At 35.1% G+C, this 72,089-nt stretch overlaps 2 protein-coding genes and 1 pseudogene across 2 annotated transcripts in view; 2 read left to right on the top strand and 1 right to left on the bottom strand.

Moving 5' to 3' along the window:
- Window positions 1-2,837, top strand: part of LOC124917441 (ubiquitin receptor RAD23b-like) — a 17,591-nt gene extending 14,754 nt beyond the window's left edge. The window contains exons 6-10 of the mRNA XM_047457882.1: window positions 1,393-1,458; window positions 1,957-2,004; window positions 2,090-2,203; window positions 2,494-2,571; window positions 2,662-2,837. Of these exons, the coding sequence (XP_047313838.1) occupies window positions 1,393-1,458; window positions 1,957-2,004; window positions 2,090-2,203; window positions 2,494-2,571; window positions 2,662-2,778 (423 nt within the window). The 3' untranslated portion in view covers window positions 2,779-2,837. The remainder of the gene's footprint in view (window positions 1-1,392; window positions 1,459-1,956; window positions 2,005-2,089; window positions 2,204-2,493; window positions 2,572-2,661) is intronic.
- Window positions 2,838-38,056: 35,219 nt separating this feature from the next.
- On the top strand, window positions 38,057-46,180 carry LOC124917443 (annotated as a pseudogene).
- A 12,494-nt stretch (window positions 46,181-58,674) lies between these two features.
- Window positions 58,675-59,193, bottom strand: LOC124917440. Its single transcript, XM_047457881.1, has one exon. It carries the CDS (start codon window positions 59,191-59,193, stop codon window positions 58,675-58,677), a length of 519 nt encoding a protein of 172 aa, XP_047313837.1.
- Between the last annotated feature and the right edge of the window lie 12,896 nt (window positions 59,194-72,089).

The following is a 72,089-nucleotide window of genomic DNA, read 5'->3' as shown; positions in this document are numbered from 1 at the left end:
GTTTATTTGAAAACCTTCGGTTTTTACCCTTCCCCATACTTAGAAAAAAATCTGATTTTTTTAATGTAAGGTCAAAACCGAAGGTTTATTTGAAAACCTTCGGTTTTTACCTCAATATTTTAAAAAAAATTGGTCAAAACCGAAGGTTTTCAAATAAACCCTCGGTTTTGGCGATGCGGTTTTTTTTAAAAAAAGGGTGAAAAGTCAACAAAACATAATTATTTAAAACATATTAAACCAAACCAAACAAACATAATAACAATAATTCATAAATATTAAAACATAACGCATAAAATTAAATATTAATTGTCATAAACCCATAATAAATCCATAATAAATCTACAAATTAATTATTAGATGGGGTGGAAGGAGGGGGTGGTTGATTCAATCGACTCCTCAACAAGACAAGTTCCTGTTCGAGATTCTCTAATCTCTGAGACATTTCGGCCCGGTCCGCTTTGATTTCACTGAGCAAACGACCTCTTTCGGCATCCCTTAATCGGATTTGTTCCATTTCCAGCGTCATCTTTCTGACCTCTTCCTCACGTGCCGCAATTTCTGATTGTGTTATCAGATTCTGGTAACACGGATGCAGTTTCTCCGGTGTTTGCCGAAGTCTCTTCCATGTCGAATCACCCATATCCTAAATGCATTTCAGATATATGTATATATATATTAATCAAACAAAATAACGTAAACTAACATAAATCTAGATCTATAATATATATATATATATAAACTTAAGAAATCTAAATCTTACAATAAACAAAACAAAAAAACCAAATCAAACAAATTACCTGAAGAGAGGAGAAGAACCCGCGGCTTGGAGGAGGCAGGCGGCAGCGGCGGAAGAGAGAGAAAGGAGAAATGAGTGGAATGAAAAAGAGAAGGGTTAGGGTTCGTATTTATAGAGGTTTATGCCGAAGGTTTTCATAAAACTTTCGGTTTTGATATTATTCAAAACCGAGGGTTTATTAAAGACCCTTCGGAAAAAACCATAACCAAATTTATAATTTTTTTTTAATGAGCAAAACCGAAGGTTCTTTGTAAAACTTTCGGAAATGAAATTTTCAAAAAAGGCAAAACCGAAGGTTCTTTGAATAACCTTCGCAATTAAAAAACCAGGGATTTCAAAACCGAAGGTTTTTACAAAAACCTTCGCAATTAACCCACATCCAACATTTAGAATTTTTTTGAGTTTTTTGGGAAGGTAAAAACCGAAAGTTCTTTGTAGAACTTTCGGTAATAATTAATAAACCCGAAGGTTTTATACCCCTCTCGGAATCTATTTTTAATCCTGAAGGATTTGTTCCTCTCGGGAGTATTTAGGAGAGGTTTACAAAACCTTCGGGAAAAACCGTCGGTAAAGGTCCTTTTTTTACTAGTGAACAGGAAGCAGTTTCTGGCAGTGGAAATGATGAACTTGGTTCTCTTGTTTTTCTCAGAAGCAACCAACAGGTTTTGATTAATATTCATTCATCTCATTTGGAAACTTATATTTGTCACGATTACATTGGAAAATCGTCAAAGTTAAAACTGAAAGTTGTTTTTTTCGTTTGGTATAAGATTTGTTATGCATCATCATTATTTTGGATCAGCCAAATTATAGTGGGATTTTTATTGCTTCTTTTGGTATATAAATCATTTTCTAGATCATGATCCAAATAATAGTGATTTGTTTTCCTCATTTGATATAGAGATTTTTTTCTTGCTCATGATAAGATCATGATCAAATTATATTTTAGACCATTTTGATTTTTGGATGCATAATCCAAAATAGAAATTGTACTGGTAATTGGTAGCCTTGGTCAAAGCTTGGAGTACCCAGATTGACTACTTTCAGTCATCTAATGAGACTTTAAAAACTTATAAAAATGAAAATCATTTAAGCAGGGTCCCTGCTGTGATGCTGGCACAATTTGTTTTTAATGGGTTCTTTGTGAATTTGGCTTTCAGTTCCAAGCATTACGCACTATGGTTCAATCAAATCCACAAATTTTACAGGTGTGTTTTTGATAATCTGTTTTGCAAAAATTCTTATTTGGATGGGTTTTGGGGTTACTAGATCATATCTTCTTCCTGTTTGAAGCCCATGCTTCAGGAGCTTGGGAAGCAAAATCCACAACTGTTAAGGCTTATACAAGAGCATCACACAGAGTTTCTTCAACTGCTTAATGAGCCTAGTGACGTTTCTGAAGGGTTAGTATATTATGACTAACACTACAATTGAATTTGATATGTGCATTCCTTTTTGTAGCTTACTGCAAATGATCAATATGGGGAGATCTCATAGTTTTTTATGTATCCAAAGATCAGTGAACTCAAAAACTGTATGTGTCTGGATTTGGATATAAATCCGGATCCAGATGAGAAATATCCAATAATTTTTTAACTAAGATCTATTTTCAAACGATGACACCTTTTGGAGAATCCTATTTGGAATCTTTTATGGTTATTTATGTTTCTATTGCTAATGGTTACTAAATTTTCAAGGATATGTTCGACCATGCTGATCAGGAAATGCCTCATTCTATCAGTGTCACACCAGCAGAGCAGGAAGCAATTGCACGTGTATGGATAATTTATTTTCTCTTTAATCTCTTGATTCATTTTTTTCACAAATTTGTCGTGTTGTACTATTGAGGTGGTCTCCATTTGCAGCTTGAGGCAATGGGATTTGACAGAGCCGTTGTAATTGAGGCATTCCTTGCCTGTAATCGTAATGAGGAATTGGCTGTTAACTATTTGTTAGAGCAAACAGAAGACTATGAGGATTGAATGGTAAATCATTTTCCTGAATTCTCTAGTCTCACATGTTTGCTCACCAATTTTTAAATAAACTAATTAAGGTATATGCTAAAGGCAAAAATGGGCTCATTTTTTTTGACCTTATGACTGCTTGAAGTCTTGAACAACTGCTTTGTAAATATGTTGCCATATTCGAAGTAAATTGCTGCACCTATTTGTTCTATGATGGGTAAAGACAAGATATAATTTCATTGTATGACAAATCTTGAGATATTCTATATCTTAATAATTGTTTTTACAACTTTAACAATAAATGGATCAGGATTATTTGAGATATTTGAATATTTTAAAGTGATTTGCATCTAAGCATTCAAATTGTCTCACGTCTACACTTACATATCTAAACATTCAAGTTTTAGGTTCAAATTTGTTAAACTTGCATGCCATTTATTTGAAATCTAAGTTTTCAAATTATCTCAAGGTTAATAGTTTCACTTGCAGTAAATGTACAAACTAATCTTGGAAATGTTTCATGATTCTGGAATGATTCTGGAACTGACCTTCATAATTCAGTCAGCTAAAACATGAATGCATCATGCATACACAACATACATTTTAAGAGAATCAGATTATAATTATTTGAATTTGGAGTTATATTTGAATTATAAATTTAAATCTTGTTTATTAAAAAATTGATTATTTAAAATGAATGATTAAATATTTATTTAATATTTGATAAAATAAATAAAATACAATAGATTTATAGAAAATCTTCACTGAGACTATTTAAAAAGAAATAGATAGATAATATGATAAAAAAAAATTAAATTTAAATCATCCCCACATTTAGGTAAAATTTGGAATGAAAACTTTATCAATAATAACCAAAACAGCTGGTTAATTTTAATTTTGTAAGCCATTTTTTGAAATTGTCCACGGAAGTGGACAAACATCTTTTCTTGTAACTTGTGTTATTTGTAAGTTGAACACATTTTTAAGCATTACTTTTTGTTAATATTTTGAATTAAAAAGTTTGATTTAAATAAACTTTTAAATTATTTAAATTTTTATATTTATAAAGATAAAAATTTACAAATTTATAAATAATTATTATAAGATTTGGAAAATAAAGTGAATTTACATTTATAAATTTTAAAAAATATATAATAATTTAGGTTATTGATTTTGTAAATATGATTAGTTTATTTATTATTTTTTAAATTAATTTATACTTAATTATATATATAATAATAATATATAACTAATATTTATTCATTATTCCATTCTTTCTTTAAAGTATACACTTATTCATGTTCACAAATAATTATTGAAGTGATAACTGAAAAATAAAATACAAAAATTATTAATATAAATAAATCATAATGGCATACAAAAATTATTAATATAAATAAATCATAATGGCATAAAGGTACGTATATGAATATTTGAGAATCCTCAAAATAGGGTATCTCAAAAATAACTCACCTAAATTAGAATTTACAAAAATAATTTTTTTCAAATAATTCTGACCATTCTATTTTTATTTTTTTTCTTTCTCTTTTCCCCTCATTTTCTCATTTCTTCTCTCTCTCTCTTCTCCTCTGGTCAACCATTGATTACCCTTCCCTGCTTCCCTCCACTCGCTTTCCCGGTTTCCTCCCCGAATTCCTTACTCTTGATGATCGCTAAGCAACGTCGAAAGACGCTTCCCCGCGAGCTCCGACTCCAGCAGCTCGCAGGACCACGAGACCACGCATGCAACTGTAGCAGTTGATACAAAAGATGAGTTACACAAGTCGGGTGGAGGACCATGGTGTCGAACAGGTCGCTTCACTAGAAGGCAAGTTTGCGTCAACATAATTTAAAATAAAGTAGTTGTAGTACTTATTCATGTATGTCATATAAGTGACCTCGATTCTAAGCAACTGTTTTATTTTTTTTCATTATGTCGCAATGTATAACAAAACAATTGCCTAGAATTGAACCCTAGTCACTTGTATGAAAGGCAGTAATAAGTATCACTATAATACAACTACTTTGTTATAAATTGCGTGGACGCAAATTATACATTGTGTGGTCTGATAAGAAAAATTAAGAAAGTTAATTTTCAAACCGGCCACACATTACAAGTTTTGAATATTTATTCTAAATAATCAAAAATGGAGAAATTGATAGAAAAAAATTAAGTAAAGTTAATTTTTGGAACCGGCTAGAAAAACTAAACAATTGTTAACCTCTATGTGCAGGAACAGATCAAATCGTATGAACCGGTTGGGGCCTCATAAACCGGTTGCTGAAATACTTCAAAGAAACCAGTCCAAGTGATCAAGTCAAAGATCAGAGGAACCGGTTTCTACTTTCTCAAGTGACCGGCCAGCAAAGACAAAAGTTCACATACCAGCCGAATCATATTGCACAAGACACAAAACCGGAAACTTCAATCTACAAAGAGTGACGTAACATGACGAAATAGACGTGTCTCGAAGGAATAAAAGAAGATCAGATCAGATCGGAAGCATGCGAGGAAAGCAATGATGCTTTACTGATCCGATGTTGACAACCGGAGGTGCATGCCCGACACGTGTTCAAATCTGAAAACCGATTACGTCATCCTACACTCAGAGTTGTCTGCATGATTTCCAAGTGTTGAGGAAGGTGAAACGTGCAAGTAACCTCCCTGCACCGGCGTGATGATGATCAACCAATCCAGAGGAGAGAGAAGAAAATGACCGTTGGATCTCATCAGCTATAAAATGAAGCGTCCTCATTTAATGCGAATCATCAAGCAAGAAAGCTATTCAATACAAGGGAACAATAGTTACAAAATCTTAGAGAGATAAAATCCTTCGAAAGATCCAAAACCGGTGTGTCATAAACCGAAAGCTTTCTGTGTGTGTTTGCGTTGTGTTATTGTATTACATCAAAGAGAGTTGGTGTAACCGGCGAGTAGCGAGTTGGGCTCGACCGGCAGTGCTGTTGTAACTATAAAAGTTAGTGAATATGCTTCTCATAACCTGAGAAAAAGGGGTGACGTAGGAGGGTTTGCTCCGAACATCCATAAAAATCTTGTCTCGTGTCTTTTCTTTCGTTTTATTACTTACTCAATCAACCTAACCTTAAACCAAACTAACCGTACTCCGTAAACCGGTCCACCCACATTTCTAAAACCGACTCCTTCTAAACATCATCTAAGTCGCATACGTTGCTTCAAACTGAAATAGACATTTCCGCCCTTGAACCCGGTTCAAGAGTCTGTGACAGTTTGTGTAGTGCTGAGAACGGTTATAGTCTCTAACCGGACTATCACCAAAGTGTTGTGTGTGTTGTAAGCGGCCACCCTTCTAGAAACCGGAAACACCCCAGTCCTCCAAGGGTGTCCCCGATCCTAACAAGTGGTATCAGAGAGAGGTTCTTAGCACTCAAGCAACCGAAGAAGATGGGAAGCATGACCCACAGCGACAAGCCACCAATGCTAAACAACGAAGCGTTTAGTAGTTGGAAGAAACAGATGTATCTACATCTGATTACCTTAGATGATGATATGAGTCGAGTCCTGAAAGAGGGACCAATCAAGATCAACAAGGAGGCAGACCAATGGTCAAATGAAGATCGAAGACGGAGTAACCTGGACAACCATTGCATGAGGCACATCTACAAGGCTATAGATGATAACACCTTGAACAAAATATCATACTGTGATAGTGCAAAGGAAGCCTGGGAAACGATCATTCAGATCCATGAGGAAAACGAAAAAACAAAGGAGAACAAAATCTTAGTGGCTACACAGAAATATGAAAACATCAGGATGAAACTGGGGGAAAACATGAAAGAATTCAGCAACCGGTTCACCAGTGTGGTCAACGAGCTTCAAACACTCGGAAAGAAGTATGACAACCGAGAAGTAATCATCAAAGCCTTAAGACCATGGTGATGAGGGAATCAAGCACCCTCGGGCAGATGAAGTTGCATGATGTGTTCGAGGATCTAAAAGCCTACGAGTTCGAGATCAAATCTCGGATCGAAGATGAAACATCCACATCAACCACAACCAGAGCTTTGGTTACATCGGTGGAACCGGCTCCAGTCAAAAGCGCTGATCAGATAACTGAAGATGTGATGGCGATGCTAGCTCAAAAATTTGGGAGATTCATGAAGAAGAGTCAGCCACCATCTAACAACGATTTTAATTATAATTATGTAGACAAATCAAATAAACGATGCTATAACTGTGACGGTTTTGGACATTTCAGGTCAGAATGTAGAAAACCAAAGAGAGATGATAGAAAACCGGAAGGAAACTATCAAGGGAACAACTATCAAGGCAACCGGTACCAAGGAAACAACTACCAGGGAAATAACTACCGGAGAAATGACAACCAACGAAATGACTACCGGAGAAACGATGATCAGCATACAGACGAAGGAAAGGAGATTCAGAAAGCACTCATTGCATCCGACGGTGGAAGCGAGTGAGCGTACTCCGATAATGAAGACAGTGAAGAAAGAGTGATCTGTTTCATGGCAAACGACGAAGAGGTATTTGATTTCTCTTCTGACGAGTTTACCAAGGAAGATTTGATTTCTGCACTCAACGAAATGGTTGCTGAGTTAGAAACATATCTGCGTACATACCGACTCCGATAGAATCTAAAACCGTACAATCAAATAATGTCTCTGTTAAAACATATGAAACCGAAATGTATGAACCGGATGAACTATTCTCCGATAATGAGAAGACAGTTCAACCGGTAACTGAAATCGATGAACGAGCAATGTACGTCACGGCTGCATGGGAGAGATCACGTCAAGCCGTAAAACAAATGTGTAATTATAAAAGACATCCTAAGTGTAGGTTTGGTATCGGTTACGAATCAAATAAACAAAACGAATCAAAACAATCTAACGGGATGAAACTCACAAAAGACAACCTTCCATTTATAAAATTTGTCAAGAGTTCAACAACCGAAAATGACTTAAAACCTGAAAAAAAAACTCAAGTATGTAAGCCCCACTGAATCGGAAAACTGGTTTCATCCTGAGAGAAGGAAAGTCAACCGGAAACCAAATAAACCAAATAAAACTCGACCTCAAAGAAACTCATCACAACATAAGGCATTCTTGAGCAACAGTCAAGAAGGTAAGCCAAATATTATAAAAACAGACACCGGAAAAGTGATCAGACTTATTCAAGTCTGGATCCCAAAGGGACTAATCAACCATGGACCCAACTGAATGTGGGTACCAAAAAGGTGTAAATAATTTTCTGTTGCAGGTTAGGAGGAGCAATCGGTTAAAGAATTCGGAATGGTACCTGGACAGTGGATGCTCAAGACATATGACTGGAAACGAAGAGCTGCTAACCGACATCAAGTATGAAACCGGAGCAATCATAACCTTCGGTGAGAACTCGAAAGGTAAAACCGTGGGCAAGGGTAAGATTGTCCATGGTAATCTATCCATAAGTAATGTATTACTGGTAGAAGAAGTGCGTTTTAACTTGTTAAGTATAAGTCAAATGTGTGATGTGGGTTACAAAATTGAATTTCATAAAAACGCATTCTTAGTTAAGAATCAGGATAATGATATTCTTTTAACCGGTAACCGAATGGGAAATATTTACAAAGTTAATTGGAAAACTAATTTTGAAAAACCTGTGTGTATGATAGCCGGAAATGATCCAAACTGGCTTTGGCATAAACGGTTTAATCATTTGAACTTCAAAACAATTAACTTCATATGTTCCAAGGAACTAGTTCACGGTTTTCCAAATGTTAAGTTCTCAAAAGATAAAGTATGTGTTGCATGTCAAATGGGCAAACAAGTAAAGTCATCTTTCAAACGTAAAGGAAATTATCAATCTGAACGATGCTTAGAACTTTTACATATGGATTTGTTTGGTCCGGTTAAAGTACCAGTTTAGGAGGTATGCATTATACTATGGTAGTTATCGATGATTATTCTAAATTTATTTGGGTAACTTTTCTAGCGTCTAAAAACCAAGCAACTCCAAACCTGATCAAACTGATTTTGAGAATACAAAATGAAAAATCTATTCGAGTAAACAAAATCAGAAGTGATAGAGGAACTGAGTTTATAAACAGCAATTTAACAACTTTTCTTGATGATTCCGGTATTAGACACGAGTTGTCGAGTGCCAGAACTCCTCAACAAAACGGCCTGGCTGAGAGAAGAAACCGAACTCTCAAGGAAGCCGCAAGGTCAATGATAGCTGATTCGGGTATTGCTCAAAAGTTCTGGGCTGAAGCTATCAATACCGCATGCTACACACAAAACCGATATTTAGTAACTAAACGCTTTTCTAAAACTCCTTTTAAAATTTACTATGATCAAATTCCAAGCGTACGGTATTTTCGAATTTTTTGTAGCAAATGCTTTGTTCACAATAACGGCAAGAACTACTTGACCGCTTTTGATGCTAAATCCGATGAGGGAATGATGTTGGGATATTCAGCTGTGAGTAAAGCCTACAGAATATACAATACTATGACTTTAACAGTTGAAGAAACCGCACACGTTGTTTTCGATGAATCGGTTGAACGAAACACTGCATTACCCTTCGATCTTCACAACAGAATGGAAAATTTCAATATCTATTCTGATGATGAAGACGAGGTTCCGGTTTTTAGACGATTTGTCAAGGACCAAGCGGTTGATGCTGAAATTCAGCCTAATAAAGCTGCTTTACCGCAGAAAGTTGACTCTTCAGTTTCTACTGAAGAAATCGGTCGGTCTGACTCTGTTCAACCTACCGATCAGTCTAACCTTGATCAGCCAACCAAAAGCTTGATAGACACGTCTCGGATAAACCTCAGAAGGAACAAAAATCATCCTCTTGAACTGGTAATAGGTAACATATCCTCACCCGTCAGAACTAAGCAACAGAATTTGGATCACTATGAAAACTCAGCTTTCATATCACAAATTGAGTCGAAAAAGGTGGATGAAGCATTGTCAGATCCCGATTGGATCCTAGCAATGCAAGAGGAATTAAATGAGTTTGAGAGGAATAAAGTCTGGTACCTAGTTCCTAGACCGAAAAACAAACCGGTTATAGGAACACGATGGGTATTCAGAAATAAACTCAATGAAGACGGTTTAGTTACGAGGAACAAAGCCCGGTTAGTGGCTCAAGGCTATAAACAGGAAGAAGACATTGATTTTGAAAAATCATTTGCCCCTGTAGCTAGACTTGAGGCCATTAGAATCTTTTTAGCATATGCAACTTTTAAAAATTTCAAAGTTTTTCAAATGGATGTTAAAAGTGCTTTTCTAAACGGTAAAGTAAATGAAGAGGTATATGTTAATCAACCTCCAGGTTTCAAAAATCCAGAACACGAAAATCATGTTTACCGGCTTAACAAAGCCCTTTACGGTTTGAAACAAGCTCCAAGAGCTTGGTATGATACATTGACACAATATCTATTTGATCACAAATTCACAATAGGTTCGGTAGACAAAACACTTTTCAAATTTGAAAGAAAAAAGGAACAAATATTACTTGTTCAGATTTACGTCGATGATATTATATTCGGATCAACCGATCCAAAATTATGTGATAAGTTTTCAAAAATGATGATTGACAAATTTAAAATGAGTATGATGGGAGAATTGAGTTTCTTCCTAGGACTTCAGGTTAAGCAGATTGAGGCCGGAACCTTCATAAGCCAACCAAAGTATACTGCCGAACTGCTGAAGAAATTCGGAATGGATACATGCGCTGAAGCGGCTACGCCAATGAGTCCTTCCGTAAAACTGGACAAAGATGAGGATGGTCAAGCCGTTGACATCACAGCATATCGAGGATTGATTGGATCATTGCTATATTTAACAGCCAGCCGACCTGACATTCTGTTTGCGGTTGGGGTATGCGGAAGATTCCAAGCAAATCCAAAGAAATCACATTATACTGCGGCCAAAAGAATTCTAAAATATTTGAAGGGAACTCAAGAAGTGGGACTTTGGTATCCAAAAGACTCAAGCTTCAACCTTATAAGCTACTCAGATGCTGATTACGCAGGATGTAAGATCGATAGAAAGAGCACAAGTGGAACCTGCCAGTTCTTAGGTGACCGGTTAGTCACTTGGAGCAGCAAGAAACAAACATCTGTTGCAACATCAACCGCAGAGGCAGAGTACATAGCAGCCGGAAGCTGTTGTGCACAACTTCTCTAGATCCAACAACAACTAAGGGACTTCGGGATAGAAGCCAAGGAATCTCCAATTTTCTGTGACAACACCAGTGATATAGCGATTACATACAATCCGGTGTTGCACTCAAGAACAAAGCATATTGATATAAGACATCATTTTATCCGGGAGCACGTTCAGGAGAAACACATACGGCTGGAATACGTCTCGACTGAGCAACAAGTAGCGGATATCTTCACAAAACCGCTACAGGAAGCTAAGTTTTCTCACTTTCGAAATATTTTGGGAATTACTAATGTTAATCAACTCATATCATGATTATGCATGCATACTAAGTAACAATGAGAAACCGGGATATGTGTTCAGGGAGAAGCTCTCGCTTCTAAAACCATATTCAAATAGGCCATTGATAATTCAAGAATGCTAACCGGGAGGAAGTCTCCGGTTATGTCCGATTACTTCATAACTTCAAATCACATGTATACTTACTATACGGTTGAAATAACCAGGTTAAAGTGGATATACTTAATCCAAAGATGAACAAATGTTGACGTAACCTAACATTTCTTCACAATCGGAACAAAATATCCAACTAAAACCGGTCATGGAAAACCGCTTAGTACAAATGCATTCTAGTCTAATGGAATGAACTTCTTCGGTTAATTTGGGATGACTAACTGAGTTTTCATGCATATTTTGAAAAATGAAGCCTGTAATAAATGAAAACAGTCTACCACAATCGAGATGACGACATGTGTCCATCATCAAGAGAGGGAGACTCACATCTTGTCAACAGATTTTTGTCATCATGAATATCTTGGTAATAATTAGTTTTTGCCTTGGAAATAAACATTATTTACTTCAACAAGTTAAAGCCTATTAAATAACTGATGACATCATCAAGCATGCTTAAACCTACTAATCTAGCCGAACCCCTAGCTATATAAACAATCCTTAAACCTTCACAAATCTTCACAAATTACTATTCACAAAAACAGTCTTGAGCTTAAAACTCTCTCTCAAGAACATGAACTCCAACTCTCTAGTAAAGAAGATTCTATTGGCAGATTTCAACTCAATCTACAAATACGAAGACCATAAGGTTAAAGAAATGTTCTTAGCCGTTGAAAGAAGCGGGCTAAGAGGATTCCTCGAAAACAGATTCATTCTCGACTACCTAGTAGTCGAAGAATTCTTCCAGACCGCAAAGGAAGTGCATCGAGACATAATCGTTGCACAAATTTACGGTCAAAAATTCCTATTCAGCGAGACGGATTTCGCTGAATACTGCGGTTTGCCCACTGAAGGGGTAACCGACTTAACCTACTCTCCGGTGACCATGGAAGAAATGTGTCGTCGGTTCTCCAACTCTAACATCCCGGTTAGACCCTGGGGTGCTAAAAGCCAACTCTCTCACAAGTACCAGCTTCTTTGTGAGATTCTGGGAAAGTCCATCTTGGGCAGAGAGAAAAGCTATTATTACACCCAAAGGCTTTTCGAGATGATGATTGCTGTAACGGTTGGGACACCGGTAAATTGGTCCTGGATCATCTTCAGCAACCTGAAGAAGATGCTCCTTTCAAACAAAACCGGCTACGCTCCTCAGCTGAGCGGTTTTTGTGCAAGTCTGGACATCCACTATGGACCCTTCGTAACCCTCCATCCAAAGCATGTGCTCACTAAAGAGAGAGTGCAAGAGCTGGTCGACCGGTGGGAAGCAGTTAAGGCCAAAAGAAATCAAGCGGCCGAATCATCTAACGTTTAACTTGTCTCTCCTTTTGTCTCATTTCATTTCTTTTCCAAAACCGGTAATTTTGTTGTACTACCGGTTTAGTACCCGAATTAATGAAGATCATTTCCTTCCATTTAAATCTAAAAATCATAAATGATCAAACATTTAATGCGCTATATCAAATCAAATCAAATCACTCTTGGAAACAGAAATCATCATTTTCAAGAAGCATGCCTGATCTGATTCGACAAGACATGCCTTTATTCTCTTGAAAACTCACAAGCCATTAATGACCAGACATAAACGGTCAGATTTTTCGAATATCCTCATTAAATGCATCCAACCGTTCAAGCTATAAAAGGGGACTCAATCTTCCATCTTCAAAACACGTTTTCTTCACCCTTCTCTCTAAAGCTTGAAAGATCAGAAAATCCCTTTAACCCTTCTCACTTTTCCTCACAATGTCTGCTGAACTTAGGAACACTCTCATCGTCGACTTCGAAGACATAAAAGATAGTAGATATCATGAATGCATCTTCCAACCGATCATAGAATCAGGCTTCAGGGATTCCTCAAAGACTCAGACACTATCCTCGTAGAGGAGGTGTGCGAGTTTTTCAATAATGGCCACATTCTAGACGATGGTAGCATTCGCACCATCATCGACGGTCAATTTCTTCAGATTACCGAAGATCAATTTGCAAACTTCTTTCACCTTCCAACCGAAGGCTTTTCTGACTTCCCAACGCCATTCCTTCCGGCTAAGGAAGACTTCTTCCAGATCTTCTCTTCTTCCATCGTACCGATCAAGGACTTTGGGAAGAAAGAGAAACTTGTTCCTCACTACCAAGTCTTGCACGATTTGGTTCAAAGGTCTATCATGGGCCGAATGCCAAACCAGAACTACAACCGGAAGGCTTTCGACATCATGATAGCCATCATTCGCAACTCGTCAATCAACTGGGCAACCTACCTTTTCAACAACCTGAAGCTGCTCATAACCGCTTCAAGGGGAAGGATAAGTTTCGCCCCTCAAATCACCCCGGTTTCTGATGGCTCAGCGCCGCTACCTTGAACCCGGTGTTCCGGTTGGACCGTCCAACACCATCACCATATCCATGCTGGACAGATGGATATCGAGGATTGAGGAACGGACACCCGACAACACCGTGAACAAGTGGTTCGACAGAATGGTGGAAGGGGATTGGTTTAAAGAAAACTAAGTTATTTGTCCTTCTTTCCGGTTTTTGGTCATTTTGTTGTACGACCAAAACCGCTTGATGTTAACTATTTTATCATTTATAAAATTTCGTATTTTAAAGTTTCCGGTTTTTCTTCAACATCTGTCTTTCCGGCTTTTAAAATCTAATAAACACAATACCTCATGGTAAAAGAAACTTCCGGTTAACAACACTTCAAGTAAAACTGGAATCTCAAGCAAAACGAAAAGTTTGAAAAACTTACCGCCCACGGTTTTACCTCCCAAAATTTACCGCCCATTGGTTTTCCGCATTTACCGCTTAAAGTTACTGCAGTAACTTTTGGAGGGAAAATTGGCGCCCAAAACACTATCAAGTGACGGTTCGTCTTCCAACCGTTCAGAACCGTCTTCTATATAAGTTCAAATCAGCCCATTCGTCACATACGCTTTCTCTCTCTAAAATCTCCAGATCTTCAAAGGCATTCTAACTTCCGATCATCATCGTTCTTCATCTCTTCTTCTCAAATCTATCATGGCTCTAGGCAAAGTACCCTTCCAATGGATGTTGCAGGTCGATTTCGCAGACATTGATGAACACGCTGAAGATAAAAAAATAAAGTTGTTCTTCAATCTCTAAGAGATTCGGGGTTGGAGGAGTTCTTATCTGGTCCATTCATCGTATATCCGACGGCAGTAATGGAGTTTCTGGCGACGGCGACGCTAACGAAGAGGAAGGTCTCTGCCACCGTCAACGACAAGGAAATTCTGATCACCGAGGAGCTATTTTCCGAAGCCCTCGGTTTGCCCAACACCGGTTTGGATATCAAAACCGACCTAACCGATGCAGAGTCCAACGTTGTCCTGTTGGTGATATCGGCTAAAGATCAGGAACTGGTGATTCACTCAAGCCGGAAGAACAAGCTGAAACCGGAGTTCAGGTGGCTGCTGAACATCATCGCTCGATCTATTCAGGGAAGATGAGGTAACTTCGATAACCTGACGAAACTTAAGCTCAAAATGATGATGGCCATTGTCCGCGGTGACAAGGTAGATTGGGGAGCCGTCATCTTCGAAGAATTCTGTGAGATGGTGATTCAGAAGGATGGCCGGGTTCAGGCTTTCGCAATGCAGATTGTCAAGATTCTCAAGTTTCTCAAGTTAGAACTTGGTGAAGGTGAACCGCTCCATCCTAACAATATTCTCAACTTTGAGTCAATGATTGAGAAGCCCGATAAAGCGGTCAAGCCGAAGTCTTCCAGAACGAAGTCTTCCAAGGGGACCAGTTCTTCCGCTCCAGCTGAAGAATGTTCAAAACAAAAGAAACCGAAGAGAAAGGCGGTTGAAGCCGAAACCGCACAAGAAACGAAGGGGAGGAAGAAGTCTTCCACAAAGAAGAGCTCCAGCAAGCCGGCGGATTCCGAGAAAACCCTTTCCTCGGATAATCCACCAGAGAGAACCGGAGACGTTTTCCAACCCATCCCCATCAACACTGTGCATCCTATTCCTGTTCACTCTCACTCACCAAGGCAAACCGAACCATCGGGGAGCCACAAAACCGAGTCAGCATCAAGGGAGGAAGTAGAGGTAAGTATCAACTCTGAAAACTCCAAGTCCCCAAGCAAAAGGATCGAAGAGGTAATAGCCGACGTAGGCTTAAATACCTCTGAAGCTATTAAGGACATAGTCCAAAACATTGCAAGGGAAACCGAAGACGATGTGTCAAGTCGTCGTAAGTCAGTTGATCAAGTTGAGATACCCGATCAAAGTGAAGTTCAATCGGTCGAAGAAACGGCCAAAACCGCAAACATTACTCCTCCTGCTCAGGAGGGTAACTCTGAAGAATAGGAACCATCCGGTTCCGCAGGGAACAAGTCAGTTCCAGATGTCACAACAAACCAATCGGCTCAAGATGGGCCAACCAATTCAACACTCATACTTGAAGGGTCAGTTTAGGTTAACAAAGGAAAAGAGGTCCTTGTTGAAGATTCGACGGTGACGGGAAAATGTACTCTACAAACCAGCTCCCAACCAGAGACCTTAACCGGGGACAAGGTCATATTTTCAGCAGAACAAGAGGATGAATTGTTCGAGGGGCTCATCAGGGATATGAACAAAAGTGTCAGTGATGTGATATCACCATACCTCCTATGGGTACAGCTTCGTTGTGAGACAAAGTTGTCGGATATGGTTCCAGGGATGAGCGGCAACAAACATTGGGAGAAACTCATTAAGTTAGAAGAAATGGCACTCAAGATGGCACACACCAATCTTATACAACCCGCCTTCAGCAAAACCGCGGTAATTCGCGAATACGCCCGGTTACAAGCAGTTGAGGACGCATTAAAGGAAGTGGAAGGAGCAACGCTTACTCCGATTGAAATGAAAATGTCTGAACGGTTTCATCTAGTGCGGGAAAAGCTCCTGCAAAGCCTTGACCATCTTGATGCACAATGGAGAAACGGCTGCCGACATCAAATTAGCAATGCCGACCTATATCAAAGTAAGCCCTTCTTTGTTGCCGGGGAGACATCTAGAACAGCGGAAAACCGGGAACGAGATCCTCCTCAAAATGCTAAGGCTCCGGAACTTGATCAGATAAAGCAGGCAGTGATTGATACCATTGAGTCGTGTCTTGGAAATTACAACACTGTAACCGATGAGAGGATTGTAACAGCTGAAGCGAATCTGTCAAACACTATACGGGGATCTGTTCAAACCGAAATAGCCAACACCGTTCAAACATCTATCAAATCCATGATAGATGAGGCTGTGCAAACCTCCGTTAAATCCTTGATCGTAGAGTCCATCCAAACCGCAACCGCTCATCTGGTAGATATGCTGCAGGCCATGGCTATTCAAATTGGGGAGTTGTCCAAACTACAAGTAAGCTAGACTCAAGAGCAAATCGAGTCTGACGCTGAAACCGCTAAGAGGCTACAAGATGAAGAAAGGGAAAGGGAACGGCTGCAGAATGAACTTGAGGAGAAAGACCACGAGTTTGCCCAAAAATGCAACGAGGAAGAACAAGCACCTATCTAGGAACCCACACCAGCTCAACCGTCTCACGCTATGAACACACAGAACAAGAAGAAAAGGAAGGCAGTTACGGAGGTAATAAAGCGGGCAGAACAAAGCAGCCAAAGAGTAATAGTACCAGTCGGGCTGAACGTACAACCTGTTGATGATGAAGAAGAAGAGGAAGAAGAAGAGGATATCGAAGAACTTAACCGGCGCAAGAAAAGGACACTTGAAAGGTCAACCGCAACTCCAAGCTCCAGACCAATTTTGCTCAACCGCCTCGACAACCAAAACTAGTCTGTATCGGTTTTGGATTCGGCAAAAAGACTCCCGGCATCTCAAGTGTGTGGGCCGGATTTCAGATTGATGCTGAAAGACGCGACAGGGAGTGGAAGGCAAAGGAAGAGGAAGAAAGAAGGCGACTTGAAAAAGAACTGGAGAAAGAACTTGAAAAGGGGGGACCATCCAAGCCTTAGTCTCTTTTTCTTTCCTTAAAAACAACTTATGTTTAAATTTGTTTCAGAACTTAGTCGTTTTATCATACTTTTAAATTTATTAGTCTCTACATACCTCTTGAAAAACTCAAACACATGTTTTTTAAAATTTTTTTCAAACAGAAAATAATCAAAAAGGGAGAAATCGCTAAACAAAATTTTCAAACCGGCCACACATTACAAGTTTTGAATATTTATTCTAAATAATCAAAAAGGGAGAAATTGATAAGAAAAATTAAGAAAGTTAATTTTCAAACCGGCCACACATTACAAGTTTTGAATATTTATTCTAAATAATCAAAAATGGAGAAATTGATAGAAAAAAATTAAGTAAAGTTAATTTTTGGAATCGGCTAGAAAAACTAAACAATTGTTAACCTCTATGTGCAGGAACAGATCAAATCGTATGAACCGGTTGGGGCCTCATAAACCGGTTGCTGAAATACTTCAAAGAAACCAGTTCCAAGTGATCAAGTCAAAGATCAGAGGAACCGGTTTCTACTTTCTCAAGTGACCGGCCAACAAAGACAAAAGTTCACATACCAGCCGGATCATATTGCACAAGAGACAAAACCGGAAACTTCAATCTACAAGGAGTGACGTAACATGACGAAATAGATGTGTCTCGAAGGAATAAAAGAAGATCAGATCAGATCGGAAGCATGCGAGGAAAGCAATGATGCTTTACTGATCCGATGTTGACAACCGGAGGTGCATGCCCGACACGTATTCAAATCTGAAAACCGATTACGTCATCCTACACTCAAAGTTGTCTGCATGATTGCCAAGTGTTGAGGAAGGTGAAACGTGCAAGTAACCTCCCTGCACCGGCGTGATGATGATCAACCAATCCAGAGGAGAGAGAAGAAAATGACCGTTGGATCTCATCAGCTATAAAAGGAAGATGAAGCGTCCTCATTTAATGCGAATCATCAAGCAAGAAAGCTATTCAATACAAGTGAACAATAGTTACAAAATCTTAGAGAGATAAAATCCTTCGAAAGATCCAAAACCGGTGTGTCATAAACCGGAAGCTTTCTGTGTGTGTTTGCGTTGTGTTATTATATTACATCAAAGAGAGTTAGTGTAACCGGCGAGTAGCGAGTTGGGCTTGACCGGCAGTGCTGTTGTAACTATAAAAGTTAGTGGATATCCTTATCATAACCTGAGAAGAAGGGGTGACGTAGGAGGGTTTGCTCCGAACATCCATAAAAATCTTGTCTCGTGTCTTTTCTTTCGTTTTATTACTTACTCAATCAACCTAACCTCAAACCAAATTAACCGTACTCCGTAAACCGGTCCACCCACATTTCTAAAACCGACTCCTTCTAAACATCATCTAAGTCGCATACGTTGCTTTAAACTGAAACAGACATTTTCGCCCTTGAACCCGGTTCAAGAGTCTGTGACAGTTTGTGTAGTGCTGAGAACGGTTATAGTCTCTAACCGGACTATCAACAAAGTGTTGTGTGTGTTGTAAGCGGCCACCCTTCCAGAAACCGGAAACACCCCGGTCCTCCAAGGGCGTCCCCGATCCTAATATGGTCAATTTGTGTATGTGGTGAAAAAGAGAATCAAATTGAGCCCTGTAAACGCTATCTTCATTTTTTTCAAGAACATTCTGTCACACATAGGTCAGTTACAAACTTGCGATTGATAACTGTTATAATGAGTTCTATTGAATCTCTAAATAGGTTATTGTTGAATTATTGTATTGTGTTGCAGCTGCTACGATGTCTGCGGTTTATGAGGAAAATAAAGACGAAGATGGCTTTCATTACATGACTTACATAGACAAGAACACCTTTGGGTTGTTTTAGAACTAAAAGGAAGAAGAGATGAATTGTGAATATATCTTTAGTCATTTGAAATGTTTTTTTTCGGTCTATTTTAATTTGCTTCATGTGAAGATGGAATTTGTTGATATGATATAGAGGAGAGTATTTATGAAACCTCTTCAATTTTGTTTTCTGACCAGTTTGTGGTGTGATTAAAATTAATTTAGAAATGATATTCTTGATTAATGATTCTTTTACTTTCCCCTTTCATATCAATTACAAATGAAGGTTTATTTGATGTTGGTTAATTAGATTAAATCTAAATAAAAAAATCTCCCAATAACTTGAATTTAGTAGGAAAAAGGAATTTGAACATAAACTTTATTATTAATAAGAGAAACAATATGTTTTCTCCTACAATACAAATGAACCAAAAAGGGAAGAAGTTATAGATATAATAGATAAACAATTCTAAACAAATGGTTTATCTATGACTCTTCCATGTTCACTGAAAATTCTTGATAAAATGTTGTCAGTCAAATAGATCTTTAAATCCACTACAAGTAAGAAAAAAGGAATATATTATTAAGAATGAAACTAAAAATCATGAAAAGATTACAAAAATCATATCACATATCTACATTCAAAAATTGTTTGGTTATCAGTTTTGGAGTAGACATTATCAAAGAAAACGAATATATTATCAAAGAATAAGACATCCATAGGGAAACATCCAATGTTGTTTGGCATTAGATTAAGAGCCTTTTATAAACATATTCACTTTATAATCCCACAACAGAAGTGCCAAATGTTATTCTCCCATCCCAAACATTTGGTGAAGGAATTACTTCCAAAAAGAAAAAAAGAAGTTGAATGGAGAATTAACACATTGCGGCGCAAACAACACTTACGCAAATTGTGCACTTTGCGTCGACGCAAAGTACAATTTGCCAATGTAATATACATATTCAGTCACATTCAGAATGGACACAATTAATTTGCGTCCCACGAAGAATGCAATTTGCGTGGGGACGTAATATACAGAAAGATTCTCACACATTCAGTCAGAATAATAACCATTCAAACCATTCAGAAAAATATTTACCTAAAACCTTAAAACCTATCATACTCAGCATGCAAGTAGGGAAAAAAAATAAAAACTCACCTAAATATGCAAGTGGTGAATGGTGAATGTTGATGCAAGGAAGCGTCTAGCGTTGCTTGGCGATCGTTGGGGAATGATGGAGGTTAGTAGCGGGGGAGAGAAGCGGGGAAGCGTCCGGCGATGCTGCTGGAGTCGGGGCTCGCAGGGAGGGATGGGAAGCGCAATGGTCGCCCGGAGGAGAGGAGGGAAATGAGAGAAGAGAAAATGTGGGGGAAAAGAAAAACAAACAGAAATAAAATATATATATTAAGGGTAAAATGATCAATTTTTTTGAAAAAATGTTAGTTTTATCTATTGTTTTGGGGCTAAGTTATTTTTAAATAAGACCTATTTTCAGTGTTATTTTATCAAATTTCCCTATTTGAGAGGTTCTATACGGTGATGAGTGGATAATTTTGGATCGGCTTTCTAGTTTTGTCCAATATTAAGTTTTTTTTTTTTAAAAAAAATTATCAATAATTTAACTTTAAGTTTTCCTTTGTTTAATGTAAAATTTGAATTTAAATTTTATTATTAAGATAGCAATAAAAAAAGGTTAAACGCTAGTTCTTCTTTCAAGTCAGTGTGAACTTATTTGAGCTAACATAGACATGGAAATATATTTTTTTTTTTATATATTTTGTAAGGATCTTTAACCTTAAGTCGAAACACTTTTTACAAATATATAAAATATTTTTAAATACACTTTAAAAAACATAACAAACATTATAAACCGGATGAAATCAAAATAAAAAATAATTATAAGAAAACTATTGTCTTAAATATATATTAATAATCAAATCCTTTATATGACAAGATAACAAAGTAACTTAATAAGAAATATAGAATGTCTAATTTTACAAATTAATTGCTGACCAAATATTTTTCAAATAAATCTAATTTTTATGTTAAATTCTTATATATATTTTTAATATCAATGTATTTGAATAATTGATTATAATTATGTAAATTCTATAAAAACTAATTAGTTATTATTTTATTATTTTATAAAAAAAATAAAAATAAATTTTTACTTATATTTTTTTATCGGAAAATATGAATGTTGAAAATACTCTAAAACTTGTAATATGAGTATTGAATATAGTTAATAAGAAAAAAAGTTAATAAAATTCAAATTTAACAAAACTGAAATATGGTTAGAATTGTGTTTTATGACACCACCCGGCAAGATGGTCAGGTTCACTCGTGTATTGAATATGACTTTGTTTCTTTTTTACATGTCATTTGTCCTTTTAATGTATATATATTAAAATTAATAATAATAATTAGTTTGTTTGGAAAAACAATAAAATTTGTAATTAATGATATTAATAATAAATTAATTTAATAAATTAATAATTTTAATTGTATTTTTGGTTTAATTAAGTTTAAATAATGTAAATTAAATCGCAATTTATATATGCATCACAACTGCACACTCCCCACTTACATCACATCTCACACTAGGATATTACTAATACTTGTAATGTATTAAATTAATTTAAATCATAACTTAACTCTTCCGGACATTTATTCAATCATCCTTAACTTATCCGACACACAATCATACCTTTTTAGCTATTATCAAAACCCAAAAGCTTAAAATTAGGGAAAGGATTGGGCTAAGAGACACCAATACATATGGATGAAAACTTAGTGCAAGTAGAAATATTTTAAAATTAAAATTTTGTTTAGTTTTACTATATGATAGTTTTCAAATATAAATTATAATGTATCCAATTAAAATATATGTTTAAACAAAGTTAAAAATAATACTAAACCAAAACAGATTTAAATTAAATGCAAAAAGGGATTAAATAAGATTGTGCCCAAAGTGAATTATACACAACTTTTGGTGCATTCTTAGTTTCACCTATAAAAACAGTCCTCACCCTATTTCTGGATACTCTACTTATGCTCTATATATATGTCACATGTTTTATATTATTTTAAGTGAAGTGGTCTATTCATTTGTTAAAACTTGTCAATGTTTTATATAAAAATGTCGGATAATTAATTGAGTTCGTAATATGTCATACTTATATTTCAGAAATGTTTAGGGAACATAAACATCTATATTTAGGTTTTTAATAATGTATATTAGAACTTAGAATATTCTTTCTGATATTTAGAAATTAGAATGCATTATACTTTCCTTTCCTTGTGCTTCCCCCAATTATTTCTTGATACTCTACTTATGCTATATAACTATATTGTAAGTCTTTATTATATTGATAAATATGGTTTGTAATATATTAAATATTATAATTCTAGAGAGTGTAAAAAAAATCATTTTAATGTTTTAGAAAATAATAAAATGGGTAACCATTGGGATACATAACCCTTATTTTTTTCATTTAAAATTAATTTTTGAAAAAATAAACGGCTAGTCACAACAGGGAAATATTATGTGCCGTGCTTACACATATTTTTTAGAAACTAGACACGGATAGTTGAAGCATGTTTACTTAAGTTATTTAATAATTAAAATAATAATAATTAGATAATTGTCTTATACAAAAACAATAAATTAATAAAACAATAAAACAATAAATAAAACATTGTTTTCACTAAAAAATGGACTTAAACTATTAAAAAATTGACTGAAATACAACACAAACTAATGTTAGTTAAAGTTTTTTATTTGCTGCAATTAAACTTTAGTTTAACACAAACTAATGTTAGTTAAGTTTTTTCATTTGTTTCTATTCGAATTGGTTGGTTTTAATTATAAAAATATATTGTTAATTAATTGACTATGTATAACAAAATTAATAAACAATAAAATTAATTCAATTTAAGTTCATTAAGTAGGTTGAAAAAGTAATTAAAGAAGAAAGACAAATCATTTTTATAATTAAGTTAAGATTGAACTGAAATAAAATTTATAATAATAAGACATTTTTGAAATATAACATCACAATAATCATAAATCATGCAATGCCATTAAATAATTCTTGATTAATTAATCAAAAGAATTATTAATTAAAATTATTGTTATAAACTATAAAGTCATTAACTAAAATGACATTAACAGATATCAAATTATCCAAAATTAAATATTAAATATCTAATCTTGTCATTAGTCAATAAGAAATAGTAAGATTTACATTGTTAAATATATATGATGACGTCACTTATAGATAGTCACTTATAGATAAAGACCCCATATTTATAAGATAGAGTGATGATTAAAATAATTTCAATTCCCTTTATAAAACAAAATAGGGGATTTCAATTCCCTTTATAAAACAAAATAGGGGATTGAATCTACGTCATAAAAATGCATTTAATAATTAAGTTTTGTTAGAGGTGTTTCATAAAGTTGTTTCCTAGTAATTATCTAAAATTTAAGACTACATGTAGTCAAATTAATTGAAAGTAAATAAAATAATGTTGGTTAGTTCTATAAAGTGAGATATAAAACTTTTTTCAAATAAAAGAAAAAATAAGACTTAAAATTTGTCATTTTTATGCAATATCTCAAAAATATAAAAACACATAATTAAAAATATTTTAATGGAAAAATAATAGTTGATAAAACGTTAGCCCTTTTCAAAATTTTACTAAAAGACTTTTTAAATATAATTTCTTGTTTTATTACGGGGAAGCCTCAGCAATTACAGTAATTGGCTGAGTTATTTTATGTAATTTTAGAAGGGAATTTATTTATGAAGAAACCAATATTGGTAAAGATGCATACACGACAGAATCAATAACAATTAAATTAAATAAGATTTAATTTTGAGAGAAATTCCAAAATAAAAAATTTATTCTTATTACATACTCATTTTTTGAATTGGACTTGTCAAAAAAAATTCAAGAAGTTAGGAATATTGATATAAAAAGATTAAAATTTTATTCATAGAGATATTGTATAACTAACCCATCGATTTTGTGTTTGGACGCTTAAAAATAAAAAAAAAACTTAATATTGGCGGTTGATTATGATCTGGTAGAATTTCATACTTCAATAATCTGAACAACAAATTAAATGATGTATTTTTCCAATAGCCTACATTCTTGATCATGTGAAGAAGTTTAAGTAAAGAGGAGACTTTGGAATTCGAGAACTTTCATACAAAGGTAGTTTCGAATCATTTAACAATTTGTAAAATCACTTAGCATCATCAACGAGATGTTCAGTGTCATTGTTCACATTATGGTACAAATCAACAATAATATCTTTCATTAGGTGATCGTTACAAACGTCAATATGTTCGTCGATGGTATTACTCTCGTTATTCTATTATACATTCATCGGTTCGTTTACAAGTTCATCATCTAATTCATCATCCCCACCATCACTAATAACATTCACACTCTCACGTTCAATTCTCCTTTCCTTGTGAAAATACCAAAAACCATAATTCTGTCTTACGTCAAATACAATTAGATGAGTTCTAACAATACTCTTATTCTCATACACTCAATTTGCACACTATACACAAGGACATGCAATAGAAGATCTACCCATAGATCTTTCTGTAAAGTCTATGAAATTGTCAACCCCATCGATATATTTTGGATCAATCTAACGTATAGTCATCCATGTTTTGTGAGGAATTTATATTGGGACTAGACAAAATATTATTATGTCAAATAAATTATATCCTTTCAAAATCATTCATATACCTAGGCCAATAATCTAATATAGAATCCAAAAGTTTACAATCAATATATCTATTTAACCTACAATCCAATAATCTAACATATCTAATTAACATAAAATCCAATAACCTAACATCATCTAACATACAAATAATTTAACATGCCTAACATACAATCCAATAATCTATCATTATCTAATATATAAATAATAACAACCTAATATATCTAACATATCTAACATACATATAATCTAACATAATCTAGCCTATCTAAAATTACAAATAATCAAATCTAATCTAACATACAAATAATCAAATTTAATCTAACATATCTAACCTATCTAACATAAAAATAATCAAACATAATCTAACATATATATCTAACCTAACGGTCGGAGTAAGGAAAGAAGAAAAGAGAAGATAGACTAACCTGACGACGAACGATCGGAACGAAGAACGGCAGCGACAATAGGAGCGCAAGAATGGTGACAGTAGTAGCACAGGAACGACGAACAGCGAAGGGAAGAAAAAAGAAAGAAGAATAAAGAATAAAGAAGAATAAAAAGGCTATCGAGTAAATTAAAAGGATATTAGTAACGGTTATGTCGTGAACCGTTACATATGCTCATTTAATGAGTACTAGTAACGGTATTGGCATTTAATCGTTACAGATACTCCTTGAGTATCAGTAACGATATTGACAAAGAGCCGTTATAAATATCCTTAGTTTGGAAAATGAAACGACAGACAGCGTATCTTTAACAGTTTTCCAAAAAAACCGTTACTAGTAGTATAAAGGTTTCTGTAACAACATTTCAAAGAGCCTTTATAAATACCTTTAATTCGGAAATGAAACGACAGACATCGTATTTGTAACGGTTCTTTGGAATATCGTTATAGATACTTTTATACTATTTGTAACGGCATTCCTTAGACTCGTTACTGTACCCTTGTTTTGAAAATTACTGTATAAACTCTATAAAAGCGTTATTAATTAATTAAAAGAGCTATTAATTAATCAATAAATTAATAATTATTAATTTATATATTAATTAATATTCTATTAATTTATAGTAAAATACTTACAATGGAGTCCCCTTCGCGAAACGAAGCTATTAAAACGACGATCACATTGAACAATTTCTTGTTGAGTTATGAGAAAATAACACCAGAAGTGCTTACAATACTAAGGAAAATTAGAGACGACATTCAAGGGGAAATTGATTTCAACAAAAAATAAAAGACAATTGAGTCATTTTTCAAGAAACTTTCATAAATCATTCATGTAATATGCTATATAAAAGGAATTATTATTTTATATTATATATGTGGTTTAAAGAATTATAAAAAATGTATTATCTTATAATTTTAGCGAATTATTAATTTAGCACCCTATCCCCGAGTCGGGACCGGCCAAAAATATTATCTTAGAGAGTTTATTAAATAATCGAGTATTAATTTATCGAGTTTCTACTATAATAAGAAAACCATGGTATTAGTTAGTGATGGCAATGAGTACCCGTTTGCCCGATACCCGTGGGTACCCGATACCCGACTATATTAATATGAAAGTAAAATATTTTTTTATTAAAACTTAATGTGACTTTTTAAATGCCTATTCATTACAAATGTCATTATAAATACATTATTTAATTTTCACTTATCAACACTTCACTTCAAATTTAAATTTTTTATATTTCTAAAAAACTATTTCTCTACATTAATCTTCTATTTCAACTTTCTCACTCATCATCTTCATAATCAATCTTTAATTTTTTTTCAAGCTTCCACTACTAGAAAATAGGTCTTCTATAACGAATTGCTAGTAACGGCGCTCGAACGCCCTTACTAATATTTTTTATCAGTAACGGTTATAATAAACCGTTACTATTATTAGTACATCAGTAACAGCTATATAAACTGTTACAAATAAGGTTTCAGTTAAAGCTTTTAGTGAGGGATATCAGTAACAGTTTTGGAAGAAAACCGTTACTAATAGAGTATCTGTAACGGTTATAGAGAAAACCGTTACAAAAAGTGAGTATTATTTTCAACTTCTCTACTAGTATCTGTAACGGTTATAGAGAAAACCGTTACAGATAAGGCTTCAGTTAAAATTTTTAGTGAGGGATATCAGTAACGGTTTTGGAAGAAAATTGTTACTAATAGAGTATCTGTAACGGTTATAGAGAAAATCGTTACAGAAAGTGAGCCGTCTTTTCAACTTCTCTACTAGCATTAGTAACGGTTATAGAGAAAACCGTTACAGAAAAGGCTTCAGTTAAAGCTTTTATTGAGGGATATCAGTAACGGTTTTGGAAGAAAACTGTTACTAATAGAGTATTTGTAACGGTTTTCTCTATAACCGTTACAGAAAGTGATCTGTCTTTTTAACTTCTCTACTAATATCTGTAACGGTTTATGTAATAACCGTTACAGATACCCATTAATAACCCGCGCTTTCTTTCCTTCTTTTTTTTCTTCTTCCGCGCCCATTTCTTTTTCTTCTTCCGTCTGAAGTCGCCGCCGGTAATCAAACGATCTTCTTCTTCCGCTGATCTTCTTCTTTCGCCGATCATCCGCCCGCAATCAGGTAAGTTCTTCTTCTCTCTTCTCTTCTTCTTCCCTCTTCTCTGTTCCGTATGTTCCTCTTCTTCTGACTGCAAACATTCTGATCACTGTTGCCGCTGCCGCTGTCTTCCGATCAATCAAGTAAGTTCTTCTTTTTTCCTCATTTCGGATTCATATCCTCATTAATCAAACCAGAGTTGTCTCTAATAAATTTGTCCTAATATACTTTTTGTTTACAGGCGATCAATCTGGTTTTCTCTTTTCTCGGCGGTGTTGCTGCTCCAACCGTAGCGGTTGCTGCAAGAGTATGATCAAGAAGACCAAATCAGATCTTCAACACACGTCACTCGTAGAAGAATTTTCTTAGGGTAAAAATTCATATCCTTCTGTTATTATTATTATTCATATTGTATCATTGATGACAAAAAAAAGTTTATCTGTTTGGCAGAATTTATATCTCAATCTTGCTTTTTTGCTACTTTTGTACCTTTTTTATTTTATGTAATGGGCTTTAGATTTTACTAAGTTGAGGTTTCTTCTTCTTAAGTGTGAAAATTTGTATTGATCTCATCATATTACCATTCTTGTACACTATGTGAGCTTTCTTGTTCTCATCTAAATCCCAGACACATATACACATCTCTTACATCTGTATGAGATTCAATGGGTTTTCCTTTTTTGTCACCAATGGTGCATTTGACTTTATTCTGATTCATAATTATATGAATGAACTATATGAATGAACCCAAGAATGGTAAATCATTCAAAGGAAGTGTTGAAAGTTCAAATCCAATTGGTAAGATAAAGTTGAAATCATTATTGGTTATGACAGTATAAGCTATTGGAAATGCATTTAGATTTCATAAGGAACTAAAGTTTGAAAACATAACAAAAACTGTCTCCCATTCCCATCATATACAAACAAAGAAAAAAGAAGAGGTTTTTGCACGGTTGGCCCCAAACATATTTCTATTTACTGTTTGTTTGCTTGTTTGTGAAAATTTGCAGTTTCTTTCTGTTGGGTGTTCTTGATTATTATATCTTATCTGGGAGTAGGTATTAATTATGTTGTTGGTGGAAGTCTTTGATTACTATATCTTAGTTGGGAGTAGGTATTAATTATGTTGGGTGTAGAGTGGTTTGGGTATTGGGATGTTGTTTCTTCAATAACACTATTGTTGTGTACTATTGCTTGATTTGTGGCTGTTTAAAATAATATATGAAGTTTTTTTACCTTTAATTTTAATATATATTAATTATTTTATTAATATGGACCATCGGATTGGATTAGGATGCGTCTACAAAATATTTATACTCTTCTTTCATTCTATTTTGCAGAAAATTCAATTTTCACCGTCTGAATTTTCCCTTATATTTCCTGTCGCGGATTGAAGTTTGCCCTTTCAAATTTAGGTTAGAGTTCTTATTTACAATCAATTTTTGATTGTTAGATTAATATATTATTGGATTATAGCATTGTTAGATTAGTATTTTATTGATGTTAGGTTAGTGGATAATTTGTATGTTAGGTTAGATAATATTGAATGCTAAGTTAGATTATTTGTATGTTAGATTATTGGATTGGTAGATTAAGTTAGATTATTTGTATGTTAGATTATTGATGGATTGTTGGTTTATAAGATCATTGCATGTTTGGATTATTACATTAATAAATGATTTGTATGTTTGATTATTGATGTTAGGTTAGATAATATTGAATGCTAAGTTAGATTATTTGTATGTTTGATTATTGGATTGGTAGATTAAGTTAGATTATTGATAGATTGTTGGTTTATTAGATTATTGCATGTTTGGATTATTACATTAATAAATGATTTGTATGTTTGATTATTGATGTTAGGTTGTTGGATTATTAATTTGTATGTTAGGTTAGATGGAAATCCCAGACAAAACATGGATGACTATACTTCGTACCGATCCTAAATATAGTGAGGGGGTTGACAAATTCATAGAATTTGCTGAAAGGTCTATGGGTAGATCATCGATTGCATGCATGTCCTTGTGTAAGGTGTGCAAATCGAGTATATGAGAATAAGACTGTGATTAGATCACATCTGATTGTATTCGGAATAAGACAAAATTATGGTTTTTGGTATTTTCACGGTGAAAAAAGAATTGAACGTCAGACTATAAATGATGTTATTGAGAATGTGGAGGAAGATGAATCAGATGATGAACTTGAAGACGAACCGATCAATGTACCACCAAATAACGAGACTAATATCATGGAAGACGAACCTGTTGAAGTTTGTGAGGATCATCTAATGGAAGATATTATTGTTGAGGATCATCTAATGGAAGATATTATTGTTGAGGATCATCTAATGGAAGATATTATTGCTGATTTGTATCCTAATGTCAACAATCATAATGAACATCCGAGTGAAAATGAGCATCTCGTTGATGATGCTAAGACGTTTTACAAATTGTTGGACGATTCGAAACTACCTTTGTATAAAGGTTCTCGCATTTCTAAAGCCTCGACTCTTCTTAAACTTCTTCACATAAAGAATGTAGGTCAGTGGAAAAACACGTCATTTGATTTATTGTTGAGTTTATTGAAGGAAGAAATATTGTCAATTCATAATCAACTACCAAATTCGTATTATGAGTGCAAGAAATTCATTAAAGAGATGGGTCTATCGTACGAAACAATTGACGCGTGTAAGAATGATTCAATGCTTTTTCGTAAAGAGGATAAGGATTTGCAGTAATGTAAAGTTTGTGGGTTTTCTAGATGGAATGTCAATAAATCTAATGGTGCAATTCGAACGAAGGTGAATGGCAAGTATATACCCAATAAGGTGCTATGCTATTTTCCATTAAAACCGAGGTTACAAAGATTATACATGTGTTCCAAAACTGCTCCATGCATGACTTGGTATAAAGATAACAATCCTGAAGATGATGTGTTGAGGCATCCTTCTAATTCAATGACATTGAAGATCTTTGATAACTTGTACCAAAATTTCTCAACAGAATCTCGAAATGTGCGACTTGGTTTGGCAAGTGATGGTTTTCAACCTTTTGCTAGCGGAAAAACATCATACAGCATTTGCCCAGTTATTCCCATCCCTTACAACGTCTCTCCTACCATATGTATAGACAAAAGCAATTTTCTTCTTTCAATGCTCATTCCAGGACCAAAAAGTCTCGGATATTGTATTGACGTATTTCTTGAGCCACTTATTGAAGAGTTGACGGAATTGTGGAATACCGGTGTAAAGACATACGATGCAAACATAAAACAATATTTTAATTTACGGGTAGCTCTTATGTGGACTATTAATGATTTCCCGGTATATGCAAATTTGTCTGGATGGAGTACAAAGGAGAAATTGGCATGTTGGTCTTATAATCAGAATACTGCGTCTTTGAGGTTAACAAATTGCCAGAAGGAGTGTTACATGAATCATTGACGATTCCTCCCGTCTAATCATCGATGGCGCAAGGAGATCGATACGTTTGACGGGCATACTGAGCATAGAGGTCCTCCTGTACTATTATCGGGTTCCGAAATTCAATTGCAGGTACGAGATCTAAAGGAAATTTGTTTGACAAAGTACCTGCCTAAGAAAACGAAAGTTATACATGAATCCCGAGGTGATAATTGGAACAAATTCAGTATATTCTTTCAATTGCCTTACTGGAAATCTTTGATGTTGAGACATAATTTGGATGTAATGCATATTGAGAAGAATATATGTGATAGTTTGTTGGGAACTTTAATGAATTTCAAAGAAAAGACCAATGATGGAATTAAAGGAAGGAAAGATTTGGTCATAATGAACATAAAATATTCCTTACATCCGGTTGAAGTTGATGGTGTTCTTCGATGTCCGTCGGCCCCCTATGCATTGTCATCAGAACACAAGAAACGTTTATGCCCGTTTTTGAAAGATATTAAAATGCCCGACGGTTTTTGTGCAAATATTGGGGCGTGTGTAAACATGGAGGAGAAAAAAATTTCAGAATTGAAGAGTCAGGATTGTCACATTTTATTACAATATCTCTTTCCACTAGCTACACGTGGCCTACTTCCCGATGATGTGTACGATGCTGTGGTGAATTTAGCAAGGTTCTTTCGGTTGCTTTGCCAAAAAAGTTTACAACGCGGGCAATTGGAAACATTACATGACGACATTGTCTTGACACTTTGCAAATTGGAGAAGATCTTTCCACCTTCTTTTTTTGATATAATGGTGCACTTGCCAGTTCATTTAGCTTTTGAATCTTGTCTTGGAGGGCCGGTTCAGTATCGATGGATGTATCTAGTTGAACAATATATGAGCACACTCAAGAAATACCTTAGGAACAGGAACTTTCCAGAAGGTTCAATCAGCGAGAGATACATTTTGAATGAGATTATGAGCATGTGTGCCCGATATTTGGACGATCAAGAGTCAGAAGATGAATCAATAAATACAAGTACAACATTCTCCATATTATTCTCTATGGAAGATTTATCTAATGGCACAGCCTACACATATCAACTGGGTGATCGTGAGCGTGCTCATTGGTACCTCTTAAAATATTGTCGCGAAGCTGAAGAATATTATAAGTAAGTTCATTAATTTCATTATGAGGTATGATTTAAGTAATAATTTAATCTATCATTTGCGTAGCGATTTCGTTCAATCATGCCCTCCTAATATTTCCAATGAAGCTCAGGATAAACAATATGTTAGATATTTCCAAGAAAGAGTAAGTAATCGTCTCAACAATTTATTTTTTTAGTATATGACAATTAGTTTAACAATAATTTCTAATTAATAGGTGGAGCAATTAACCGATCAATCTGATAGAACAACGAATCTTAAGATTTTAGGACATGGGCCTACATTGTATGCAAAGAAATATAACTCGTGAAAAATAAATGGGTACAAGTTTAACACTGAAAAACATGACGAGAGTTTCACCACCCAAAATAGCGGGGTTTTGGTTGTTGGTAATAATGGGGCCGAGACTATTAACTACTATGGAATGATCAATGAAATCATAGAAGTGATATTCTTTTGTGGAAGACGAGTGATTCTCTTTAAATGCAAATGGTTTGATGTTCATCACAAAGATCAGGGAATTAAAGTTGATAAGTATGGTTATGTTAGTATAAATATCAACAGGATTCTACAGACTCAATTAAATGAACCATTCATAATGGCAAGTCAAGCACAACAAGTCTTTTACTCTACAGATATGGCATCAAGGCTTGAATGGAAAATTGTGACACTAATAAATCCTCGTTACTCTAATTAAGGTTGAATTATTTTCTATGAAGGGTTACTTGTAATTTTTTCTTATAAACATTACATTCAATATTTGCAGCTATCATGGCACCTAAAAGAATGCAAGGTAAGGGTTTAAGTAGAGCGCTAAAAGACCTTGTACAGAGGACCGAGGAGCATTCAGAAGATCCTTTGCAATTACTTAACTCTATCGGGGAAATTGATTTGGACCTTGATGATGTGATGAATGTTGATAGTGTATCAAACACTAACCTCGATGACGATGATGAGACACAACCCCCGTCTGAGGAGCAAGATGGAGGTACTGGTGTTTGCTTAAGTATTTTGTTATGATCCTATATAATTTTGTGTTTAATTTTATGATCTATTTCGAGGAGGAGACGGGGCAAAATATGACTCTTCAATTTAACCCGGTATATGGTAAACCAATGTGCGAGAATAGGACAGCTTGGTCGAGGCATATTGGGAGTGTCATTCAAGACTCCAATGCACTACCTCACAGGACTTTGCGTTGGTCGGACCTGAGCTCTACACAGCTAGATCACATATGGATGGCTATCACGGTAACTTTTTAACTTCTTAATTTTTATGTATTCATCACAATCTATAATCGTATTTTAATGTTGACTATTTAGGATTCTTTCGTGGCTGTGGGGGAGGACATCAACAACTATCGCAGACAAGGTTTATTTCAATCAAACAAATTATGGGATAGATGGAGATGTCATTGGAATACCTTGTACGTTAAAGCTCGTGAAGGTAACGAGGAAGCGATTAGGGCAAATCCCCCTCCCGAGATCGAACTAAGTGATAGCATTATCTTCTTGATTGTCGCTTTCTCACTCCGGAGTTCAAGGTAAGTTAAAGTTTTTATAAAGAGCTCTTACATTAATCATTCATTAAACACAAATGTTATCTTATTTGCAGAAAACAAGTAATGTGAATGCGCAAAATAGGTCGCGTGTTGTGTACAAGAATCATGCGGGCAGCATCTCATTTTCGCAAGTGGAGAAGCAAATGGTTCGTTTTATCATTGAATAACAAAGTTTATAATGTTATTACGTTTTTATCAATTATTAAATTTGTACAGGAGAAGACTATTGGTACCTCGCCTAATTTTGTGGAATTATTTCTCCACACTCATACAAAGAAACCAACTCTACAAGATCCAAATCCGGAGGTTCCCCCTATTATTCAAGAAAAGTGGTAAGTCGTGTTTATTAGTTTTATTTATTTTATGTATGTAATCAAATGTAATTTGTGTTTGTAGACTGCCTTGCGAACTGTTATAGAAGAAGACCCGACTAAGAATGACCTACAATTGGCTGAGTATGCATTCGGGTCTTAAGGACATGGACGAGTCATGGGTATAGGCTCAGGTGTCACACCTACATGTTTTAGAGCAGATGCTCATGGGGGTTCTAGCATACCGCGTAGTGACACGCAACATTTCTGTGAAGCAAACCGAGTTTTACTTGAGGAGATGCAGAGGATGCGAGAGGAGCGTGAAGCAGAGAAACTTCAATCATGGAGACAGCGTGAAGAAGCATTACTCGAGCGTCAGATGGAGCGTGAGGGAGCACAAAGGCAACGTCAAATGGAGCGCGAAGAATTACAAAGGCAGCGTGAAATGGAACGTGAAGAAGCTCAAAGGGAGAGACAACAATCAGTTGTAGAGCGTGCTAGAATGCGGGATGAGATGCTTGAGATGATGGAGACGATGAACTTCTTATTATCCATGATTCTCGGTGCTCGCCCTCAACGTCCACCTGCCCCTCCCACTATAGATGATGCCCCTCCCACTTGAATTCTTGTTAGTCTAAATGTATGTTATTTGAAGTACGTTAATTAATGGTTTTTGTGGATTTGTGATATGATTGTAGTTTGTGGATGGATTGTAGTTTGTGGATGATTATTGTTTTGAATTAATGATTGTGGTTTTTGGTTTTGGTTATTGATGATTGTGGTTTTTGGTTATTGATGATTGTGATTTTATATAAGTAAAAATTTGGAAAAAAAACGATTATGGTTTAGTAACGGTTTTATGAATTAAAAATATGTTACTATAAATTTGTCTGTAACGGTTTAACAAATAAAAAACCGTCACAGAAATTTTATAGGTATCAGTAACGGTTTTCAAAAGTCGTTACTGATAATTTATGCCTTTTAGTAACGGTTTTAACACGGCTAGAACCGTTACTGTTGCCCAAATATATTCAGTAACGGTTCTTGAATGTCGTTACTGATAATTATGTCTTTCAGTAACGGTTTTATGTCGGCTAGAACCGTTAATGTTGTCCATTGACTATCAGTAACGACTTTCGAAAGCCGTTACTGATATTTGTGAAGTTTATGTAACGTACGTTTTTGTAACGATTGGTAACGGTTTTATTTGTCGTTATAGTTATGTTTCAGTAACGGCATTTGATACTTTCAGTAACGATTTTTGCCCTTACTAATACCTCTTTTTTTACTGGTGAATTTAACATACTTCCAACTTTAAAAAGACTGTTCATAATTTTTTTAAAAACTCATACAAAATTTAAGTTATTTTATTCTATTTTTATTCATTATATCAAATTATTAACTAAAATATTAAAATATTCTTTATTTTAAATTATTATTTTTATTTTATTTATATATTTCAATACATTTTAAGTATTTTTACTAAAAATAATTGTCACTTCCTCAAAATCATCTTTAATCTCGTTATTTTTTTAAATTTGTGAATTTTTAGTTGTTAACAATTTTAGTGGATATTTGTTCAATTATAGATGGTCAATGCACATGAAGGTTATACTAGTTTCTAGTTATTAAAATATATAAGGTTATACTAGTTTCTACTTATTAAAATATATATATATATATAGCCTTAATCTCATTATTTTTTTAATTTGTGAATTTTTAGTTGTGTGAATTTTTAGTTGTTAACAATATTAGTGGATATTTGTCCAATTATAGATGGTTAATGGACATTGAGGTTATACTAGTTTCTACTTTTATATATATATATATATATATATATATATATATATATATATATATATAATATATATATATATAATATATATATATATATAATATATATATGCCTGTTATGATTTTGAATTAAAATATTTAGATTTACAATATAAACTAAATCAAGTCAAACAAACCAGTCTAAATTCTCCGATGAATAAAATATAAAGAGATTAAAAAAATCAAGATTTGTGATGAAATCATGAATTGAAATTTGGTGTCTGCATTAATCTGAATACATATTACTCCATGTCTAATTCAGTGAGCTTATCTGATTCTTAATTTGCAGCCAAATGTACAAAAGTTAAATAAAAAGCAATAAGAATTTTGAACAAATGCCAAATAATGAACCTCATCTTATGATGTCACTGTGCATTAATTGATATCATGTTTATCTAACTAATTTTAAATAATAATATTATATATTTTTATTTTTTTTGGAACAAATAAGAAATGAAATATGTAACGTGTGAAAACCGAATAAAACCTCAATATTAGTTTCCATAAGGACAAATTGTAATTCATTTCTAAACCGTTGTCATGTTTATATGATATGCTTAATTAGTTGAATGTTGTTACTTAGTTGTATACAATATTATATCACAATTTACTTTTTTAAGTTTTATTTATTTATTAACCTATATATTATTCTGGTTGAAAAGGCTGATCAAGTTGCACATTGAGGTACTAATTATTTAAATCACATTACAAAATTTAAGCCAAATAAGATAAATAACTTATTTTTGTATCAAATTAAAAAAAAAATCATTAATTTCTATTATTTTGAAATAACCCCATATCTAACTAACAAAAAGCATTTATTCAATGTATTATTCTTTTTAATAAATAATGTGTTGTAATCGTAAATACTCCATAATTACATGTCCATAATATTATTTTGTTAACACGAGAGTCTGCAAAGACCTAATTACACAATATTATTTGCTATTCCTACCTTAAGGTAAAAAAAATCACTTTGTTGGACCCACAAGTCCCTTTTGCTCATTAATTGAAATCTTGTTGTCATGACTTGCGTCAATGGCTGAATTATTGGTCAGATGCTCTATTCTTTGGGCAATGTACTACACGGTATGTCTCAATGGTTGTCTCATTTTTTCAATAAACTTTAAATTTTCACTCTTTTTATAAAAAAAACTTATATTATATATATATATATATATATATATATATATATATATATATATTATATATATATATATTATATATATATATATATGATTTTAAAGTGTTTTTGAAAAATGACATTTAATCAACCCCTATTCAACTCAGGATAATAAAGTTACCTACCGGTTTATTGAATTCAAGTCCTGAATTCAATTTTTCGAACCAAATTAAAAATATATGAATGTTAATTGATATCTACAGTAATCATTGTCATCCCTACAAATAAAAAATAAAAATAACTAGTTTGATTTGAGTTTTTTTTAATTTTCTATCATTCTAATTATATCACTAATTTTATTTCAATTTATTGGCTGAGTTTTTTTCTTAAATATAACTATAAATAAACATAATTTCATTCGCTCTTTAATTAATCACATCATTTATATTCACCCATCAACATTTTATAAATAACCTCAACCCAACAAACTCTTACTTTATTTATTAAATTTTAAATAAATAAAAAAATAATAATTAAACCAATTAAAAATCCAAACAATATTTAGTAAAAATAATAAAAAAAGAATAGAATTTGTTTAAAATATATTAACGAGGGGTGATATAAAGAGAGAATTTGAAGAGATGATACCATATAGACAGTGTCTCTATCTCACTCATAAAATTACACCTATACACAAAAGTGAAAAATTATCTTTCTCATTTGTTGATTTTTTTCTTTCTGCGGGTGACGCTGTCTTAATGGATACAGACACTGCATGTATAGCATGGAACTAACCGTTGTAAGAGAGAATGACGTGTCACCACATCACTCACTGAGAAAAATATAAAAGGTGAGAAGAGAGAAAAGATAAATAAAATTTATTATTTTTTCAACAAATCAGCTCAAATTCCTTCTCTCAATCCTCTCTAAATTTTAATAGAGTTAATTACATTATTTAAATTATAAACTAAAATAATCCAAAAAAAACTCTCTAATATCTTCCACTTCAAACAATTATGTCCAAAATAAATGTAATTTATTACATATTTGGGTTGCAATTGACTATTGACAGTTCATCCTTTTATTTTATGAAAAGCATCTCACTGTCCCTAAATTAACAAAATTGTTTATGAACAAACCTACTTTTATAAATTCTCTTCTCAGTTCTTAGTAATAATTCAGTCCTCATTTCTCTCTGTCTCTCTCCCTCAAAGTAAAAAAAGATGCCGGCCGTCGGCGTTGCTACCGGTCCCGGCAACGGGAAAGAATACCCAGGAAATCTGACCATCTTTGTCACCATCACTTGTATAGTTGCTTCCATGGGCGGTCTCATATTCGGTTACGATATTGGAATTTCAGGTATTATACTTAGCTAACGAATTAAATGATCAATCTTTTTTACTGGGTTTTTGTTGATTCTAATTTGTATCAATTATATATATAGGTGGAGTTACTTCTATGAATCCATTCTTGGAGAAGTTTTTCCCGTCGGTTTACAGGAAACAGAATGAAGACAAGTCTGTGAACCAGTATTGCAAATTTAACAGCGAGACTTTGACTTTGTTCACGTCTTCTTTGTATTTAGCGGCACTTATCTCGTCACTTGTGGCATCTACGGTTACGAGGAAGTTGGGTCGGAAGTTATCTATGTTGGCTGGAGGTGTTCTGTTTTTGATCGGAGCTTTCATAAATGGATTTGCTCAGGCTGTTTGGATGCTTATTTTCGGTCGTATTCTTCTAGGTTTTGGTATCGGATTTGCTAATCAGGTATTTCTTGTAATAATAATAATAATAATAAAGTTGTTTTTATTGGGTTTAGACTAATATAAACTAATTCATATTATTTAAATATCAATAAAGTAAATATATTTTGTTTATTAATAAAATCATTTTATATTATTTGTTAATTATGGTTGCCTAAAATAAGAAATGAAACATAGTTTTATAAATTATATACTAACTTACTCTTTTGATATAAATTTTGAAAAAAACATATTTGAAATAAAGTCATGTATAATAATAAATAAATAAAAGACTTTGTATTTTGATTAATAAATTATAAGTTGATTGAAGAAAAAGAGAGTGAAATGAATTTTGGATTATTTTAAAAATATTTTAAAGAATTCAACAAAGACCTATAATATTTAAATATTTAAATATTTTCTATTTTCTTTTTAAAAAATTATTTAAATATTAATAATTTTTAGTCTTTTCTTTGTACCTCAAAGATAAAATAGAATTTCTCTCGTTACTAACTTTAATTAGTCCAAATTTTTTTGTATTTGTACAATTGTTTGTTGATCTAATTTAATTAGACAATTTTTTATTTAGTTTAGATGGATTCTTTTCAAAAAACAATTGACTATAAAACTGTACATTCATATGTTTCTTGGTTTCATGAATATTTACTCTTTTTTTGGTATGAAAATTGTATATGTATAGTCGGTGCCATTGTATCTTTCGGAGATGGCACCATATAGATACCGAGGAGCACTCAACATAGGATTTCAGCTCTCCATCACAATCGGTATTCTCGTTGCCAACATCCTCAACTACTTCTTTGCAAAAATGAAGAACGGCGAAGGCTGGCGTTATAGTCTCGGCGGTGCCATGGTACCCGCCATCATTATCACGGTCGGATCTCTCCTCCTTACCGAAACTCCCAACTCCATGATCGTGTTGGGTTTTTGTTTCCTTAGTCTATGAGGAAAAGCCCAGCAAATAGGCCCATTTGGGCCCCACTTTATTCACTTATTTGGGAGCAATATAAAAGGGGAGAAATCTTCTTTTGCAAGAAATAAGAGCAAAAGAAAGAGAGAGAAAATCAAGAAAGAAAAGAAGGAAAACTTCAATTTCAGTAGCCTTAGTATTTTGATGATTGCCGGAGTTTGCACCGTTGGATCGTTCTAATTTTTGGACAGCAGCTTCACAACTTCTGGGCCAACATTCTGAACGGTGGAGATCGGATTCTGAGGTCTGGAGGTCGGAGTTTTGTTGCCGGAACAGTAGCAGTTGTTTTTGGTGATATTCTTCCTTTATTGTTCTTTGATTGTTTCTATATCCTTGATGTGCATGTTTCCAAGGGTATTATGAATTTGTATGCCTCTAGTATTGTCTAGAGAAGACTTTTGTATTGCTCTATTACTGGTGATAGTGGATTTTAAGCGGCACTAGATGTCCCGTGGTTTTTACCCATTGAGGGGTTTTCCACGCTAAAATTCTGTGTTGTTTGTGTGTGCTTGCTTGGTGTGTTACTCACTGTTTTAGGGCTGTGTTGATTGCATTTTGCATACCTATTTGTTAGCTTCCTCACATGTTTAAACGGTTTGGGAAAGTGTTGCCAAACGTAGGATAAATTCCGCATTTGTTGTTTACTGTTGTGGTGCATTTCCATCAAAGTGGTATCAGAGCCTTGGTTGCTTATTTGTGAATTGAACTGTTTGAACGATGGAAACTAATACAAGTAGGATGATTAATTTGAATGGTTCAAATTATCATGTTTGGAAGGCAAAAATGGAAGATCTCCTATATGTGAAAGATTATTACTTACCTGTTTTTGCTACTGATAAACCTGAGAATAAAACTGATGCAGAATGGACTATTTTGCATAGACAGGTTTGTGGATATATTTGGCAATGGGTGGAAGATAATGTGCTGAATCATATTATTGGGGAGATACATGCTCGTACTTTGTGGAACAAGCTTGAACAATTGTATGCTCGGAAGACTGGGAACAATAAACTGTTCTTGATTAAGCAATTGATCAAGTTACAGTACAAAGATGGCACTCCTATTACAGATCACTTAAATGCGTTTTAGGGCATTGTGAATCAGCTTTCAGGAATGGGTATCAAGTTTGATGATGAGATTCAAGGTCTATGGCTACTTGGTACATTACCAGATTCTTGGGAGACTTTTAGGGCATCCTTGTCCAACTCTGCACCGGATGGTATTATCACCATGGAATTGGCTAAGGGCAGTGTTATGAATGAAGAGATGAGAAGAAAGTCACAGAGTTCCTCTTCACAATCAGATGTCTTGGTCTTTGAAAAGCGGGGGAGAAGTCAGAGTAGAGGTCCGGGTAACAAAGGAAATCAGCGTGGTACTAGCAGCTCCGGTAAAGGGAAGTATGCTAATAATGAGTGTTACTATTGTGGTAAAAAGGGGCACACAGTAAAGTTCTGCAGACAGGCAAAGAAAGAGAACAAGAAGAAAAACTACAACAACCAAAACAACAATCAAAGGAAAGATGACGATGGCAGTGACAAGGTTGAAGTGAATACTATCACTAATGATTTCTTTGTTTGTTGTGATGATAATTTGGTGAACTTTGCACATGATGAGGCGAGTTGGGTGATTGACAGTGGAGCTTCGTGTCATGTTACATCACGAAGAGATTTTTATTCATCTTACACTCCAGGTGATTTTGGGGATGTCAAGATGGGTAATAGTGGGCAATCAAAGGTTGTTGGCATTGGAGAAGTCTGTTTGAAGTTTGATACTGGGATGGAGTTGGTTTTACAAAATGTAAAACATGTCCCGGATATGAGATTAAATTTGATTTCTACAGGTTTACTTGATGATGATGGGTACAACAACTACTTTGGTAATGGTTTGTGGAAACTCACTCGTGGTTCTTTGATCGTGGCAAGAGGTAAAAGGTGCTCAAAGTTGTATGTGGTACAACCAAAGATCTCCAAGAGCATTGTTAATGCTGTGGAGAATGCTGACATGACTGAGATATGGCATAAGAGACTTGGTCATATGAGTGAAAAGGGCATGGCTTTGTTATCAGGTGTAAATGATGTTCAGTTGAAGAGGTGTTCTCATTGTCTTGCAGGTAAACAAAACAGAGTTTCCTTCAAGAGCCATCCTCCCTACAGAAGAGAGAACATACTTGATCTTGTTCATTCTGATGTTTGTGGTCCTATGAAGACAAAAACACTTGGTGGTTGCTCATATTTTGTCACATTCATTGATGATCACTCCCGAAAGGTATGGCTTTATACTTTGAAGTCTAAAGATCAAGTTTTAGATGTGTTTAAGCAGTTTCATGCCTCAGTTGAGAGAGAGACTGGAAAAAAGCTCAAGTGTATTCGGACAGACAATGGAGGTGAATACATTGGGCCATTTGATGCTTACTGTAGAGAGCATGGTATTCGGCATCAAAAGACTCCTCCAAAGACACCACAGTTGAATGGCTTAGCAGAGCGGATGAACAGAACATTGGTTGAGAGAGTCAGATGTTTGCTTTCACATTCAGGGTTGCCGCGTTCCTTTTGGGGTGAAGCGTTGAACACGACAGTACATGTTATTAATCTAACCCCTTGTGTTCCTTTGCAGTTTGATGTTCCTAACAGGGTTTGGAGCGGCAAAGATGTTTCTTACAGTCACTTGCGAGTCTTTGGATGCAAGGCATTTGTGCATATTCCCAAAGATGAAAGGTCAAAGCTTGATGTGAAGTCTAAGCTTTGTGCGTTCCTCGGCTATGGCGATGATGAGTTTGGATACAGGATTTATGATCCAGTTCAGAAGAAGCTTGTTCGAAGCCGGGATGTTGTGTTTATTGAAGATCAGATTTTGAAGGATGTTGAGAAGACAGAGACAATTCCTCGACATAGTGATGATCTTATTGATTTGGGTCCAGTTCCTCTACAACATGTTGACACACAGGTTGGAGATGATGTTCCTATTGATGACCATGGTGCTGATGATGTTGATGCTCAAGAGCAAGATGTAGATGAAGTTGTTCATCCAGAGTTACCAGTTCCAGACATGCCACCATGTGTTCCACTCAGACGGTCTACGAGAGATCGTCATCCTTCTGTACGTTATTCTGCAAATGAGTATGTTCTTCTCACTGATGAGGGGGAGCCTGAGTGTTATGCAGAAGCTATAGAAGATGAGCATAAGAAAGAATGGGCTGAATCTATGCAAGATGAGATGGATTCCTTATATAAGAACAATACTTATGAGTTGGTGAAGTTGCCTAAAGGCAAGAGAGCATTGAAGAACAAGTGGGTTTATAAGGTGAAGACTGATGAGTTCACCTCACAACCTAGATACAAAGCTAGATTGGTGGTAAAAGGATTCAGCCAGAAAAAAGGTATTGATTTCGATGAGATTTTCTCTCCAGTTGTGAAGATGGGTTCTATTCGGGTGGTTCTCGGTTTAGCGGTCAGTCTTGATCTTGAGGTTGAGCAGATGGATGTCAAGACTGCTTTTCTTCACGATGAATTGGATAAAGAAATCTATATGGAGCATCCTGAAGGGTTTCAGGTAGAAGGTAAAGAAGACTATGTGTGTAGACTTCATAAAAGTCTATATGGGCTGAAGCAAGCACCGAGACAGTGGTATAAGAAGTTTGAGTCTATTATGGGGGAGCAAGGCTACCGAAAGACTACTTCAGATCATTGTGTTTTCTTTCAGAGGTTTTGTGATGATGATTTCATCATTTTATTGCTTTATGTTGATGACATGCTTATCGTTGGCAAGAATGCAGGAAGAATTGCTAAGTTGAAACAGCAGTTGAGCAAGTCTTTTGCAATGAAAGACTTGGGGCCTGTGAAACAGATTCTTGGGGTACGGATCACTCGAGATAGAGCTGCAAAGAAGTTGCATATGTCACAAGAGAGATACATTGAGAAGGTGCTTTGTAGGTTCAACATGGACAAAGATAAAGTGGTTAGTTCTCCTCTTACTACCAACTTTAAGCTAACAGATAAAGACTGTCATACTTCAAAGGAGGACATTGAAGATATGGATAAGGTTCCATATGCCTCAGCGGTTGGCAGCTTGATGTATGCTATGGTGTGTACAAGGCCAGATTTAGCTCATGCAGTTGGTGTTGTTAGTCGGTTTCTGTCAAATCCTGGTAGGAAGCATTGGAAAGCAGTTAAATGGATTCTCAGATATTTGCGCGGTACTTCCAAATTGGGTATCACATTTGGAAATGAAAAGACGGTGCTTATGGGATACACAGATTCTGATATGGCTGGAAATAAGGATAACATGAAATCCACTTCTGGATATTTGATGACATTTGCAGGGGGAGCTGTTTCATGGCAATCAAGATTGCAAAAGTGTGTGGCCTTATCGACAACAGAGGCTGAGTATATGGCAGCAACAGAAGCTTGCAAAGAACTATTGTGGTTGAAAAGATTTCTGCAGGAGCTTGGCTTCAAGCAACAGCGCTACGTGGTTCTTTGTGATAATCAAAGTGCAATACACCTTGCTAAGAATTCCATGTTTCATAAGCGAACGAAATATATTGATGTGCGGTATCATTGGATTAGAGAATCTCTTGAAGATGGGTTGTTTGAACTTGATAAAGTTCACACTGATGATAATGGTTCTGATATGTTGACAAAGGCATTGGCAAGGGAAAAGTTGAAGGTGTGTTGTTCGATCGCCGGGATGGCGAACCCTTCCTCATAGTCAGGAAAAGGGGGAGATTTGTTGGGTTTTTGTTTCCTTAGTCTATGAGGAAAAGCCCAGCAAATAGGCCCATTTGGGCCCCACTTTATTCACTTATTTGGGAGCAATATAAAAGGGGAGAAATCTTCTTTTGCAAGAAATAAGAGCAAAAGAAAGAGAGAGAAAATCAAGAAAGAAAAGAAGGAAAAACTTCAATTTCAGCAGCCTTAGTATTTTGATGATTGCCGGAGTTTTCACCGTTGGATCGTTCTAATTTTTGGACAGCAGCTTCACAACTTCTGGGCCAACATTCTGAACGGTGGAGATCGGATTGAGGTCTGGAGGTCGGAGTTTTGTTGCCGGAACAGTAGCAGTTGTTTTTGGTGATATTCTTCCTTTATTGTTCTTTGATTGTTTCTATATCCTTGATGTGCATGTTTTCAAGGGTATTATGAATTTGTATGCCTCTAGTATTGTCTAGAGAAGACTTTTGTATTGCTCTCTTACTGGTGATAGTGGATTTTAAGCGGCACTAGATGTCCCGTGGTTTTTACCCATTGAAGGGTTTTCCACGCTAAAATTCTGTGTTGTTTGTGTGTGCTTGCTTGGTGTGTTACTCACTGTTTTAGGGCTGTGTTGATTGCATTTTGCATACCTATTTGTTAGCTTCCTCACAGGTTTAAACGGTTTGGGAAAGTGTTGCCAAACGTAGGATAAATTCCGCATTTGTTGTTTACTGTTGTGGTGCATTACGTGGAAAACACGACGAGGCCAGGGACAAGTTACGTCGGATAAGAGGTGTCCATGACGTGGATGAGGAACTGAGGGATCTGGTGGCTGCTAGCGAGCAGTCGAGACAAGTGGAGCATCCGTGGAGGAATTTGTTGCAACGCAAGTATAGACCTCAATTGACAATGGCCATTCTCATCCCTTTTTTCCAACAACTAACAGGAATTAATGTCATCATGTTCTATGCCCCGGTTCTTTTCAAGACTATCGGGTTTGGGAGTGAAGCCTCCCTCATGTCGGCCGTCATTACTGGCGTGGTGAATGTCGGGGTACCTTGGTTTCGATTTACGGTGTTGATAAGTGGGGTAGAAGATCTTTGTTCCTAGAAGGTGGCATTCAAATGTTGATTTGTCAAGTAAGTAAATTTTGCACTTAAAGTTTATTAGAGTTGCTTAATTTTACCACCAAACTTACTATTTTTGAGTTTATTTCGCCTTAGATTGTAATTGCGGCATGTATTGGTGCCAAATTTGGGGTGAATGGGACTCCGGGAGAACTACCCAAGTGGTATGCCATAGTTGTGGTTCTCTTTATTTGTCTTTATGTCTCGGCTTTTGCTTGGTCATGGGGTCCATTGGGATGGTTGGTGCCGAGTGAGATCTTTCCGTTGGAGATCCGATCAGCTGCCCAAAGTATTAATGTGTCGGTTAACATGATTTTCACCTTCGCGGTTGCTCAAGTCTTTCTAAACATGTTGTGTCACCTCAAGTTCGGGTTGTTCATCTTCTTTGCGTTTTGGGTTGTAGTCATGACCATTTTTATCTACTTTTTCTTACCCGAAACCAAGAACATCCCGATTGAGGAAATGGTGGTTGTGTGGAAGGAACATTGGTTTTGGTCGAGATTCATCTCCGAAGTCGATTACGCTAATGGAAGAGCTGTCGAGATGGGCGACAAGGCTGCTAGTTTCGTTAAATATGTTTAAGTCACGATAAACATTATCATTATTGTTATAGTTTGTCATTATAATTACTTACCATAAGAAGTTTCTAGGATTATGATTTCCATCCTTAATGTTTTCTTGGGTAGTTGTGAGTATGATTTGTTTTCTTATCTACAACTTAATTATATATGCTTAATCCAAAATAATTATTGATCTTCATTAAGGAGGCTATTAAAGTTGATTCTAAAGCTCTTTCACGGATTATAAACAATTTGATAGAATGAGCAAGGAATTCTTGTTTGAAACTTCTATAGAAACTACATTTATGGTTTGTCAATTTGTCATTGTTTTGTGGCATAATCTTCACATTATTAATTATATATGTAATTATAATAATGTATAGGCATATATTAATTATATTGTACATTAAATGCCATCATAGGTTTAAGTTCAAATAAAATAGTAAATTAATTAAAATGTAAATGTTCAAGCTTAATTAGACATACTTTATGTATGTATCATGTGTTAGGCTAATAAGATTTAAACTTATCTATATATATATCTTAATTTAAAATGTTTGAGGTGTATAACACGCTCTCTCCACAATCATCCACAAAATAAGGTAATTTTTCTCTCAGTAATAATTATTTATCCTAATTATTTTCTCTCTATATATATATAAATTTCTTTTCAAATATATATATATATATATATATTTTCATCCCTTAATTTAATTATTAAGTATTTTTTAATCTCTCGTCTCATATAAATATTTATTTATTTTTGGCAATAATAATATAAAATATATTTTTATAAATAATTTTATATTAAAATACATAATATTACATAACATATTTATTTTTATATTTAATAATAACAATATATATATATATATAATAATGCTTAAAGTTAACAAGCACCACATTAATTCACATCATTAGATATATAATCCACGTTATCAAATATGCTTAAAGTGTGAGGTCACGAGATGGAGGTCGGGTGGTGAGTGGTTTGTCGAGTTTGACGACGGAATTAGCGGTTAGTTTGGCGAGCATTTGAAATTGTGAGGTCACACGAGGTGGTGGGTGGTTTGTTGAGTGTGAGGTCGGGTGGTGGGTGGTTTGTCGAGTGTGACGTTAGAATTAATGGTTGGTTTGAAGAACATTTGAAAGTGTGAGGTCACGAGATGGAGGTCGGGTGGTGGTTAACTAATTGGTAATAAATATTAAATACAAAATATATATGCATACACAAAATAATAAAATTATTTCAACAATCATAAGTGGTCTAACGGTTTAAGTGTTCACATTTCATGCGGGAGACTATGTTTCGAATCCCAAAACATTCAAATTTATATTTTCAAGGATGTATTATTGACTATATTATATGGTGACGCAACTTTTAAACAAATGATAAGCATCTAAAAGTGTGAGGTCGGAATTAGTGGTTGATTTTGCGAGTATTTGAAAGTCAGAGGTCACGAGATAGAGGAGGGTGGTAGGTGGTTTGTCGAGTGCGAGGTTGTAATTAATGGTTGGTTTAACGATCATTTAAAAGTGTGAGGTCACGATATGAATGTCGGATGGTGGTTAATGGTTGGTTTGACGTTGGATAAGAGGTTTGTGATTAATTGGGGGGATTGGTTGTTGATTTGTTGAAGTTGGAGTAAAAGAGAGGTTGACTAAGATTGATGAGTGGTTTGTCGAGGTATAGAGGCATATCAAAAATTGTGAGTCACAAGATTAGGTTTAGTGGGTGGTTTTCCGAGGGGATAGAGAGGCATATGAAAATGTATGAGTCACAAGATGAGGGTCAATTGGAGGGTTAGTGGATGGAGGTCGGGTGGTGGTTGGTTTGTCGAGTGTGAGTTTGAAATTAATGGTTGGTTTGACGAGCATTTGAAAGTGTGAGGTCACAAGGTGAATGTCGGGTGGTGGTTAGTGGTTGGTTTTGCGTTGGATAAGAGGTGTGTGATCAATTGGGGGATTTATTGTTGATTTGTTGAAGTGGAAGTAAAAGAGAGGTTGACTAAGATTGATGAGTGGTTTGTCGAGGGATGAAGTCATATTAAAAAGTGTGAGTCACAAGATTAAGGTCAATGGGTGGTTTGCCGAGGGAATAAAGAGTCATATGAAAAAGTGTGAGTCACAAGATAATGGTCAATTGGAGGGTTAGTGGTTGAGTTTGACGAGATATAAGAGATGTGTCATCAATTGAGGTCGACTAAGATTGGTGGTGTTTTTCCGAAAGAATAAAAAATGCATATAAAAAAGTGTGAGTCACAAGATGAGGGTCAATTGAAGGATTACATGAGTGGCGAAGGGATAAAATATATATTAATATTAAGTTTAAGATGAAAATTAATTTTATCTAAAATATTTATAAATAAACAATTTTTTATATAAATTCTTATCCGTGCAAATGCACGGGGTTCATGCTAGGTTACATATAATAACATTAATATATATATATATATATTTAAAGTTTTTATATCTAATAACGCTTAATTTAAAATGTTGGATGTGTAACATGCTCTCTCCACAATCATCCACAAAATAATGTAATTTCTCTCTCCTAATAATTATTTATCCTAATTATTTTCTCTCTCTTTCTATATATATAAATTTCTTTCCAAATATATATATATATATATATATATATTCATCCCTTAATTTAATTATTAAGTATTTTTTAATCTCTCGTCCCATATAAATATTTATTTATTTTTGGCACTAATAATATAAAATATATTTTTATCAATAATTTTATATTAAAATATATAATATTATATAACATATTTATTTTTATATTTAATAATAACAATATATTTATATATATAATAATGCTTAAAGTTAACAAGCACCACAATGATATATAATCGACGTCATCAAATATTTTCTCTCTCCTCTCTCTTCCTCTTTATTTTTTAATTATTTTAATTATTATATAATATATATATAATATATATTATATTATATATTTCTTTATCATATGTTATCTAAAAATTATCTATATTAATATTAATTCAAGATATACAAAAATTGGTTATAAATGAACCTAACTTCATCATTTTTATATTTGTTTTATTTATATATAAATATAAACAATTTTATTTATTTTTATAAATGCACATACCTTTATAATTTTATATTTATTTGTTACATTATATATATTATATTAGTTTAATCATTAATTTTATATAAATACATTTATTTTTTATAATAAATTTGGTAATAAATATTAAATACAAAATATATATGAATACACAAAATAATAAAATTATTTCAACAATCATAAGTGGTCTAGCTGTTTAAGTGTTCACAACTTTTAAACAAATCATAGACATCTAATGAATTAGTGGTTGGTTTGACAAAAATTTAAATGTCTGGGGTCACGAGATGGAGGTCGGTGTTTTGTCGAGTATGATATTGGAATTAGTGGTTGGTATGACGAGCATTTGAAATTGTGAGGTCACGATATGGAGGTCGGGTGGTTGGTGGTTTGTCGAGTATGGTATCGAAATTAGTGGTTGGTATGTCGAGCATTTGAAATTGTGAGGTCACGAGATGTTGGTCGGGTGGTGGGTAGTTTGTCGAGTGTGAGGTCGGAATTAGTGATTGGTTTGACAAACATTTAAAAGTGTGGGGGCACGATATGTTGGTGAGGTGGAGAGTGTTTTGTCGAGTTTGATGAAGGAATTAGTGGTTTGTTTGGCGAGCATTTGAAATTGTGAGGTCACGAGGTAGTGGGTGGTTTGTCGAGTGTGAGGTTGAAATTAATGGTTGGTTTGAAGAGCATTTGAAAGTGTGAGGTCACGAGATGGAGGTCGGGTGGTGGGTGGTTTGTTGAGTGTGACGACGGAATTAGTGGTTGGTTTGAAAAGAATTTGAAAGTGTGAGGTCACGAGATGGAGGTCGGGTGGTGGGTGGTTTGTCGAGTTTGACGACGAAATTAACGGTTAGTTTGGCGAGCATTTGAAATTGTGAGGTCACACGAGGTGGTGGGTGGTTTGTTGAGTGTCAGGTTGGAATTAATGGTTGGCTTGAAGAGCATTAAAAAGTGTGAGGTCGGGTGGTGGCTGGTTTGTCGAGTATGACGTCAGAATTAGTGGTTGGTTTGAAGAACATTGAAAGTGTAAGGTCACGAAATGGAGGTCGGGTGGTGGTTAACTAATTGGTAATAAATATTAAATACAAAATATATATGCATACACAATATAATAAAATTATTTCAACAATCATAAGTGGTCTAACGGTTTAAGTGTTCACATTTCATGCGGGAGACTATGTTTCGAATCCCAAAACATTCAAATTTATATTTTTCAAGGATGTATTATTGACTATATTATATGGTGACGCAACTTTTAAACAAATGATAAGCATTTAAAACTGTGAGGTCGGAATTAGTGGTTGATTTTGCGAGTATTTGAAAGTCAAAGGTCACGAGATGGAGGAGGGTGGTAGGTGGTTTGTCGAGTGTGAGGTTGGAATTAATGGTTGGTTTAACGATCATTTGAAAGTGTGAGGTCACGATATGAATGTCGGATGGTGGTTAATGATTGGTTTGACGTTGGATAAAAGGTTTGTGATTAATTGGGGGGATTGGTTGTTGATTTGTTGAAGTGAGAGTAAAAGAGAGGTTGACTAAGATTGATGAGTGGTTTGTCGAGGTATAGAGGCATATCAAAAAGTGTGAGTCACAAGATTAGGTTCAGTGGGTGGTTTGCCGAGGGATAGAGAGGCATATGAAAAAATATGAGTCACAAGATGAGGGTCAATTGGAGGGTTAATGGATGGAGGTCGGGTGGTAGGTGGTTTATCGAGTGTGAGTTTGAAATTAATGGTTGATTTGACGAGCATTTGAAAGTGTGAGGTGACAAGGTGAATGTCGGGTGGTGGTTAGTGGTTGGTTTTGCGTTGGATAAGAGGTGTGTGATCAATTGGGGGATTTGTTGTTGATTTGTTGAAGTGGAAGTAAAAGAGAGGTTGACTAAGATTGATGAGTGGTTTGTCGAGGGATGAAGTCATATTAAAAAGTGTGAGTCGCAAGATTAAGGTCAATGGGTGGTTTGCCGAGGGAATAATGAGTCATATGAAAAAGTGTGAGTCACAAGATAATGGTCAATTGGAGGGTTAGTGATTGAGTTCGATGAGATATAAGAGATGTGTCATCAATTGAGGTCGACTAAGATTGGTGGGTGTTTTTCCGAAGGAATAAAAAATGCATATAAAAAAGTGTGAGTCACAATATGAGGGTCAATTGAAGGGTTACATGAATACCGAATGGATAAAATATATATTAATATTAAGTTTAAGATGAAAATTAATTTTATCTAAAATATTTATAAATAAACAATTTTTTATATAAATTCTTATCCGTGCAAATGCACGGAGCTCTCCGACATATCTATAAATTCTTTTTAAATTTATTATATTAATCATTATAACAATTATTTAAATTATTCCGATATAATTAAATATCATTTAATTTCTCTTAATATATTAACGTTTTCTATGTATAATCAATACTTAATTACTTCAATTTATTATTCTTATTTATTATAAATTATTCAATTTATTCACTAAATACTTGTATATATTTAATTTATTTATTTTCAATAATTTATTCACTACAATTAATAAGTCATAATAATCGGTATTTTGTATTAAGAACCACATTTACATGAGAAAATAATAGGTCATAATAATCAAAAATATTAAAATAATTTCTTTTTTAAATTATTAAATTTTATTTTAATAATATATATTAATACATACTCATATGTAGCCCGAGTAATGATATAAAAAACGGAAAAAAAATATGTTAAAAATGTGAATTTATAATTTAATTCAATATTTTTTTAATCTAATTATTAAAAAATATGACAATACTTACATTTGTCCACTCTTTTATTTAAAATTGTTTTATTAAATCTTAAAACATTTTATTTTGGATCAAATTAACAGTCAAATATAATATTTTAATGGAGTCTAATATTACTTATTATTATATACTTATTTGAAAGTAAAAATATTTAAAAAATCATCTAACTAATTAATTTAAGTTTTTATATTTTTTATATCTAAAATAATTTTAATTATTTAATATCCAGTAGGAAAATATATGCATACAAAAAAATCTTATTTTCACACTAAAGAATGTCATAATTTTATTATTTTTTATTTAAAAACATCCTGATTTAAATGGAGAATCTTACCTTGTTGGCATGCTTTAAAAAATAAATTTGAATCAAAATGATATATATATATATATATATATATATATATATATATATATATATATATATATATATATATATATATATATATATATATATATATATATATATATATAATATTTGGGGAATATGATATAATCAAATATTTCAAATAATAATTAAAGAAAATATGGAAGTGTGTTAATTGTTTGTGTACAAAGGTCCACATCTTCTCACGACCAAATAAGTGTGTAACTATTAAAAAGTTTTAACTTTATTTGTCTTTTTTTTTTTGTTAAAATAGTAAAATGCACCTATATTTAGGGTTAAATCCACCATCTCTTATAACAACAACCTCTTATAATAGTGATGTCTAATTGTGCTATATGTTTTTATTAAAATGATAATTTGATCTAGTAAAATGCAAAAGTTGCATCAATTATCATAGAAATACAAAATAAAATAATTACAAAAATTATAAATAGTATAATTCACTACAGTAGCTTAAGTGATTGCTGAGAAATTAAAGATTACGAGTTCGATTCCAACTTAAAATACTTTAGTTAAGGTGTATAATCGACACATAGTCCATCAAAACACATTCCGAATTAACTTCATCTATAACTACTTATAAAGAGGACACAAATCTTTAAGAGAAATGTGATTTTCTATGAAAAAATGAATAATGACTTAAGTATTAATACGGAGAAAATAGGAAAATCCATAATTTCAACTATCAAAATAAAGAAGCAAAAGAATTGATGAATCAAAATCTAGAAAATAGTTAACTTTAAATCCTCAAAGTTTGGGGAATCAAATTCGCATGTTTTTCCCATTAAGAAGACTGTCACTACCTCCCTTTAGCTTGTCTCATGAAAGACCCTATTAAAAGGGGCTAAAGCAAAGTGGGTGGTTCAATTAATGGTCCATTTATGAAAAGAGGGATCTTAGTTTTTTTAATCAATTTAGTCACGCCCTTCAAGATGAAGCAAGCAAGCATCCTATGTTGTTTGTTTTTAAATCGGTCTCCGCAAGTTTTTGTGTCTATAAAACGGTTTTCGCGTCACAAAAAGACCCATCATCGACAAAAGATTGCCATTTATGACTTATGGTCCCTCGAATGTTGTTAAAATCAAGGGTATACTAAAACATAAAATATTTATAAATTAAAACAACTTTGTATTAGATACTTATTGTGTGGGAGATAAAGAAAATTAAAACCACAAGATGCATGAGAGTACTCTATAATGGATAATGCATGTCTTCTTTGGATAGAGAAATGGATAATTAAGTACTAATATTTTTAAATAGTACTGTCTAAAGTAGAAAAAAAGGTATTGAAAGTAACTTTGTACCAAACATAACAGCTTTATAATGTTCCATTAATGTCTTCGTATCAAAATCAAACCATATGGATAACAAAAAATGAATATCGATCTAGCAAGTTAAATCAAATGATAGACGGAAGAAACATAAGGCGAACAAGATATCATTTATAGCATAATTCAATTCCTGAATTTCTGTCAAGTTATATCTGATTTTGAAAGTTAGGACCCAAAAAGTTTCCAAAAAATTATTCTTACTTGATGTTAAAAAAGTTTTTCCAAAAAATAAAATGTATTCATACTTTTGTTCTAGATCTATACATATAGTGAATATTTTTTAAACAAACATATAATTATCATTATTGATATTGATATTAATAATAAATCAAAGATATCCTCGTGGATGATACAAATAATCCGACCAATTCAACTTTTTAAATATTTAGGTTTGATTTGTACTTAAAAATGTTCTAATTAAAAATGGGTCATGATTGTATAATATACTTAGATAATCTATATTATCTCATGACTCATCTCCTAGGGATCAAATTTACAAGGGGCAACTAACAATGTTGCAATTTAATTATCAAATTAGTATCGGATTCTATTATAGCTTTAAGTGAAATGATATATAATAACATTTTCAAATTGATAGTTTATTTAAAATCGTAAAAGTTTATTTTAAAAAATATTGATAAATATTATTAATATATATATATATATATATATATATATATATATATATATATATATAGTTAAGTATAAATTAATAATAAATAATTTGTCACTAAAAAAATCATATTTTCCTCGTTCATTTATCTCAATAAATAATAAGTTTTTTTTAAAATTTTAATATAAATTCACTTTTTAAAAAATTATTGTATAAAATTGTAAAATTTAAATTCTTAATATCGTAAATTTGAAATGGTAAGAATTTAAGTAAAATTATATTAATCTACGTTACATTTCTTTAAAATCTTAAAATTTTATGATTTTAATAACATGTTGATTCTTTTGGATCAAATATAAAAAGGGTTTCTTTCTGCATAATTAATTTTCCAGGCTTAAAATATCTGGCCTGTTTAGCCTAAAAAAGGCCCATCTAGTTTTGGACCAACTACCTGATCCATTTTTCAATATTCAAGATTGGGCTTTATGTCTTTTAATCTTATACTCTTCACAAGTTTTAAAGATCAGTTTGGAATGGGTACTGCATTCTGAGGCAAATTTTATTTTTCTCTTTACAATAACGAAAAAGAATTGGGAAATAACACTATTTATTCCATATAAATAATAAATGTTATTTGATCTATTTTAAAATAATTCAATCAAAATTTTATTTTATGCAAACCTAATGAAATGTTAGCTCATATTGAAGGAAAAAGGTTGAAGCTAGTAATTTGGGATATAGGTACACCTAATCCTTGTAATAGGAAATCTTGCTATTAGGATGCATTGGAAGTCGATAGAGGTCTCTAATAGACTATTTCATGTGAGTTTCCTCTGATTCACTTGGTACATTGGAGAAATATCATCAAGTGTGCAACTTGCTCCCAAAGACATCATGAATCTACATATGAAGAAACAAATGATTCAAAGGTATATGATTCATGACTTGTTTTTTTTTTATTAATTATAATCATAGGATAGCCAAAACGAATGCTCTCGGTGACCATGTAAAATATGCGCGAGGGAAAACGAATGCTCTCGGAATTTAAATTTTAACCGAGAGTATCTAATCGCTCTTGGTGAGCCTCCTTGGTAATTTCCATTTTTTACTAGTGGAATGATACATGTTGTCTTCTGTCAACATATGTTTGTAATAAATCGCCAACATGGTCAATAAATTTCTGAATAAATTTCTGAAGCGACATGGTTTAGATGTTAGTCTAAACACTAATAAGAACAAGAAAGACCATCCCTTAAAAAAAATCAAGGAAAAAATCACTACTTTACCATTGCATTAGAAGAAAGCGCATTCTTCATCTCATAAATTGACAAACAAAAAGAAATGTGTGCTAAAAAATGGCCATCTTTTCTAGAAATGACTTACTCTTAATAATACAACGATATATTTTACATGGTTCTCCTACAAAAGAAACACACAAAAAAATATGTTAAGCTAACAAAATTAGTATTTCCATGAATCAACAAATCGAGGCTCATATAGCTTAGTGGTAGAGTGCAAAATTCATAACTATAAGGTTGTGGGTTCAAACCTATCAAAATTACATCCTAAATTTGGTTCAAACCTGTAATGGAGTACCAAATAAGGAATGCCAGTACCTGTAAAGGAGTACCAAATAAGGAATGCCAGTAGAAAGACTTTGTACAAACATAAAGGATTGATAAAAGATGGTGTAATGGAGTACCTTATTAACTGTTTAGTTATATTCTTACCAGCATATGATGTCTCAAATTTTATGTCAACTTTTATTTCCCCAATATGCAACATGCAAATACTAGTGAAGAGAAATACAATTGAAATTGCCTTAAACTTGTGCACAACATGTATATTCTAATTATTGATATCAATTTTTCTAAAAAAAGAATAATGTTATGAAAATAAGCCAATTTAGACCAAAAATCATTTAAAATTGTTATTTAATTTCTCCAAAGTACTAAGACTATATAACCAAAGTTAATCTATTTTTATCTAATAATTGCATTCTCAGTAACAACAATGAATTTTGGCAAATCAATAAGTTACAAATTGACATTATAAGTTAAATTAATAATGCATAATCTAAATTTTCATAAAAGAACTCCTAATTCAGTTTTAAATTATAAAGAAAGGTTCATTACATCTTAGTTCATTATCTATATATTATTGACTAATATAATACTGCATCTCATCAAACTTCCAGAGAGGATGTTACTAAAACTTTACTCACTTAATAGAGAATTATAAGAAGTAGTGGCGGACCCAGAAATTTTTTCTCGGGGGGTCAAATACATAGTAACGTAGCTTTTTTTTTGCAACCAAATAAATGCATTTTCTAATTAAAATTTTACTTGGTAATTACATAAAAATACTAACAAACACAATTACAAAATACTAATAAGCACAATTACTAAATTATTCTTGTCCATGAGTCGGTACAAAAGAAGACAAATTTATTCTACGAGATTTCATTTGTTGAAAATATTGCAATATTGGCTCATTTTCAATTGTTGAGAAAATATATTTCTCAACATATACAACTAAACTATCATTCATCCATTCATCTCCCATTCGATTACGCAAATCAGTCTTCAGATTTTCATTGCAGAAAATACTCTTTCAACAGATGCAGTTGCAACTGGTAAAACTAAAGTCAACTCTATCAATCGATAAACCAATGGAAAGACTATATGTTTTTTCTGTTGCAACCAATTTCTGAGCAAAAATTCTCAAATCTTCAATTGAAGAAAATTGAGGATCATCCGCAAATTAAATAAGTAAGCCCGAAGTTGTTGTTTCAAAAATAAATAATCTCTGCCTGTGAAATCTTCGGAATAAAGTTTGGCAAGACGAATGAGTTTACAAATATCAAATTTGGAGAATGAATTTCTGGGATGAAGACATGATATGCAACCAAGTAATTATGTATTAACTTCTGAAAAACGATTATTCATTTCTTGCATAATCAAGTCAACAACCTAACATTAAATAATAAATAATAACTATTGTTAGGATCGGGGACACCCTTGGAGGACCGGGTTGTTTCCAGTTTTAGGAAGGGTGACCTCTTATAACACACACAACACTTTGGTGATAGTCTGGTTAGAAACTATAACCGTTCTCAGCACTTCGCAAACTGTCACAGACTCTTGAACCGGGTTCAAGGGCGGAAATGTTTGTTTCAGTCTGAAACAACGTATGCGACTTAGATGATGTTTAGGAGGAGTCGGTTTTAGAAATATGAGTGGACCGGTTTTTGATATAAGGAGTAAGATTGCTTTTGGTTTGTGGTTAGGTTAGATGAGTAAGCAGTAAATGAAGAAAATAACACGAGACAAGATTTTTATGGATGTTCGGAGCAAACCCTCCTACGTCACCCCTTCTTCTCAGGTTATGAGAAGGATCTCCACTAACTTTCAAAGTTACAACAATAACACAGCCGGTCGAGCCCAACTCGCTACTCGCCGGTTACACCAATTCACTCTTGATGTAATACACAAATACAACACAAACACACACAAACAAAGCTTCCGGTTAATGACACAACGGTTTTGGATCGCGCGTAAGATTTCTTTATCTCTCTAAGATTTTCGTAACTTGTGTCGCCATTAATGAGGTTGCTTCGTCTTCCTTTTATAGTAAGGATGATCCCAACGGTTACTTTTTTCTCTCACTGTGAGATTGGTTAATCCAGCGTCACGCTGGTGCATGAAGGTTGCTTGCACGTTTCACCTTCCTCAACACTTGGCAAGCATGCAGACACTCCTCAGGTAAAGATGACGTTGCCGGTTTGCAGATTAGGACACGTGTCAGGCATGCACCTTCCGGCTGTCGAAGTCGGATCAGTAAATCATCATTGCTTTCCTCGCATGCTTCTGATCGGATCTTATCTTCGTTTATCCCTTCAAGACACGTCTATTTCGTCATATTACGTCATCTTTCCAGATTGTAGTTTCCGGTTGTTTCTTACACAGTATAGTCCGGCTGGGATGTGGACTTGTCTTTGCTAGCGGGTCTCTCTGAGAAAGTTGATACTGGTTCCTCTGATCTTGACTTGATCACTTGGAACTGGATTTCTTTGAAGTGTTATTCAGCCGGTTTATGAGGCTCCAACCGGTTTGTGCAATTCGATTTGTTCCTGCACATAGAAGTTAATAGTTGTTTAGTTTTTCTGACCGGTTCCAAAAATTAACTTTACTTAATTTTTCTATCAATTTCTCCCTTTTTGATTATTTAGAATAAATATTCAAAACTTGTAATGTATGGCCGGTTTGAAAATTAACTTACTTAATTTTTCTATCAATTTCTCCCTTTTTGATTATTTAGAATAAATATTCAAAACTTGTAATGTATGGCCGGTTTGAAATCAACTTACTTAATTTTTTTTAAGGAATAAAAGAAACTAAGGTTTGGATGGTCCCCCCTTTTCATTTTCTTTTTCCTTCCCCCTCCTTTCTTCCGCTTCTCGTGCATGTCATTCTCTTTCTCTTCGTTCAGCATCGAATTGCTAGCCGGCCCATACACTTGAGATTCCGAGAGTTCGTTTGCCGAATCCAAAACCACCACTAGCTGGTTTTGGTGGGCGAGACGTTTGAGCAATAATTGGTCTGGAGCTTGGGGTTGCGGTTGAAATTTCGACTGCCTTTTTCTTACGCCGGTTGAGTTCTTCGAGGTCCTCTTCTTCTTCTTCGTCAAGAGGTTCTTCGTTTAGACCGACCGGTTCGATCACTCTTCGACTGTTTCGTTCTGCCCGCTTCATCACCTCTACAACCGCTTTTCGCTTGTTCTTATTCCTTGTCTTTATAGCGTGCGAGGGTTGAGCCGGTATGGGTTCTTGTAGAGCTGTCTGTTCTTCCTCATTACACTGCTTGGCAAGAGCAAGGTCTTTCTCCTCAGTTTCCTTCCTTAACCGTTCCCTTTCCCTCTCTTCGTCTTGAAGTCTCTTTGCAGTTTCGGCATCAGAATTGATTTGCGCTTGAGTATTGTTGACTTGGAGTTTGGACAGCTCCCCAATCTGAGCGGCCATAGCCTACATCATGTCTACCAAAGGAGCGGTTGCAGTTTGGATAGATTCTGCGATCAATGACTTGACTGAAGTTTGCACGGTTTCAACTATCATCGACCTGATCGATGTTTGAGCAATGTTGGCAATCTCGGTTTGAACGGATCCCCGGATAGTGTTTGTCAGATTAGTTTCAACGGTTGCAATCTTCTCATCGGTTGCAATGTTGTATTTCCCAAGGCAAGAGATGATTGTATCGATCACCACTTGCTTTACCTGCTCAAATTCCGGAGCCTTATCAGTCTGAGGAGGGTCGCTGCCCCGGTTTTCTGCTGTCATGGAGGTCTCTCCGGTAGCAAAGAAAGGCTTGCTTTGATATAGGTCAGCATGGGTTAAGTGATGTCTGCAATCGTTCCTCCATTCTGCTTCGAGTCGGTCAATATTTTTAATGAGTTTTTCCCGCACTAGGTGAAACCGCTCAAACATTCTCGCTTCGATTGGAGTTAAAGTTTCTCCTTATGGCTCTCTTAGTGCATCTTCTACTGCATGTAACCGGGCACATTCTTGAATCGCCGCGGTTTTGCTGAATGCGGCTTGAATAACATTGGTACCCGCAAGTTTGAGAGCCACTTCTTCAAGTTCCAATAGTTTTTCCCAGTGTTTGTTACCGCTCATTTCTGGGATCATGTGTGATAGCTTTGTCTCACAACGGAGCTTGATCCATAAGTGGTATGGTGATATAAACTCACCAGCATCTTTGTTCATATCTAGAAGGAGTTGCTGAAACATCTCCTCCTCTTCTTCTGCTGAAATGAGGACCTCGGCCTCGGTTATAATCTCAGGTTGGGAACCGGTTTGCATAACACCTTTTCCCTTTACCGTAGAATCTTCAAGTAAAACCTCTTTGCCTTTGTTAATCTGAATTGGACCTTCAGGTGTTAAAGTTGAATTAACTGGCCCATCTTGGGCCGATTGGAGCGTTGTATCGATTGGAACGGACTTGTTCCCCACCGAACCGAATGGTTCTTTTTCTTCAGTATTTCCCTCCTGAGCCGGAGGGGTGATGTTATCAGTTTTGGCCGTCTCTTCGACCGAATGGATTTCACTTTGACCGGGTATCTCAACCTGATCAGCTGGCTTAAGACGACTTGACACATCGTCTTCGGTTTCCTTAACAATATTTTGGACTACGTCCACAATGACTTCTGAGGTATTTAAACCTACGTCGGCCATTACCTCGTCGATGTTCTTGTTAGGAGACTTGGAGTTTTCAGAGTGAACACTAACATCTACTACCTCCTTTGATGTTGACTCGGTTTCTTGGCTCTCCGAGGGTTCGGCTTGCCTCGGTGATGGAGAGTCGACATGGATAGGATGAACGGTGTTGATGAGAATAGGCTGAAAGACGTCTCCGGTTCTCTTTGGCGAATGATCCGAGGAAAGAGTTTTCTCGGAGTCAGCAGGCTTGTTGGAGCTCTTCTTTGCGGATGGCTTCTTCCTTCCCTTTTTCTTCTGGGAGGCCTCGGCTTGAACCGCCTTCCCCTTAGGATCTTCTTGTTTCGAGCTTTCTCCAGCAGGAACGGATGAACCTGTTCCTTTTAAGGACTTCGGCTTGGCCGCTTTGACAGTCTTCTTGCTCATTGGCTTAGAGGTAAGAATGTTAGCGGGTGGGAGAGGTTCACCTTCACCAAGTTCCACATTAAGGAACTTAAGAATTTTTACAATCTGCATTGCGAAGGCCTGAACCCGGCCATCCTTCTTTATTACCATTTCACAGAACTATTCGAAGATAACGGCTCCCTAATCTATCTTGTCACCGCGGACAATCGCCATCATCATTTTCAATTTGAGTTTGGTTAGGTTATCGAAATTACCTCCTCTTCCTTGAAGTGAACGAGAGATTATGTTCAACAACCATTTGAACTCCGGTTTGAGTTTGTTCTTCGGCTTGAATGAGTCACCAGATCCTGGTCGTCAGCCGATATTACCAACCAGACCGCGTTGGATTCTGCATCGGTTAGGCTTGTTTTGAAGTCCAACCCGGTATTTGGCAAACCGAGTGCTTCAGAGAAAATCTCCTCTGTGATGTTAACCTCTTTGCTGCTGACGGTGGCGGAGACTTTCCTCTTCGTTAGAGTCGCCGTCACCAGAAACTCCATGACCTCCGTCGGGTGCACGACGAACGGACCAGAGAGAAACGTTTCCAATCCCGCATCCCTCAGCGATTGCAGCACGACCTTGTTTTCCTCCCCGGCGTGTTCGTCGATGTCGTTGAAATCGACCTGCAACATCCATTGAAAGGGTGCTTTACCTAGAGCCATGTTAATCTTGTGAATGAAAAAGATGAAGAACAGCGATGAACGGAAGTTAGAGAGCTTTTTAAGATATTGAGATTTTAGAGAGAGAAAGCTTGCGTAGAAAATGAACTGTTTTGAACTTATATAGGAGGCGGTTTCGAACGGTTGGAAGACGAACCGTCACTTGGTTATGTTTTTGGGGCCAATTTTACTTCCAAAAGTTACTGCAGTAACTTTCGGCGGTAAATGCGGAGAAAACAATGGGCGGTAAATTTTGTGCGGTAAAACTGTGGGCGGTATGTTTTTCAAACTTTTCAGGTTTTGTTTGAAATTTTGATTTACCGGAAGCTTTGTTAACCGAAAGTTTCGTTTAACATGAAGTCTTATGTTTATTGAAGTCAAAACCGGAAAGAAAAATATTGTGAATAACCGGAGACTTTAAAAATTAGAAAATTTTATAAATAAGTCCGAAGCAAAGAGTAGTGAAGCGGTTTTTGGTCGTACAAAAAAATGACCAAAAACCGAAAGAAAAATAGACAATCTAATCAAGATCGATCCAATCCCCCTCTAGCATTCTGACAAGCCACTTGGTCACGGTGTTGTCGGGTGTCCGTTCCTCAATCCTCGATATCCACCTATCTAGCATGGATAGAGTCAGAGTGTTGGCCGGTCCGACAGGAACACCGGGCCCGAGGTTGCGGCGATGAGTCTCCAAAAATCGAGAGAATTGTGGAGCGAAACCGATCCTTCCTCTTGGAGCGATTATGAGCTGCTTCAAGTTGTTGAAGAGGTAGGAGGACCAGTTGATGGATGATTTGCGGATGATGGCTATCATGATGTCGAAAGCCTCCCGGTTATAGTTTTGGTTGGGCATTCGGCCCATGATAGACCGCTGAACCAAATCATGAAAGACTTGGTAGTGAGGAGCGAGTTTTTCTTTCTTCCCGTGGTTGTCGACCGGTTCGATGGAAGAGGAGAAGATATAGCCGAAGTCTTCCTTAGCCGGAAAGAATGGCGTTGGGAAGTCATAGAATCCTTCGGTTGGAAGGTTGAAGAAAGCAACAAAATGCTCTTCGGTAAGCCGAAGAAATTTTCCGTCAATGATGGTCCTTATACTACCATCATCAAGAATGTGCCCATTATTGAAGAACTCGCACACATCCTCGACAAGGATGGTGTCTGAGCCTTCAAGAAAGTTTTGAAGCCCTAATTCTATGATCGGTTGAAAGATAGTATCGTGAAACCGGCCATCTTTTATTTCTTCGAAGTTGACTACGATTGAGTTTCTTAGTTCAACAGTCATTTTGGAGAAGTGTGGGAATGAGAATCGAAAGGAGTTCTTTGAGCTTTCAAGCTTTAGAGAGAGAAGAGTAATGGAAGCGTGTTTGAAGATGAAGGATTGAGCCCTTTTTATAGCTTGAGTGGTTGGGTGCATTAAATGAGAATATTTTGAAAAATCAGACCGTTTATGTCTGGTCATAAATGTTTTGTCAATTTTCAAGGGGATAAGAGTATGTCTAGTCAAATCGGATCAGGCATGCTTCTTGAAAGCGGATATTTCTGTTTCCAAGAGTGATTTGATTTGGTTTGATACGACGCATTTAATGTTGGTCATTTACTTTAGGATTTCTTTGATTTTTGACTGAAATGGAAAGAAATGATCTTCATTAATTCAAGGTACCAAACCGGTAGTACAGCAAAATTACCGGTTTGGGAAAAGATAAGGAGATGAGATATGATTTAAACATTAGATGACCCAGCCGCTTGATTCCTCTTTGCCTTAGCTGCTTCCCACCTGTCGATCAGCTCTTGGACTCTCTCCTTAGTGAGCACGTGCTTCGGATGGAGAGTGACAAAGGGTCCGGAGTGGATATCCAGACTGGCACAAAAACCGATTAGCTGAGGAGCGTAGCCGGTTTTGTTTGAAAGAAGCATCTTCTTCAGGTTGCTGAAGATGATCCAGGACCAATTTACCGGTGTCCCAACCGTAACGGCGATCATCATCTCGAAAAGCCTTTGGGTGTAGTAATAGCCTTTCTCTCTTCCCAGAACAGACTTTCCCAGAATCTCACAAAGAAGCTGGTACTTGTAAGAGAGTTGGCTTTTAGCACCCCGGGGTCTAACCGGGATGTTAGAGTTGGAGAACCGATGACACATTTCTTCCATGGTCACCGGGGAGTAGGTTAAATCGGTTACCCCTTCAGTGGGCAAACTGCAGTATTCAGCGAAATCCGTTTCGCTGAATATAAAGGACTGACCGTAAACTCGTGCAACGATTATATCTCGATGCACCTCCTTTGCGGTCTGTAAGAATTCATCGACTACTAGGTAGTCGAGAATGAATCTGTTTTCCAGAAATCCTCTTAGCCCACTTCTTTCAACGGCCAAGAACATTTCCTTTACATCGTGATCTTTGTATTGGTAGATCGAGTTGAAATCGGCCAATAGAATTTTCTTTGCTAGTGAGTTGGAGTTCATGTTCTTGAGAGAGTTTTTAAACTCAAGACAGTTTTTGTGAATAGTGAATTTTGTGAAGATTTGTGAGGATTTGAGGGTGATTTATATAGCCAGGGGTTCGGCTAGATCAATAGGTTAAGCATGCTCAATGATGTCATCAATTAGTTAATAGGCTTTAACTTGTTGAAGTGTATAATGTTTATTTCCAATGCAAAACTAATTATTACTTATGATATTCATAATGACAAAAATCTATTGACAATATGTGAGTCTCCCTCTCTTGATGATGGACACATGTCGTCATCTCGATTGCGGTAGACTGTTTTTATTTATTACAGGCTTCATTTCTCAAGGTATGCATGAAAATGCGGTTGGCTGTCCCAAGTTAACCGGAAAAGTTCAGTCCATCGAAACCAGAGTGTATTTGTACTAATCGGTTTTCCATGATCGGTTTTAGTTGGATATTTTGTTCCGATTGTGAAGAAATGTTGAGTCACATCAGCATTTGTTCAACTTTGGGTTAAGTATATCCACTTTCACTAAGTCATTTCCACCTTATAGTAAGTATACACGTGATTTGACATCATGAAGTGATCAGGCATAACCGGAGACTTCCTCCCGGTTAGCATCCTTAAATTTTCAATGGCCTATTTGAATATGGTTTGAGAAGCGAGAGCTTCTCCCTGAACACATATCTCGGTTTCTCATTATTATGTATGTAAGCAATATGCATGCACAATCATGATATAAGTTGCTTAACATCGGTAATTCCTAGAATATTTCTGAAATGAGAAAACTTAGCTTCCTGTAGCGGTTTGGTGAAGATGTCAGCTACTTGTTGCTCAGTCGAGACGTATTCCAACCGGATGTGTTTCTCTTGAACATACTCCCGGATGAAATTATGTCTTATATCAATGTGCTTTGTTCTTGAGTGCAACACCGGATTGTATGTAATCGCTATCGCGCTGGTGTTGTCACGGAATATTGGTGATTCCTTGGCAACTACGCCAAAGTCCCTTAGTTGTTGTTGGATCCAGAGGAGTTGTGCACAACAGCTTCCGGCTGCTATATACTCTGCCTCTGCGGTTGATGTTGCAACTGAGGTCTGTTTCTTGCTGCTCCAGGTAACTAGCCGGTCACCCAGAAACTGGCAGGTACCACTTGTACTCTTTCTATCGATCTTGCATCCTGCGTAATCAGCGTCTGAGTAGCTTATGAGGTTGAAACTTGAGTCTTTTGGATACCAAAGTCCCACTTCTTGAGTTCCCTTCAGATATTTTAATATTCTTTTGGCCGCAGTGTAATGTGATTGCTTTGGATTGACTTGGAATCTCCCACATACTCCAACCGCAAACAAAATGTCAAATCGGCTGACTGTTAAGTAAAGCAATGATCCAATCATTCCTCTATATGCTGTGATGTCAACGGCTTGACCATCCTCATCTTTGTCTAATTTTACGGAAGGGCTCATTGGTGTAGCCGCCTCGGCGCATGTATCCATTCCAAACTTCTTCAATAGTTCGGCTAAGTACTTTGGTTGGCTTATGAATGTTCTGGCTTCAATCTGCTTAACCTGAAGTCCTAAGAAGAAACTCATTTCTCCCATCATACTCATTTGAAATTTGTCAGTCATCATTTTTGAAAACTTATTACATAGTTTTGGATCGGTTGATCCGAAGATAATATCATCGACATAAATTTGAACAAGTAATATGTGTTCCTTTCTCTCAAATTTGAAAAATGTTTTGTCAACTGAGCCTATTGTAAATTTGTGATCAAATAGGAATTGTGTTAATGTATCGTACCAGGCTCTTGGAGCCTGTTTCAAACCGTAAAGGGCTTTGTTCAGCCCGTAAACATGATTTTCGTGTTCTGGATTTTTGAAACCTGGAGGTTGATTAACATATACCTCTTCATTTACTTTACCGTTTAGAAAAGCACTTTTAACATCCATTTGAAAAACTTTGAAATTTTTGAAAGCTGCATATGCTAAAAATATTCTAATGGCCTCAAGTCTAGCTAATGGGGAAAATGATTCTTCAAAATCAACGCCTTCTTCCTGTTTGTAGCCTTGAGCCACTAACCGGACCTTGTTCCTCATAACTAATCCGTCTTCATTGAGTTTATTTCTGAATACCCATCGTGTTCCTATAACCGGTTTATTTTTCGGTCTAGGGACTAGGTACCAGACTTTATTTCTCTCAAACTCGTTTAATTCCTCTTGCATTGCTAGGATCCAATCGAGATCTGACAATGCTTCATCGACCTTTTTCGGCTCAATTTGTGATATGAAAGCGGAGTTTTCATAGTGTTCCAAATTTTGTTGCCTAGTTCGGATGGGTGATGATAGATTACCTATTACTAGTTTAAGAGGATGGTTTTTATTCCTTCTGAGGTTTATCCGAGACGTGTCTATCAAGCTTTCGGTTGACTGATCAAGGTTAGACTGATCAGTAGGCTGAGCAGAGTCAGACCGACCGATTTCTTCAGTCGAAACTGAAGAGTCAACTTTCTGCGGTAAGACAACTTGAGCAGGCTGAGGTTCAGCATCAACCGCTTGGTCATTGACAAATCGTCTAAAAACCGGAACCTCGTCTTCATCATCAGAATAGATATTGAAATTTTCCATTCTGTTGTGAAGGTCGAAGGGTAATGTAGTGTTTCGTTCAACCGATTCATCAAAAACAACGTGGGCTGTTTTTCAACTGTTAAAGTCCTAGTATTATATATCATATAGGCTTTACTTACAGTTGAATATCCCAACATTATTCCCTCATCGGATTTAGCATAAAAAACAGTCAAGTAATTCTTGTCGTTGTTGTGAACAAAACATTTGCTACCAAAAATTCGAAAATACCGTATGTTTGGAATTCGATCATAGTATATTTTAAAAGGGGTTTTGGAAAATCGTTTAGTTACTAAAGACCGGTTTTGAGTGTAACATGCAGTATTGATAGCTTCAGCCCAAAACTTTTAAGCAATACCCGAATCAGCTATCATTGACCTTGCGGCTTCCTTGAGAGTTCGGCTTCTTCTCTCAGCCAGGCCGTTTTGTTGAGGAGTTCTAGCACTAGACAACTCGTGTCTAATACCGGAATCATTAAGAAAATTGGTTAATCTACTATTTATAAACTCAGTTCCTCTATCACTTCTGATTTTGTTTACTCGAATAGATTTCTCATTTTGTATTCTCAAAATCAATTTGATCAGGTTTGGAGTTGCTTGATTTTTAAAGGCTAGAAACGTTACCCAAGTAAATTTAGAATAGTCATCAATAACTACCATAGTATAATGCATGCCTCCTAGACTGGTTACTTTAACCGGATCAAACAAATCCATATGCAAGAGTTCTAAACACCGTTCAGATTGATAATTTCCTTTACTTTTGAAAGATGACTTTATCTGTTTACCCATTTGAAATGCAACACATACTTTATCTTTTGAAAACCTAACATTTGGAAAACCGTGAACTAGTTCTTTAGAGCATATAAAACTTATTGTTTTGAAATTCAAGTGGTTTAACCGTTTATGCCAAAGCCAGTTTGGATCACTTCCGGCTATCATGCACACAGGTTTTTCAAAATCAGTTTTCCAATTGACTTTGTAAATATTTCCCATTCGGTTACCGGTTAAAAGGATATCATTTTGCTGATTCTTAACTAAACATGTATTTTTATGGAATTCAACTTTATAACCCACATCGCACATTTGACTTATACTTAATAGATTAAAATGCAGTTCTTCTACCAGTAATACATTATTTATGGATAGGTTACCATGGACAATTTTACCCTTGCCCACGGTTTTACCATTCGAGTTGTCACCGAATGTTATGACTGCTCCGGTTTCATATTTGATGTCGGTTAGTAGCTCATCGTTGCCGGTCATGTGTCTTGAGCATCCGCTGTCCAGATACCATTTCGAGTTCTTTAGCCGATTGATTCTCCTAACCTGCAAAAGAAAATTATTTACACCTTTTTGGTACCCACATTCAGTTGGGTCCATGGTTGATTAGTCTCTTTGGGATCCAGACTTGAATAAGTCGGATTACTTTCCCGGTATCTGTTCTTATAATATTTGGCTTAACTTTTTGACCATTGCTCAAGAATGCCTTATGTTGTGGTGATGAGTGTCTTTGAGACCTAGATCTGCTCGTTTTGTTTTGTTTCCGGTTGGCTTTCCTTCTCTCAGGATGAAGCAAGTTTTCTGATTCAGTCGGACTTACATATTTTAGTTCTTCTTCCGGTTTTAGATTATGTTTTTCCTCATTTTCGGTTGTTGAACTCTTGACAAATCTTATGAATGGAAGATTGTCTTTTGTGAGTTTCATCCCGTTAAGTTGGTTTGAGTCGTTTTGTTTGTTTTGTTCGTAACCGATACCAAATCTACATTTAGGGTGTCTTTTATAATTGCACATTTGTTTTACGGCTTGACGAGATCTCTCCCACGCAGCCGTAACATACAGTGCTCGTTCATCGGTTTTAGTTATCGGTTGAACTGTCTCCTCATTATCTAAGGATAGTTCATCCGGTTCATACATTGGGGTTTCGCATGTCTTAACAGCGATACTACTTGACTCTACGGTTTTAGGTTCTACCGGAGTCGGTAAGTATGGAGATATGTTTCTAAACTCAGCGACCATTTCGTTGAGTGCAGAAATCAAATCTTCCTTAGTAAACTCATCAGAAGAGAAATCAAATACATCTTCGTCGTTCGCCATGAAGCATGTTACCCTTTCTTCATTATCTTCGTTGTCGGAGTACGCCCATTCGCTTCCACCGTCGGATGCAATGAGTGCTTTCTGAATTTTCTTCCCTTCGTCGGCATGCTGATCGTCGTTTCTCCAGTAGTCATTTCGTTGGTTGTCATTTCTCTTGTAGTTGTTCCCTTGGTAATTGTTACCCTGGTACCGGTTGCCTTGATAGTTGCCTTCCGGTTTTCTATCGTCTCTCCTTGGCTTCTACATTCTGACCTGAAATGTCCAAAACCGTCACAGTTATAACTCTTTTATTTGATTTATCTACATAATTATAATTAAAGTTGTTGTTAGATGGAGGCTGATTCTTCTTCATGAATCTCCCAAATTTCTGAGCTAGAATCGCCATCACATCTTCACTGATTTGATCAACGTTTTTGACTGGAGCCGGAACGGTTGATACTTGGACCGCCGGTTCTACCGATGTAACCAAAGCTCTGGTTGCGGTTGACGTGGATGCTTCATCTTCGATCCGAGACTTAATCTCGAACTCGTAGGCTTTTAGATCCTCAAATACATCATGCAACTTTATCTGCCCGAGGTTGCTTGATTCTCTCATCACCATGGTCTTGATATCCCATGTGCTCGACAGTGATCTTAAGGCTTTGATGATTACTTCACGATTGTCGTATTTCTTTCCGAGTGTTTCAAGCTCGTTGACCACACTGGTGAACCAGTTACTAAACTCCTTCATATTTTCCCCCGGTTTCATCTTGATGTTTCATATTTTTGTGTAGCCACCAAGATTTTGTTCTCCTTTGTTCTTTCATTTCCTTCATGAATCTGAATGATCGTTTCCCAAGCTTCCTTTACATTATCGCAGGCTGATATTTTGTTCAAGGTATTATCATCTATAGCTTTATAGATGTGCATCATGCAATAGTTGTCCAGGTTACTCCGTCTTCGATCTTCAGTTGTCTATTCGTCTAACTCCTTGTTGATCTTGATTGGCCCTTCTTTCAGGACTCGACTCATCTCATCATCCAACGTGATCAGATGTAGATACATCTGTTTCTTCCAACTGTTAAACGCTTCATTGTTTAGCATTGGTGGCTTGTCGATGTGGGTCATGCTTCCCATCTTCTTCGGTTGCTTGAGTGCTAAGAACCTAACTCTGATACCACTTGTTAGGATCGGGGACACCCTTGGAGGACCGGGGTGTTTCCGGTTTTAGGAAGGGTGGCCTCTTACAACACACACAACACTTTGGTGATAGTCCGGTTAGAGACTATAACCGTTCTCAACACTTCGCAAATTGTCACAGACTCTTGAACCGGGTTCAATGGCGGAAATGTCTGTTTCAGTCTGAAGCAACGTATGCGACTTAGATGATGTTTAGGAGGAGTCCGTTTTAGAAATATGAGTGGACCGGTTTTTTATATAAGGAGTAAGATTGCTTTTGGTTTTTGGTTAGGTTAGATGAGTAATGAAGGAAATAACACGAGACAAGATTTTTTATGGATGTTCGGAGCAAACCCTCCTACATCACCCCTTCTTCTCAGGTTATGAGAAGGATCTCCACTAACTTTCAAATTTACAACAATAACACAGCCGATCGAGCCCAACTCGCTACTCGCCGGTTACACCAATTCACTCTTGATGTAATACACAAATACAACACCAACACACACAAACAAAGCTTTCGGTTAATGACACAACGGTTTTGGATCGCGCGTAAGATTTCTTTATCTCTCTAAGATTTTCGTAACTTGTGTCGCCATTAATGAGGTCGCTTCGTCTTCCTTTTATAGTAAGGATGATCCCAACGATTACTTTCTTCTCTCACCGTGGGATTGGTTAATCCAGCGTCACGCTGGTGTAGGAAGGTTGCTTGCACGTTTCACCTTCCTCAACACTTGGCAAGCATGCAGACACTCCTCAGGTAAAGATGACGTTGCCCGTTTGCAGATTAGGACACGTGTCAGGCATGCACCTTCCGGCTGTCGAAGTCAGATCAGTAAATCATCATTGCTTTCCTCGCATGCTTCTGATCGGATCTTATCTTCGTTTATCCCTTCGAGACACGTCTATTTCGTCATATTATGTCATCTTTGCAGAGTGTAGTTTCCGGTTGTTTCTTACACAGTATAGTCCGGCTGGGATGTGGACTTGTCTTTGCTAGCCGGTCTCTCTGAGAAAGTTGAAACTGGTTCCTCTGATCTTGACTTGATCACTTGGAACTGGATTTCTTTGAAGTGTTATTCATCCGGTTTATGAGGCTCCATCCGGTTTGTGCAATTCGATCTGTTCCTGCACATAGAAGTTAATAGTTGTTTAGTTTTTCTGGCCGGTTTCAAAAATTAACTTTACTTAATTTTTCTATCAATTTCTCCCTTTTTGATTATTTAGAATAAATATTCAAAACTTGTAATGTATGGCCAGTTTGAAAATTAACTTACTTAATTTTTCTTTCCATTTCTCCCTTTTTGATTATTTAGAATAAATATTCAAAACTTGTAATGTATGGCCGGTTTGAAAATTAACTATTAATAGATAAGAAATAATATTTATTATACCTGACAAAAGATTTCCACACGATAATGATGAAGATTAGTGATGAGTTCCATTTTCCTCTTCGCCTACCATTGCTATCAATTATCATATGCTCATTCATATCAAGTATTGAAATCGAGTGTAATTGAATAAAACTGTTAACTTGGTCCAAAATATCATGCCATCCATCTTCTTTAAATTTTTGTAATTGATTTTTCGAACTCGCAATCAATGACATTGCTTGAACTATATTTTGATCTCCTCTTTGTAGCAAAGTGATAACTCACTTGTAATTCCCAATAAATTTTTCATCAATGCAACACAAAAACAAATTCATAAAAAAACTAACTATATAAAAAAAAATATGAAATCTAATTTAATAGATTTCAGCCTAGTTTTATGAGAATATAAAAAAAATAAAAATAAAAATAAGAACAAAAATACAAAAACGTGATAAACATATATTATCAAGTGAATAGACACTCGAGATTACGATTATAGAATATTAATGCATATAAAAATAATATATCAAATTCTTTATTTAAATACCGAACAAAACCAATGTAACTATTTTAACTTTTTTATTAATATTAATTTATATTTTCTTATAAAGTTTTGAAATAGTTTAAAATTAAGAAATATAAAATACTATTATTATTTTAATCAAATTATATAATTATGAATTAGTTTATAGATAAATTATATTTTAAAATGTAATAGATAAAATTAAAGTTGAGGGCAAGATCACCTGACCTCATGTTTAACTTTCAGTTACAAAGCCAACTGGACTAAGAGTTACTTGTCAAATATATATATTTAAAAACAAATTATTGTAAGGTTGGGGAGGCCCGGGCCCCCCAAGGCCCCCCTTTAGGTCCGCCACTGTTTGAAATATTATTTATTTTTCCTAACTTTGA

This window comes from Impatiens glandulifera, unplaced genomic scaffold (genome assembly GCF_907164915.1).
Source record: "Impatiens glandulifera unplaced genomic scaffold, dImpGla2.1, whole genome shotgun sequence".
Taxonomy (NCBI): Eukaryota; Viridiplantae; Streptophyta; class Magnoliopsida; order Ericales; family Balsaminaceae; genus Impatiens; species Impatiens glandulifera.
Note: the sequence above shows the minus strand (reverse complement) of the source record. Positions and strands in the feature narration are given on the sequence as shown.

Coding starts and splice junctions, on each gene's coding strand:
- LOC124917440 (XM_047457881.1), bottom strand. CDS start 59,193: ATGGCCGCTCAGATTGGGGAGCTGTCCAAACTCCAAGTCAACAATACT.